We start from the raw sequence: 72,089 nt of genomic DNA, 5'->3' as shown, positions 1-72,089 counted from the left end.
TACCACCACCACCACACCCATACCACCACCACCACACCCATACCACCACCACCACACCCATACCACCACCACCACACCCACTACCACACCCATACCACACCACCCATACCACCACCACACCCATACCACCACCACCACCACACCACCCATACCACCCATACCACCCACAACACACCCACACCACAACACACCCACACCCACACCCATACCACCACCACACCCACACCACCACCACACCCACACCCACAACACCACCCACACCCACAACACACCCACACCACCACCACTACCACACCCACACACACCCACACCACCACCACTACCACACCCATACCACCACTACCACCACACCCATACCACCACCACCACACCCATACCACCACCACCACACCCATACCACCACCACCTACCACCACCCATACCACCACCACCTACCACACCCATACCACCACCACCACAACACACCCACACCCACACCACCACCACCCATACCCACACCCACAACACACCCACACCCATACCCACACCCACACCCACACCCATACCCACACCACCACCACTACCACACCCATACCACCACCACCACTACCACACCCATACCACCACCACCACTACCACACCCATACCGCCACCACCACACCCATACCACCACCACTACCACACCCACCACCACCACCACTACCACCACACCCATACCACCACCACCACCACCACACCCATACCACTACCACACCCATACCACCACCACTACCACACCCCACCACCACCACCACTACCACCACACCCATACCACCACCACCACCACACCCATACCACCACCACTACCACACCCATACCACCACCACACCCATACCACCACCACTACCACACCCACACCACCACCACACCCATACCGCCACCACACCCATACCACCACCACACCCACACCACCACCACACCCATACCACCACCACACCCATACCGCCACCACACCCATACCACCACCACACCCATACCACCACCACCACCACCACACCCATACCACCACACCCACCACCACACCCATACCACCACCACACCCATACCACCACCACCATCACACCCATACTATCACCACCACACCCATACCACCACCATTTTAGCGGCGGCGTGTAGCCTAGCGTTTTAGCGGCGACAACACCCATACCACCACCACGCATCCACCACACCCACCACCACCACCACACCCATACCACCACACCACCACACCCATACCACCACCACACCCATACCACCACCACCACCACACCACCACCACCCCACCACCACCACACCCATACCACCACCACACCACACCCATACCACCACCACACCCATACCACCACCACCACCACACCCATACCACCACCACACCCACACCACCACACCACACCACCACCACACCACACCCACACCACCACCACACCCATACCACCACCACCACACCCATACCACCACCACCACACCCATACCACCACCACACCCATACCACCACCACCACCCACACCCACACCACCACCACCACCCCACACCACCACCACACCCATACCACCACCACCACCACCACCACACCCAACCACCACCACACCCATACCACCACCACACCCATACCACCACCACCACCACACCCATACCACCACACCCATACCGCCTTCACACCCATACCGCCTTCACACCCATACCGCCTTCACACCCATACCGCCACCACACCCATACCACCACCACACCCATACCGCCACCGCCACCACACCCATACCGCCACCACACCCATACCGCCACCACCATCCACACCCATACCACCACCACACCCATACCACCACCACACCCATACCACCACCACACCCATACCACCACCACACCCATACCACCACACCACCACCACACCCATACCACCACACCACCACCCACACCCACACCACCACCACACCCATACCACCACCACACCCATACCACCACCACACCCATACCACCACCACACCCACACCACCACCACCACCACCACCACACCCATACCACCACACCACCACCACACCCATACCACCACACCACCACCACACCCATACCACCACACCACCACCACACCCACACCACCACCACACCCATACCACCACACCACACCCACACCACCACCACACCCACACCACCACCACACCACACCCACACCACCACCACACCCACACCACCACCACACCACCACCACACCCATACCGCCACCACACCCATACCGCCACCACACCCATACCGCCACCACACCCATACCACCACCACACCCATACCGCCACCACACCCATACCGCCACCACACCCATACCGCCACCACCACCACCACCACACCCATACCACCACCACACCCATACCACCACCACCATCACACCATACTACCACCACCATCACACCCATACCACCACCACACCCATACCACCACACCCATACCACCACCACCACCACACCCATACCACCACCACACCCATACCACCACCACACCCATACCACCACCACCACCCACTACCACCACCACACCCCACCACCACCACACCCATACCACCACCACCACACCCATACCACCACCACACCCATACCACCACCACCACCACACCCATACCACCATCACACCTATACTACCACCACCATCACACCCATACCACCATCACACCTATACTACCACCACCAACACACCCATACCACCACCACACCCATACCACCACACCCATACCACCACCACCACCCACCACCACACTACCACCACCACCACACCCATACCACCACCACACCCATACCACCACCACACCCATACCACCACCACCACCACCACCACCACCACACCCATACCACCACCACCACCACCCCACCACCACCACCACACCCATACCACCACCACCACCACACCATACCACCACCACACCACACCCATACCACCACCACCACACCCATACCACCACCACCACCACCACGTCCTCTCCCGTTTTAGGGGGGGGGGGGGGGCGTGTAGCCTAGCGTTTTTAGCGGCGGCGTGTAGCCTAGCGTTTTTAGCGGCGGCGTGAGCCAGCGTTTTTAGCGCGGCGTGAGCCTAGCGTTTTAGCGGCGGCGTGTAGGTTAGCGTTTTAACGGCGGCGTGTAGCCTAGCGTTTTAGCGGCGGCGTGTAGCCTAGCGTTTTTAGCGGCGGCGTGTAGCCTAGCGTTTTAGCGGCGGCGTGTAGCCTAGCGTTTTTAGCGGCGGCGTGTAGCCTAGCGTTTTTAGCGGCGGCGTGTAGCCTAGCGTTTTTAGCGGCGGCGTGTAGCCTAGCGTTTTTAGCGGCGGCGTGTAGCCTAGCGTTTTTAGCGGCGGCGTGTAGCCTAGCGTTTTTAGCGGCGGCGTGTAGCCTAGCGTTTTTAGCGGCGGCGTGTAGCCTAGCGTTTTTAGCGGCGGCGTGTAGCCTAGCGTTAGGGCCAATAACCGAAAGGTTTCTGGTTCGAAGCGCCAGAGACGTTCTTCTCTTGAGGAAAGCGGTTACCCCTAGCAACAGCTGCTTCCCGGGCGCTGATGTCGTCGACATCAGGGGTTTTCAGGGCTTTCAGACGAGGTATCTCCTCTCCTTTCCCGCTGTCTGATGGCCACATCTGACCTCTCAACAAACCATAGAGAGACCTTTCCGTTAATAAGTGCTCTGTCTTTCCCATGATGACTCTCACCTCCTCCCAGGACAAGCACTGGTTGATGAGACAGGCCAAGACTCCCATGACCAACTCCTCTATCCAGTTACTGGATGACGCCTACAGGAAACGGTTAGTGGTACCTCCTCTTCTCTCTCTCCTCCCACGTCTTCTCTCTCCTCCCACGTCTTCTCTCCCCTCCCTTCTGTCTTCTCTCTCCTCCCACGTCTTCTCTCCCCTCCCTTCTGTCTTCTCTCTCCTCCCACGTCTTCTCTCCCCTCCCTTCTGTCTTCTCTCTCCTCCCACGTCTTCTCTCCCCTCCCTTCTGTCTTCTCTCTCCTCCCACGTCTTCTCTCCCCTCCCTTCTCTCTCCTCCTGTCTTCTCTTTCCTCCTCCTCCCACGTCTTCTCTCTCCTGTTCCTCCTCTCTTCTCTTTCCTCCTCCTCCTTGTCTTCTCTCCTCCTCCCTGTCTTCTCCCTCCTTCCCTCCTCTCCCCCCTATCCTTTATGAGTTATAATATCCTGTTTGCCCTCCACCCCACTAGGTGGCGCACTCTGCTGTCGGTGGATGACCTGGTGGAGAAGGTGGTGAAGAGGTTAGAGGTCCGAGGTGAACTGGAGAACACTTATATCATCTTTACCTCAGACAACGGATACCACACAGGTACACGACACACCTGGTACAGGTACACAGCACACCTGGTACAGGTACACAACACACCTGGTACACAACACACCTGGTACACAACACACCTGGTACAGGTACACAACACACCTGGTACACAGCACACCAGGTACAGGTACACAACACACCTGGTACACAGCACACCAGGTACAGGTACACAGCACACCTGGTACAGGTACACCTACAGCTGACTCCTCCCTCTCCCCCTCCCCCTCTCCCCCCCAGGTCAGTTCTCTCTCCCCCTGGATAAGAGGCAGCTCTATGAGTCTGACATCAGAGTTCCTCTGCTGATCCGAGGGCCCAACATCAAGCCGAACCAGACCACCGGGCTAGCGGTCCAGAACGTTGACCTGGGTCCTACCATCCTGGACATGGCTGGTTACAACGTCAACAAGACCGCCATGGACGGCATGTCCTTCCTGCCTGTACTGGTGAGAACCCATACAGAACACACTATACTATATATACCACCTAGTAGCCAGAACACACTATACTATATATACCACCTAGTAGCCAGAACACACTATACTATATATAACGCCTAGTAGCCAGAACACACTATACTATATATACCACCTAGTAGCCAGAACACACTATACTATATATACCACCTAGTAGCCAGAACACACTATACTATATATACCGCCTAGTAGCCAGAACACACTATACTATATATACCGCCTAGTAGCCAGAACACACTATACTATATATACCACCTAGTAGCCAGAACACACTATACTATATATACCACCTAGTAGCCAGAACACACTATACTATACTATATATACCACCTAGTAGCCAGAACACACTATACTATATATAACGCCTAGTAGCCAGAACACACTATACTATATATAACGCCTAGTAGCCAGAACACACTATACTATACTATATATACCACCTAGTAGCCAGAACACACTATACTATATATACCACCTAGTAGCCAGAACACACTATACTATATATATAACCACCTAGTAGCCAGAACACACTATACTATATATAACGCCTAGTAGCCAGAACACACTATACTATATATAACGCCTAGTAGCCAGAACACACTATACTATACTATATATACCACCTAGTAGCCTAGCACAACGCAGCCTAGTAGCCTAGCACAACGCAGCCTAGTAGCCTAGCACAACGCAGCCTAGTAGCCTAGCACAACGCCGCCTAGTAGCCTAGCACAACGCCGCCTAGTAGCCTAGCACAACGCCGCCTAGTAGCCTAGCACAACGCCGCCTAGTAGCCTAGCACAACGCCACCTAGTAGCCTAGCACAACGCCGCCTAGTAGCCTAGCACAACGTAGCCTAGCACAACGCAGCCTAGTAGCCTAGCACAACGCAGCCTAGTAGCCTAGCACAACGCCGCCTAGTGGCCTAGCACAACGCAGCCTAGTAGCCTAGCACAACGCAGCCTAGTAGCCTAGCACAACGCAGCCTAGTAGCCTAGCACAACGCAGCCTAGTACAACGTAGCCTATTAGCCTAGCACAACGTAGCCTATTAGCCTAGCACAACGCCGCCTATTAGCCTAGCACAACGCCGCCTATTAGCCTAGCACAACGCGCGCCTAGTTAGCCTAGCACAACGCCGCCTATTAGCCTAGCACAACGCCGCCTAGTAGCCTAGCATAACGTAGCCTAGCATAACGTAGCCTAGCACAACGCAGCCTAGTAGCCTAGCACAACGCCGCCTAGTAGCCTAGCACAACGCCGCCTAGTAGCCTAGCACAACACAGCCTAGCATCCTAGCACAACGCCGCCTATTAGCCTAGCGTAATGCAGCCTAGCATCCTAGCACAACGCAGCCTAGCACAACGCAGCCTAGCCACGCAGCAGCCTAGTAGCCTAGCCAACGCAGCCTAGTAGCCTAGCACAACGCGCCTGAGCCTAGCACAACGCAGCCTAGAGCCTAGCACAACGCAGCCTCGAGCCTAGGCCTAGCACAACGCAGCCTAGTAGCCTAGCACAACGCAGCCTAGTAGCCTAGCACAACGCAGCCTAGTAGCCTAGCACAACGCAGCCTAGGCCTAGCACACGCAGCCTAGCACAACGCAGCCTAGTAGCCTAGCACAACGCAGCCTAGTAGCCTAGCACAACGCAGCCTAGTAGCCTAGTAGCCTAGTAGCCTGTCTGTATCAGGAAGGATCAGTATTTAACCGGTATTAATGTGAATACTGTGTTGTATTCTCTGTGTCAGGAGGGATCTGTGAACAGCACGACGTGGAGAACGGACTTCCTGGTGGAGTATGAAGGGGAGGGATCTAACGTGGCTGATCCAGCCTGTCCGCTGCTCGGTCCCGGGGTCTCTGAATGTTTCCCCGACTGTGTGTGTGAGGATTCCTTCAACAACACGTACGCCTGTGTTCGTACCGTCGCACCCTCCGCCGACATCCAGTACTGCGAGTTCGACGACAACGAGGTGAGAGAAGCGTTTTAGTCACCACGTCTCTGTGTGTTACGGAGGTGGATAACCTGTCTCACCCGTAGAAATACAATGAACTGACCTGCTTTACTGCTATGGGGAGGCTCAACATGGACGCCAGTCTGAATGGGGACCCCTAACTCTCTCTCTCATGGACGCCAGTCTGAATGGGGACCCCTAACTCTCTCTCTCATGGTGGCCAGTCTGAATGGGGACCCCTAACTCTCTCTCTCATGGTGGCCAGTCTGAATGGGGACCCCTAACTCTCTCTCTCATGGTGGCCAGTCTGAATGGGGACCCCTAACTCTCTCTCTCATGGTGGCCAGTCTGAATGGGGACCCCTAACTCTCTCTCTCATGGACGCCAGTCTGAATGGGGACCCCTAACTCTCTCTCTCATGGTGGCCAGTCTGAATGGGGACCCCTAACTCTCTCTCTCATGGACGCCAGTCTGAATGGGGACCCCTAACTCTCTCTCTCATGGTGGCCAGTCTGAATGGGGACCCCTAACTCTCTCTCTCATGGTGGCCAGTCTGAATGGGGACCCCTAACTCTCTCTCTCATGGTGGCCAGTCTGAATGGGGACCCCTAACTCTCTCTCTCATGGTGGCCAGTCTGAATGGGGACCCCTAACTCTCTCTCTCATGGTGGCCAGTCTGAATGGGGACCCCTAACTCTCTCTCTCATGGTGGCCAGTCTGAATGGGGACCCCTAACTCTCTCTCTCATGGACGCCAGTCTGAATGGGGACCCCTAACTCTCTCTCTCATGGTGGCCAGTCTGAATGGGGACCCCTAACTCTCTCTCTCATGGTGGCCAGTCTGAATGGGGACCCCTAACTCTCTCTCTCTCATGGTGGCCAGTCTGAATGGGGACCCCTAACTCTCTCTCTCATGGTGGCCAGTCTGAATGGGGACCCCTAACTCTGTCTCTCATGGTGGCCAGTCTGAATGGGGACCCCTAACTCTCTCTCTCATGGTGGCCAGTCTGAATGGGGACCCCTAACTCTCTCTCTCATGGTGGCCAGTCTGAATGGGGACCCCTAACTCTCTCTCTCATGGTGGCCAGTCTGAATGGGGACCCCTAACTCTCTCTCTCATGGTGGCCAGTCTGAATGGGGACCCCTAACTCTCTCTCTCATGGTGGCCAGTCTGAATGGGGACCCCTAACTCTCTCTCTCATGGTGGCCAGTCTGAATGGGGACCCCTAACTCTCTCTCTCATGGTGGCCAGTCTGAATGGGGACCCCTAACTCTCTCTCTCATGGTGGCCAGTCTGAATGGGGACCCCTAACTCTCTCTCTCATGGACGCCAGTCTGAATGGGGACCCCTAACTCTCTCTCTCATGGTGGCCAGTCTGAATGGGGACCCCTAACTCTCTCTCTCATGGTGGCCAGTCTGAATGGGGACCCCTAACTCTCTCTCTCTGTGTTCACCAGGTGTATAACATGACAGTAGACCCCTACCAGGTCATTAGTAATAACTAACTCTCTCTCTCTGTGTTCACCAGGTGTTTGTGGAGGTGTATAACATGACAGTTGACTCCTACCAGGTCATTAGTAATAACTAACTCTCTCTCTCTGTGTTCACCAGGTGTTTGTGGAGGTCTATAACATGACAGTAGACCCCTACCAGCTCATTAACCGGGCGAAGACCATCGACCAGGAGGTTCTGGAGAAGATGAACCACAGGCTGATGATGCTGCAGTCCTGTTCTGGACAGTCCTGTAGGACCCCTGGGGTCTACGACGCACGGTACACTGACTAACCACCCAGGTTTAACCCAATCCTCTCTCCAGACCACCCAGCTTTAAACCACCCCTCTACTCGCTCCAGACCACCCAGCTCTCTGTTCTCCTCTCCCCAGACCACCCAGCTCTCTGTTCTTCTCTCTCCAGACCACCCAGCTCTAACCCTCTCCTCTCCCCAGACCACCCAGCTCTCTGTTCTCCTCTCCCCAGACCACCCAGCTATAACCCTCTCCTCTCTCCAGACCACCCAGCTCTAACCCTCTCCTCTCTCCAGACCACCCAGCTCTAACCCTCTCCTCTCCCCAGACCACCCAGCTCTCTGTTCTCCTCTCCCCAGACCACCCAGCTCTAACCCTCTCCTCTCCCCAGACCACCCAGCTCTAACCCTCTCCTCTCTCCAGACCACCCAGCTATAACCCTCTCCTCTCCCCAGACCACCCAGCTATAACCCTCTCCTCTCTCCAGACCACCCAGCTATAACCCTCTCCTCTCTCCAGACCACCCAGCTCTAACCCTCTCCTCTCCCCAGACCACCCAGCTCTAACCCTCTCCTCTCCCCAGACCACCCAGCTCTCTGTTCTCCTCTCCCCAGACCACCCAGCTCTAACCCTCTCCTCTCTCCAGACCACCCAGCTCTCTGTTCTCCTCTCCCCAGACCACCCAGCTCTCTGTTCTCCTCTCCCCAGACCACCCAGCTATAACCCTCTCCTCTCTCCAGACCACCCAGCTCTCTGTTCTCCTCTCTCCAGACCACCCAGCTCTAACCCTCTCCTCTCTCCAGACCACCCAGCTCTCTGTTCTCCTCTCTCCAGACCACCCAGCTCTAACCCTCTCCTCTCCCCAGACCACCCAGCTCTAACCCTCTCCTCTCCCCAGACCACCCAGCTCTCTGTTCTCCTCTCTCCAGACCACCCAGCTCTAACCCTCTCCTCTCTCCAGACCACCCAGCTATAACCCTCTCCTCTCTCCAGACCACCCAGCTCTCTGTTCTCCTCTCCCCAGACCACCCAGCTCTCTGTTCTCCTCTCTCCAGACCACCCAGCTATAACCCTCTCCTCTCCCCAGACCACCCAGCTCTCTGTTCTCCTCTCTCCAGACCACCCAGCTCTAACCCTCTCCTCTCCCCAGACCACCCAGCTCTCTGTTCTCCTCTCCCCAGACCACCCAGCTCTCTGTTCTCCTCTCTCCAGACCACCCAGCTCTAACCCTCTCCTCTCCCCAGACCACCCAGCTCTAACCCTCTCCTCTCCCCAGACCACCCAGCTATAACCCTCTCCTCTCTCCAGACCACCCAGCTCTAACCCTCTCCTCTCTCCAGACCACCCAGCTCTCTGTTCTCCTCTCTCCAGACCACCCAGCTCTCTGTTCTCCTCTCTCCAGACCACCCAGCTCTAACCCTCTCCTCTCCCCAGACCACCCAGCTATAACCCTCTCCTCTCCCCAGACCACCCAGCTCTCTGTTCTCCTCTCCCCAGACCACCCAGCTCTCTGTTCTCCTCTCTCCAGACCACCCAGCTCTAACCCTCTCCTCTCCCCAGCTCTAACCCTCTCCTCTCCCCAGACCACCCAGCTCTCTGTTCTCCTCTCTCCAGACCACCCAGCTATAACCCTCTCCTCTCTCCAGACCACCCAGCTCTCTGTTCTCCTCTCTCCAGACCACCCAGCTCTCTGTTCTCCTCTCTCCAGACCACCCAGCTCTAACCCTCTCCTCTCCCCAGACCACCCAGCTATAACCCTCTCCTCTCCCCAGACCACCCAGCTATAACCCTCTCCTCTCTCCAGACCACCCAGCTCTAACCCTCTCCTCTCCCCAGACCACCCAGCTATAACCCTCTCCTCTCCCCAGACCACCCAGCTCTCTGTTCTCCTCTCCCCAGACCACCCAGCTATAACCCTCTCCTCTCCCCAGACCACCCAGCTCTAACCCTCTCCTCTCCCCAGACCACCCAGCTCTCTGTTCTCCTCTCTCCAGACCACCCAGCTATAACCCTCTCCTCTCTCCAGACCACCCAGCTCTAACCCTCTCCTCTCTCCAGACCACCCAGCTCTCTGTTCTCCTCTCCCCAGACCACCCAGCTCTAACCCTCTCCTCTCCCCAGACCACCCAGCTCTAACCCTCTCCTCTCTCCAGACCACCCAGCTCTAACCCTCTCCTCTCCCCAGACCACCCAGCTATAACCCTCTCCTCTCCCCAGACCACCCAGCTCTAACCCTCTCCTCTCCCCAGACCACCCAGCTCTCTGTTCTCCTCTCTCCAGACCACCCAGCTCTAACCCTCTCCTCTCTCCAGACCACCCAGCTCTAACCCTCTCCTCTCCCCAGACCACCCAGCTCTAACCCTCTCCTCTCCCCAGACCACCCAGCTATAACCCTCTCCTCTCCCCAGACCACCCAGCTCTAACCCTCTCCTCTCCCCAGACCACCCAGCTCTCTGTTCTTCTCTCTCCAGACCACCCAGCTATAACCCTCTCCTCTCCCCAGACCACCCAGCTCTAACCCTCTCCTCTCCCAGACCACCCAGCTCTAACCCTCTCCTCTCCCCAGACCACCCAGCTCTCTGTTCTCCTCTCTCCAGACCACCCAGCTCTAACCCTCTCCTCTCTCCAGACCACCCAGCTCTAACCCTCTCCTCTCCCCAGACCACCCAGCTCTAACCCTCTCCTCTCCCCAGACCACCCAGCTCTAACCCTCTCCTCTCCCCAGACCACCCAGCTCTCTGTTCTTCTCTCTCCAGACCACCCAGCTATAACCCTCTCCTCTCCCCAGACCACCCAGCTCTAACCCTCTCCTCTCTCCAGACCACCCAGCTCTAACCCTCTCCTCTCCCCAGACCACCCAGCTCTCTGTTCTCCTCTCTCCAGACCACCCAGCTCTAACCCTCTCCTCTCTCCAGACCACCCAGCTCTAACCCTCTCCTCTCCCCAGACCACCCAGCTATAACCCTCTCCTCTCTCTCCAGACCACCCAGCTATAACCCTCTCCTCTCTCCAGACCACCCAGCTCTCTGTTCTCCTCTCTCCAGACCACCCAGCTCTCTGTTCTCCTCTCCCCAGACCACCCAGCTCTAACCCTCTCCTCTCTCCAGACCACCCAGCTCTAACCCTCTCCTCTCTCCAGACCACCCAGCTCTAACCCTCTCCTCTCCCCAGACCACCCAGCTCTCTGTTCTCCTCTCCCCAGACCACCCAGCTCTCTGTTCTCCTCTCTCCAGACCACCCAGCTATAACCCTCTCCTCTCTCCAGACCACCCAGCTCTCTGTTCTCCTCTCTCCAGACCACCCAGCTCTCTGTTCTCCTCTCTCCAGACCACCCAGCTCTAACCCTCTCCTCTCCCCAGACCACCCAGCTATAACCCTCTCCTCTCCCCAGACCACCCAGCTATAACCCTCTCCTCTCTCCAGACCACCCAGCTCTAACCCTCTCCTCTCCCCAGACCACCCAGCTATAACCCTCTCCTCTCCCCAGACCACCCAGCTCTCTGTTCTCCTCTCCCCAGACCACCCAGCTATAACCCTCTCCTCTCCCCAGACCACCCAGCTCTAACCCTCTCCTCTCCCCAGACCACCCAGCTCTCTGTTCTCCTCTCTCCAGACCACCCAGCTATAACCCTCTCCTCTCTCCAGACCACCCAGCTCTAACCCTCTCCTCTCTCCAGACCACCCAGCTCTCTGTTCTCCTCTCCCCAGACCACCCAGCTCTAACCCTCTCCTCTCCCCAGACCACCCAGCTCTAACCCTCTCCTCTCTCCAGACCACCCAGCTCTAACCCTCTCCTCTCCCCAGACCACCCAGCTATAACCCTCTCCTCTCCCCAGACCACCCAGCTCTAACCCTCTCCTCTCCCCAGACCACCCAGCTCTCTGTTCTCCTCTCTCCAGACCACCCAGCTCTAACCCTCTCCTCTCTCCAGACCACCCAGCTCTAACCCTCTCCTCTCCCCAGACCACCCAGCTCTAACCCTCTCCTCTCCCCAGACCACCCAGCTATAACCCTCTCCTCTCCCCAGACCACCCAGCTCTAACCCTCTCCTCTCCCCAGACCACCCAGCTCTCTGTTCTTCTCTCTCCAGACCACCCAGCTATAACCCTCTCCTCTCCCCAGACCACCCAGCTCTAACCCTCTCTCTCCAGACCACCCAGCTCTAACCCTCTCCTCTCCCCAGACCACCCAGCTCTCTGTTCTCCTCTCTCCAGACCACCCAGCTCTAACCCTCTCCTCTCTCCAGACCACCCAGCTCTAACCCTCTCCTCTCCCCAGACCACCCAGCTCTAACCCTCTCCTCTCCCCAGACCACCCAGCTCTAACCCTCTCCTCTCCCCAGACCACCCAGCTCTCTGTTCTTCTCTCTCCAGACCACCCAGCTATAACCCTCTCCTCTCCCCAGACCACCCAGCTCTAACCCTCTCCTCTCTCCAGACCACCCAGCTCTAACCCTCTCCTCTCCCCAGACCACCCAGCTCTCTGTTCTCCTCTCTCCAGACCACCCAGCTCTAACCCTCTCCTCTCTCCAGACCACCCAGCTCTAACCCTCTCCTCTCCCCAGACCACCCAGCTATAACCCTCTCCTCTCTCTCCAGACCACCCAGCTATAACCCTCTCCTCTCTCCAGACCACCCAGCTCTCTGTTCTCCTCTCTCCAGACCACCCAGCTCTCTGTTCTCCTCTCCCCAGACCACCCAGCTCTAACCCTCTCCTCTCTCCAGACCACCCAGCTCTAACCCTCTCCTCTCTCCAGACCACCCAGCTCTAACCCTCTCCTCTCCCCAGACCACCCAGCTCTCTGTTCTCCTCTCCCCAGACCACCCAGCTCTCTGTTCTCCTCTCCCCAGACCACCCAGCTATAACCCTCTCCTCCTCTCTCTCCAGGTTTGCGTTTGACCCTCAGCTGATGTTCAGTAACAGGAGGCGGCGGATCAGCGGGCCGAGACGGGCCTGAAGAGCAGGAGCAGAGTGTGTGTGTGTGTGTGTGTGTGTGTGTGTGTGTGTGTGTGTGTGTGTGTGTGTGTGTGTGTGTACACACACAGTGTCACCATTGATTGGTTATTCTAAGACATGTTGTGTCTAATTACGTGAGGAAAATCAATTACCTCAAATCAGCTGCTTTTCAAATCATTAACAAGTCTTGACCGGCTACAGTAGGACTAGAAACCTGTTCCGCTTCCTCCCAGTAGGACTAGAAACCTGTTCCTCTTTCTCCCAGTAGGACTAGAAACCTGTTCCTCTTTCTCCCAGTAGGACTAGAAACCTGTTCCTCTTTCTCCCAGTAGGACTAGAAACCTGTTCCGCTTTCTCCCAGTAGGCCTAGAAACCTGTTCCGCTTCCTCCCAGTCGGACTAGAAACCTGTTCCTCTTTCTCCCAGTAGGACTAGAAACCTGTTCCTCTTTCTCCCAGTAGGACTAGAAACCTGTTCCTCTTTCTCCCAGTAGGACTAGAAACCTGTTCCTCTTTCTCCCAGTAGGACTAGAAACCTGTTCCTCTTTCTCCCAGTAGGACTAGAAACCTGTTCCGCTTTCTCCCAGTAGGCCTAGAAACCTGTTCCGCTTCCTCCCAGTCGGACTAGAAACCTGTTCCTCTTTCTCCCAGTAGGACTAGAAACCTGTTCCTCTTTCTCCCAGTAGGACTAGAAACCTGTTCCTCTTTCTCCCAGTAGGACTAGAAACCTGTTCCTCTTTCTCCCAGTAGGACTAGAAACCTGTTCCTCTTTCTCCCAGTAGGACTAGAAACCTGTTCCTCTTTCTCCCAGTAGGACTAGAAACCTGTTCCTCTTTCTCCCAGTAGGACTAGAAACCTGTTCCTCTTTCTCCCAGTAGGACTAGAAACCTGTTCCTCTTTCTCCCAGTAGGACTAGAAACCTGTTCCTTTCTTCCAGTAGGACTAGAAACCTGTTCCGCTTCCTCCCAGTAGGACTAGAAACCTGTTCCTCTTTCTCCCAGTAGGACTAGAAACCTGTTCCTCTTTCTCCCAGTAGGACTAGAAACCTGTTCCTCTTTCTCCCAGTAGGACTAGAAACCTGTTCCTCTTTCTCCCAGTAGGACTAGAAACCTGTTCCTCTTTCTCCCAGTAGGACTAGAAACCTGTTCCTCTTTCTCCCAGTAGGACTAGAAACCTGTTCCTCTTTCTCCCAGTAGGACTAGAAACCTGTGCCTCTTTCTCCCAGTAGGACTAGAAACCTGTTCCTCTTTCTCCCAGTAGGACTAGAAACCTGTTCCTCTTTCTCCCAGTAGGACTAGAAACCTGTTCCTCTTTCTCCCAGTAGGACTAGAAACCTGTTCCTCTTTCTCCCAATAGGACTAAAACAGGCCATTTTGGAGTCACTGTTATTGTAAATAAGAACAGATTGTTTCTAAACGCTTCTACATTAATGTGGATGTTACCGTGATAATCCTGAATTAATCCACATTTAATGTAGAAGTGTTTAGAAACATTATATTCTTATTTAAGGTTAAAGTGACTCCACAATTACCTTTTTATATTTACTGTTTAATTTCTATTAGGCACAAAATAATCTGAAATTACAACCAAATACATCCAAGTATTATAAAGTCACCAGCGTCATGTATTCACTGTGTTCTAAGAATATGGGACAAAATACTTGGCTTTTTACTATTTTAATACACACAAGTGAATTTGTCCCAATACTTTTGGTCCCTTAAAATGTGTGGGGACTTGTGTACAAAAAGTGGTGTAATTTCTAAACGGTTTACCTGATGTGGATGAAAATACCCTGAAATTAAAGCTGACAGTCTGCACTTTAACCTCCGTAGTCCTTGTATCATTTCAAATCCAAAGTGTTGCAGTACAGAGACAAAACAACACAACATGTGTCACTGTCCCCGATACTATAACAGATCACTGGATATTTACTGTTGTGGCATCATTTGAACATATTTACAGACCTGAGAAATATAACTGGCCGGGGTCTGGGGGGGGGGGGGTCAGGGACACTGGGGGGGGGGGTCAGGGACACTGGGGGGGGGGGTCAGGGAGACTGGAGGGGGGGGGGGGGGGTCAGGGAGACTGGGGGGGGGTTCAGGGAGACTGGGGGGGGGGGGGGTCAGGGACACTGGGGGCCTTTAACTGAATATCTTCTGATGTGCTGCCATGGCTGTTCGGTCAGAGATTTTCAGCCCAACGGCAACGTTGTGTGTTTGTAATTCCAGATAGTTTCTTATTGATTATATAACTCTGATCAGTTATCTGATTATATCACTGATCTTTTGTCAGTGGAATTTTCTATCCCAATGATAATAATTAACAATCAATAAGCCTTGACTAATCCCCAAGGTTTGTAAGACACTGGGTTAAGAATAATTAGGCAAAGGACTGAGCTTTCTGCAAAACGTCTTGTACAGTTTATTCAGAGAACGTTCTGAAGTCCATTATACAAAGACATTAATTTAATGCTCCACTTACACACATACCTCCACACAAACAGTAGATATCCTACGCACATACCTCCACGCGAACAGTAGATATCCTACACACAAACAGTAGATATCCTACACACAAACAGTAGATATCCTACGCACATACCTCCACACAAACAGTAGATATCCTACGCACATACCTCCACACAAACAGTAGATATCCTACGCACATACCTCCACACAAACAGTAGATATCCTACGCACATACCTCCACACAAACAGTAGATATCCTACGCACATACCTCCACACAAACAGTAGATATCCTACGCACATACCTCCACACGAACAGTAGATATCCTACGCACATACCTCCACACGAACAGTAGATATCCTACGCACATACCTCCACACGAACAGTAGATATCCTACGCACATACCTCCACACGAACAGTAGATATCCTACGCACATACCTCCACACGAACAGTAGATATCCTACGCACATACCTCCACACGAACAGTAGATATCCTACGCACATACCTCCACACGAACAGTAGATATCCTACGCACATACCTCCACACAAACAGTAGATATCCTACGCACATACCTCCACACAAACAGTAGATATCCTACGCACATACCTCCACACAAACAGTAGATATCCTACGCACATACCTCCACACAAACAGTAGATATCCTACGCACATACCTCCACACAAACAGTAGATATCCTACGCACATACCTCCACACAAACAGTAGATATCCTACGCACATACCTCCACACAAACAGTAGATATCCTACGCACATACCTCCACACAAACAGTAGATATCCTACGCACATACCTCCACACAAACAGTAGATATCCTACGCACATACCTCCACACAAACAGTAGATATCCTACGCACATACCTCCACACAAACAGTAGATATCCTACGCACATACCTCCACACAAACAGTAGATATCCTACGCACATACCTCCACACAAACAGTAGATATCCTACGCACATACCTCCACACAAACAGTAGATATCCTACGCACATACCTCCACACGAACAGTAGATATCCTACGCATATACCTCCACACAAACAGTAGATATCCTACGCACATACCTCCACACGAACAGTAGATATCCTACACACAAACAGTAGATATCCTACGCACATACCTCCACACAAACAGTCGATATCCTACGCACATACCTCCACACAAACAGTAGATATCCTACGCACATACCTCCACACAAACAGTAGATATCCTACGCACATACCTCCACACGAACAGTAGATATCCTACGCATATACCTCCACACAAACAGTAGATATCCTACGCACATACCTCCACACGAACAGTAGATATCCTACACACAAACAGTAGATATCCTACGCACATACCTCCACACAAACAGTAGATATCCTACGCACATACCTCCACACAAACAGTAGATATCCTACGCACATACCTCCACACGAACAGTAGATATCCTACGCACATACCTCCACACGAACAGTAGATATCCTACACACGAACAGTAGATATCCTACGCACATACCTCCACACGAACAGTAGATATCCTACGCACATACCTCCACACGAACAGTAGATATCCTACGCACATACCTCCACACGAACAGTAGATATCCTACGCACATACCTCCACACGAACAGTAGATATCCTACGCACATACCTCCACACGAACAGTAGATATCCTACGCACATACCTCCACACGAACAGTAGATATCCTACGCACATACCTCCACACGAACAGTAGATATCCTACGCACATACCTCCACACGAACAGTAGATATCCTACGCACATACCTCCACACGAACAGTAGATATCCTACGCACATACCTCCACACGAACAGTAGATATCCTACGCACATACCTCCACACGAACAGTAGATATCCTACACACAAACAGTAGATATCCTACGCACATACCTCCACACGAACAGTAGATATCCTACGCACATACCTCCACACGAACAGTAGATATCCTACGCACATACCTCCACACGAACAGTAGATATCCTACGCACATACCTCCACACGAACAGTAGATATCCTACGCACATACCTCCACACAAACAGTAGATATCCTACGCACATACCTCCACACAAACAGTAGATATCCTACGCACATACCTCCACACAAACAGTAGATATCCTACGCACATACCTCCACACAAACAGTAGATATCCTACGCACATACCTCCACACAAACAGTAGATATCCTACGCACATACCTCCACACAAACAGTAGATATCCTACGCACATACCTCCACACAAACAGTAGATATCCTACGCACATACCTCCACACAAACAGTAGATATCCTACGCACATACCTCCACACAAACAGTAGATATCCTACGCACATACCTCCACACAAACAGTAGATATCCTACGCACATACCTCCACACAAACAGTAGATATCCTACGCACATACCTCCACACAAACAGTAGATATCCTACGCACATACCTCCACACAAACAGTAGATATCCTACGCACATACCTCCACACAAACAGTAGATATCCTACGCACATACCTCCACACAAACAGTAGATATCCTACGCACATACCTCCACACAAACAGTAGATATCCTACGCACATACCTCCACACAAACAGTAGATATCCTACGCACATACCTCCACACAAACAGTAGATATCCTACGCACATACCTCCACACAAACAGTAGATATCCTACGCACATACCTCCACACAAACAGTAGATATCCTACGCACATACCTCCACACGAACAGTAGATATCCTACGCACATACCTCCACACGAACAGTAGATATCCTACGCACATACCTCCACACGAACAGTAGATATCCTACGCACATACCTCCACACAAACAGTAGATATCCTACGCACATACCTCCACACGAACAGTAGATATCCTACGCACATACCTCCACACGAACAGTAGATATCCTACGCACATACCTCCACACGAACAGTAGATATCCTACGCACATACCTCCACACGAACAGTAGATATCCTACGCACATACCTCCACACGAACAGTAGATATCCTACACACATACCTCCACACGAACAGTAGATATCCTACACACATACCTCCACACGAACAGTAGATATCCTACACACATACCTCCACACAAACAGTAGATATCCTACACACATACCTCCACACGAACAGTAGATATCCTACGCACATACCTCCACACGAACAGTAGATATCCTACGCACATACCTCCACACGAACAGTAGATATCCTACGCACATACCTCCACACAAACAGTAGATATCCTACGCACATACCTCCACACGAACAGTAGATATCCTACGCACATACCTCCACACGAACAGTAGATATCCTACGCACAAACCTCCACACGAACAGTAGATATCCTACACACAAACAGTAGATATCCTACGCACATACCTCCACACAAACAGTAGATATCCTACGCACATACCTCCACACAAACAGTAGATATCCTACGCACATACCTCCACACGAACAGTAGATATCCTACGCACATACCTCCACACGAACAGTAGATATCCTACGCACATACCTCCACACGAACAGTAGATATCCTACGCACATACCTCCACACGAAAAGTAGATATCCTACGCACATACCTCCACACGAACAGTAGATATCCTACGCATATACCTCCACACAAACAGTAGATATCCTACGCACATACCTCCACACGAACAGTAGATATCCTACACACAAACAGTAGATATCCTACGCACATACCTCCACACAAACAGTAGATATCCTACGCACATACCTCCACACAAACAGTATATATCCTACGCACATACCTCCACACAAACAGTAGATATCCTACGCACATACCTCCACACGAACAGTAGATATCCTACGCACATACCTCCACACGAACAGTAGATATCCTACGCACATACCTCCACACGAACAGTAGATATCCTACGCACATACCTCCACACGAACAGTAGATATCCTACGCACATACCTCCACACGAACAGTAGATATCCTACGCACATACCTCCACACGAACAGTAGATATCCTACACACAAACAGTAGATATCCTACGCACATACCTCCACACGAACAGTAGATATCCTACACACAAACAGTAGATATCCTACGCACATACCTCCACACGAACAGTAGATATCCTACGCACATACCTCCACACGAACAGTAGATATCCTACGCACATACCTCCACACGAACAGTAGATATCCTACGCACATACCTCCACACGAACAGTAGATATCCTACGCACATACCTCCACACGAACAGTAGATATCCTACGCACATACCTCCACACGAACAGTAGATATCCTACGCACATACCTCCACACGAACAGTAGATATCCTACGCACATACCTCCACACGAACAGTAGATATCCTACGCACATACCTCCACACGAACAGTAGATATCCTACGCACATACCTCCACACGAACAGTAGATATCCTACGCACATACCTCCACACGAACAGTAGATATCCTACGCACATACCTCCACACGAACAGTAGATATCCTACGCACATACCTCCACACGAACAGTAGATATCCTACGCACATACCTCCACACGAACAGTAGATATCCTACGCACATACCTCCACACGAACAGTAGATATCCTACGCACATACCTCCACACGAACAGTAGATATCCTACGCACATACCTCCACACGAACAGTAGATATCCTACGCACATACCTCCACACGAACAGTAGATATCCTACGCACATACCTCCACACAAACAGTAGATATCCTACGCACATACCTCCACACGAACAGTAGATATCCTACGCACATACCTCCACACGAACAGTAGATATCCTACGCACATACCTCCACACGAACAGTAGATATCCTACGCACATACCTCCACACGAACAGTAGATATCCTACGCACATACCTCCACACGAACAGTAGATATCCTACGCACATACCTCCACACAAACAGTAGATATCCTACGCACATACCTCCACACAAACAGTAGATATCCTACGCACATACCTCCACACAAACAGTAGATATCCTACGCACATACCTCCACACAAACAGTAGATATCCTACGCACATACCTCCACACAAACAGTAGATATCCTACGCACATACCTCCACACAAACAGTAGATATCCTACGCACATACCTCCACACAAACAGTAGATATCCTACGCACATACCTCCACACAAACAGTAGATATCCTACGCACATACCTCCACACAAACAGTAGATATCCTACGCACATACCTCCACACAAACAGTAGATATCCTACGCACATACCTCCACACGAACAGTAGATATCCTACGCACATACCTCCACACGAACAGTAGATATCCTACGCACATACCTCCACACGAACAGTAGATATCCTACGCACATACCTCCACACGAACAGTAGATATCCTACGCACATACCTCCACACGAACAGTAGATATCCTACGCACATACCTCCACACGAACAGTAGATATCCTACGCACATACCTCCACACGAACAGTAGATATCCTACGCACATACCTCCACACGAACAGTAGATATCCTACGCACATACCTCCACACGAACAGTAGATATCCTACGCACATACCTCCACACGAACAGTAGATATCCTACGCACATACCTCCACACAAACAGTAGATATCCTACGCACATACCTCCACACGAACAGTAGATATCCTACGCACATACCTCCACACAAACAGTAGATATCCTACGCACATACCTCCACACAAACAGTAGATATCCTACGCACATACCTCCACACAAACAGTAGATATCCTACGCACATACCTCCACACAAACAGTAGATATCCTACGCACATACCTCCACACAAACAGTAGATATCCTACGCACATACCTCCACACAAACAGTAGATATCCTACGCACATACCTCCACACAAACAGTAGATATCCTACGCACATACCTCCACACAAACAGTAGATATCCTACGCACATACCTCCACACAAACAGTAGATATCCTACGCACATACCTCCACACAAACAGTAGATATCCTACGCACATACCTCCACACAAACAGTAGATATCCTACGCACATACCTCCACACAAACAGTAGATATCCTACGCACATACCTCCACACAAACAGTAGATATCCTACGCACATACCTCCACACAAACAGTAGATATCCTACGCACATACCTCCACACAAACAGTAGATATCCTACGCACATACCTCCACACGAACAGTAGATATCCTACACACAAACAGTAGATATCCTACGCACATACCTCCACACGAACAGTAGATATCCTACACACAAACAGTAGATATCCTACGCACATACCTCCACACGAACAGTAGATATCCTACGCACATACCTCCACACGAACAGTAGATATCCTACGCACATACCTCCACACGAACAGTAGATATCCTACGCACATACCTCCACACGAACAGTAGATATCCTACGCACATACCTCCACACGAACAGTAGATATCCTACGCACATACCTCCACACGAACAGTAGATATCCTACGCACATACCTCCACACGAACAGTAGATATCCTACGCACATACCTCCACACGAACAGTAGATATCCTACGCACATACCTCCACACGAACAGTAGATATCCTACGCACATACCTCCACACGAACAGTAGATATCCTACGCACATACCTCCACACGAACAGTAGATATCCTACGCACATACCTCCACACGAACAGTAGATATCCTACGCACATACCTCCACACGAACAGTAGATATCCTACGCACATACCTCCACACGAACAGTAGGTATCCTACGCACAAACAGTAGATATCCTACGCACATACCTCCACACGAACAGTAGATTTCCTACGCACATACCTCCACACAAACAGTAGATATCCTACGCACATACCTCCACACGAACAGTAGATTTCCTACGCACATACCTCCACACAAACAGTAGATATCCTACGCACATACCTCCACACGAACAGTAGATATCCTACGCACATACCTCCACACGAACAGTAGATATCCTACGCACATACCTCCACACGAACAGTAGATATCCTACGCACATACCTCCACACGAACAGTAGATATCCTACGCACATACCTCCACACGAACAGTAGATATCCTACGCACATACCTCCACACGAACAGTAGATATCCTACGCACATACCTCCACACGAACAGTAGATATCCTACGCACATACCTCCACACGAACAGTAGATATCCTACGCACATACCTCCACACGAACAGTAGATATCCTACGCACATACCTCCACACAAACAGTAGATATCCTACGCACATACCTCCACACGAACAGTAGATATCCTACGCACATACCTCCACACAAACAGTAGATATCCTACGCACATACCTCCACACGAACAGTAGATATCCTACACACATACCTCCACACGAACAGTAGATATCCTACACACAAACAGTAGATATCCTACGCACATACCTCCACACGAACAGTAGATATCCTACGCACATACCTCCACACAAACAGTAGATATCCTACGCACATACCTCCACACGAACAGTAGATATCCTACGCACAAACAGTAGATATCCTACGCACATACCTCCACACGAACAGTAGGTATCCTACGCACAAACAGTAGATATCCTACGCACATACCTCCACACAAACAGTAGATATCCTACGCACATACCTCCACACGAACAGTAGATATCCTACACACGAACAGTAGATATCCTACGCACATACCTCCACACGAACAGTAGATATCCTACGCACATACCTCCACACGAACAGTAGATATCCTACACACAAACAGTAGATATCCTACGCACATACCTCCACACAAACAGTAGATATCCTACGCACATACCTCCACACAAACAGTAGATATCCTACGCACATACCTCCACACGAACAGTAGATATCCTACACACAAACAGTAGATATCCTACGCACATACCTCCACACAAACAGTAGATATCCTACGCACATACCTCCACACGAACAGTAGATATCCTACGCACATACCTCCACACGAACAGTAGATATCCTACGCACATACCTCCACACGAACAGTAGATATCCTACGCACATACCTCCACACGAACAGTAGATATCCTACGCACATACCTCCACACGAACAGTAGATATCCTACGCACATACCTCCACACGAACAGTAGATATCCTACGCACATACCTCCACACGAACAGTAGATATCCTACGCACATACCTCCACACGAACAGTAGGTATCCTACGCACAAACAGTAGATATCCTACGCACATACCTCCACACGAACAGTAGATATCCTACACACGAACAGTAGATATCCTACGCACATACCTCCACACGAACAGTAGATATCCTACGCACATACCTCCACACGAACAGTAGATATCCTACGCACATACCTCCACACGAACAGTAGATATCCTACGCACATACCTCCACACGAACAGTAGATATCCTACGCACATACCTCCACACGAACAGTAGATATCCTACGCACATACCTCCACACGAACAGTAGATATCCTACGCACATACCTCCACACGAACAGTAGATATCCTACGCACATACCTCCACACGAACAGTAGATATCCTACGCACATACCTCCACACGAACAGTAGATATCCTACGCACATACCTCCACACGAACAGTAGATATCCTACGCACATACCTCCACACAAACAGTAGATATCCTACGCACATACCTCCACACGAACAGTAGATATCCTACGCACATACCTCCACACAAACAGTAGATATCCTACGCACATACCTCCACACGAACAGTAGATATCCTACACACATACCTCCACACGAACAGTAGATATCCTACACACAAACAGTAGATATCCTACGCACATACCTCCACACGAACAGTAGATATCCTACGCACATACCTCCACACAAACAGTAGATATCCTACGCACATACCTCCACACGAACAGTAGATATCCTACGCACAAACAGTAGATATCCTACGCACATACCTCCACACGAACAGTAGGTATCCTACGCACAAACAGTAGATATCCTACGCACATACCTCCACACAAACAGTAGATATCCTACGCACATACCTCCACACGAACAGTAGATATCCTACACACGAACAGTAGATATCCTACGCACATACCTCCACACGAACAGTAGATATCCTACGCACATACCTCCACACGAACAGTAGATATCCTACACACAAACAGTAGATATCCTACGCACATACCTCCACACAAACAGTAGATATCCTACGCACATACCTCCACACAAACAGTAGATATCCTACGCACATACCTCCACACAAACAGTAGATATCCTACGCACATACCTCCACACGAACAGTAGGTGAGTGGTATCCCACCACTGTTAATCACCACAGTCTACTTGTTGTTATCTTAGGCCCACTAAAACACACATTTCATCCCTGTCCCGGGAGTTAACAGGCCTGGTACAGCTCCTGGTATATGGATGAGTTAACAGGCCTGGTACAGCTCCTGGTATATGGATGAGTCAACAGACCTGGTACAGCTCCTGGTATATGGATGAGTTAACAGGCCTGGTACAGCTCTTGGTATATGGATGAGTTAACAGGCCTGGTACAGCTCCTGGTATATGGATGAGTTAACAGGCCTGGTACAGCTCCTGGTATATGGATGAGTCAACAGGCCTGGTACAGCTCCTGGTATATGGATGAGTTAACAGGCCTGGTACAGCTCCTGGTATATGGATGAGTTAACAGGCCTGGTACAGCTCTCCTGGTATATGGATGAGTCAACAGGCCTGGTACAGCTCCTGGTATATGGATGAGTTAACGGGCCTGGTACAGCTCCTGGTATATGGATGAGTTAACGGGCCTGGTACAGCTCCTTATGAGTAACGGTACTGTAAGCTCCTTATGATGAGTTAACAGGCCTGGTACAGCTCCTGGTATATGGATGAGTTAACGGGCCTGGTACAGCTCCTGGTATATGGATGAGTTAACAGGCCTGGTACAGCTCCTGGTATATGGATGAGTTAACAGGCCTGGTACAGCTCCTGGTATATGGATGAGTCAACAGGCCTGGTACAGCTACCTGGTATATGGATGAGTTAACAGGCCTGGTACAGCTCCTGGTATATGGATGAGTCAACAGGCCCGGTACAGCTCCTGGTATATGGATGAGTTAACAGGCCTGGTACAGCTCCTGGTATATGGATGAGTCAACAGGCCCGGTACAGCTCCTGGTATATGGATGAGTCAACAGGCCCGGTACAGCTCCTGGTATATGGATGAGTTAACAGGCCTGGTACAGCTCCTGGTATATGGATGAGTTAACAGGCCTGGTACAGCTCCTGGTATATGGATGAGTTAACAGGCCTGGTACAGCTCCTGGTATATGGATGAGTCAACAGGCCTGGTACAGCTCCTGGTATATGGATGAGTTAACAGGCCTGGTACAGCTCCTGGTATATGGATGAGTCAACAGGCCTGGTACAGCTCCTGGTATATGGATGAGTTAACAGGCCTGGTACAGCTCCTGGTATATGGATGAGTCAACAGGCCTGGTACAGCTCCTGGTATATGGATGAGTCAACAGGCCTGGTACAGCTCCTGGTATATGGATGAGTTAACAGGCCTGGTACAGCTCCTGGTATATGTCCGTTACGTTTATGGGGGGGTCAATTAAGGAAGACATCCTCTTCTGCAAACCAGGACAACATGAGAGGATATGTTTTAAAGTACTGGACAGCTTTGTGACGTCAGATGGACTTTGGTGGTCGAGATGTGTTGGTATCTGTACTGATGGTGTAAAAGCCCTGACAGGGAGACATAGTGGAGTGGTAACGCGCCTGCAAGCAGCTGCTCCCGAAGCCACTTGGGTCCACTGCAGCATCCGCCGAGAGGCTCTCGCTGCCAAGGGAATGACTGACAGCTTGCAAGACGTTTTTTGGACACTACAGTGAAAATGGTTAACTTTGTTAACGCAAAAGGCCCCTGAACTCTCATGTATTTTCTGCATTATGTAACGATATGGGGCAGCGACCATGTAACGCTTTTAACAACATACAGAAGCGCTGGTTATCAAGGGGCAAAGTATTGACACGTTGTTTTTTTGAATTTAGAGACGAGATAAAAGTTCTCTTTACTGACCATAATTTTCACTTGTCTGACCGCTTTACATGATGACGAGTTCCTCACACGACTGGTCTATCTGGGTGATGTCTTTCCTCACCTGAATGATCTGAATCTAGGATTACAGGGGACTCTCCTCAACTATATTCAATGTGCGGGACAAAATGGAGGCTATGATTTAAGAAGTTGGAGCTCTTCTCTGTCTGCATTAACAAGGACAACACACAGATCTTTCCATCATTGTATGATTTCTTTGTGTGTAAATGAACTCAAGTTTACGGACAATGTCAAACGTGAAATAGCGAAGCACCTGAGTGAGTTGGGTGCTCAATTACTTCAGGTACTTTCCCCGAAACGGACGACACAAACTACTGGATTCGTTATCCCTTTCATGCCCTGCCTCCAGTCCACTTACCGATATCTCTGAACAAGAGAGACTCATCCAAATTGCAACAAGCGGTTCTGTGAAAATGTAATTTAAAATCAGAAGCCACTGCCAGATTTCTGGATAGGGCTGCGCTCAGAGTATCCTGCCTTGGCAAATCACGCTGTTAAGACACTGATGCCCTTTGTAACCACGTACCTATGTGAGAGTGGTTTCTCGGCCCTCACTAGCATGAAAACTAAATACAGGCACAGACTGTGTGTGGAAATGATTTCAGACTGAGACTCTCTCCAATACAACCCAACATTACAGAGTTATGTGCATCCTTTCAAGCACAACCTTCTCATGAACCTGTGGTGAGTTATTCACAATTTACGATGGACAAATAAGGTTTTATATGTAAAATGGTTAAATAAAGAGCTAAATTATTGATTATTATAATATTATTATTATTATTATTATTTGTACCCTGGTCCCTGTAAGAGCTCTTTGTCACTTCCAACGAGACGGGTTGAGACAAAAACTCACACTCATTCTTATGTTTAATAAATGGATCCTATAAATCAAATCAAAGTTTATTTGTCACGTGCGGTGAATACAACAGGTGTAGTAGACCTCACAGTGAAATGCTGAATACAACAGGTGTAGTAGACCTCACAGTGAAATGCTGAATACAACAGGTGTAGTAGACCTCACAGTGAAATGCTGAATACAACAGGTGTAGTAGACCTCACAGTGAAATGCTGAATACAACAGGTGTAGTAGACCATACAGTGAAATGCTGAATACAACAGGTGTAGTAGACCTCACAGTGAAATGCTGAATACAACAGGTGTAGTAGACCTCACAGTGAAATGCTGAATACAACAGGTGTAGTAGACCTCACAGTGAAATGCTGAATACAACAGGTGTAGTAGACCTCACAGTGAAATGCTGAATACATCAGGTGTAGTAGACCTTACAGTGAAATGCTGAATACAACAGGTGTAGTAGACCTTACAGTGAAATGCTGAATACAACAGGTGTAGTAGACCTCACAGTGAAATGCTGAATACAACAGGTGTAGTAGACCTCACAGTGAAATGCTGAATACAACAGGTGTAGTAGACCTCACAGTGAAATGCTGAATACAACAGGTGTAGTAGACCTCACAGTGAAATGCTGAATACAACAGGTGTAGTAGACCTCACAGTGAAATGCTGAATACAACAGGTGTAGTAGACCTCACAGTGAAATGCTGAATACAACAGGTGTAGTAGACCTCACAGTGAAATGCTGAATACAACAGGTGTAGTAGACCTTACAGTGAAATGCTGAATACAACAGGTGTAATAGACCTCACAGTGAAATGCTGAATACAACAGGTGTAGATACAGTGAAATGCTGAATACAACAGGTGTAGTAGACCTCACAGTGAAATGCTGAATACAACAGGTGTAGTAGACCTTACAGTGAAATGCTGAATACAACAGGTGTAGTAGACCTCACAGTGAAATGCTGAATACAACAGGTGTAGTAGACCTCACAGTGAAATGCTGAATACAACAGGTGTAGTAGACCTTACAGTGAAATGCTGAATACAACAGGTGTAGTAGACCTCACAGTGAAATGCTGAATACAACAGGTGTAGTAGACCTTACAGTGAAATGCTGAATACAACAGGTGTAGTAGACCTCACAGTGAAATGCTGAATACAACAGGTGTAGTAGACCTCACAGTGAAATGCTGAATACAACAGGTGTAGTAGACCTTACAGTGAAATGCTGAATACAACAGGTGTAGTAGACCTCACAGTGAAATGCTGAATACAACAGGTGTAGTAGACCTTACAGTGAAATGCTGAATACAACAGGTGTAGTAGACCTTACAGTGAAATGCTGAATACAACAGGTGTAGTAGACCTCACAGTGAAATGCTGAATACAACAGGTGTAGTAGACCTCACAGTGAAATGCTGAATACAACAGGTGTAGTAGACCTCACAGTGAAATGCTGAATACAACAGGTGTAGTAGACCTCACAGTGAAATGCTGAATACAACAGGTGGGAAAGGGCAGTGTGGAGTGAAATGGAGATTGCGTCATCTGTGGATCTGTTGGGGAGGTATGCAAATTGGAGTGGTTCTAGGGTTTCTGGGATAATGGTGTTGATGTGAGCCATGACCAGCCTTTCAAAGCACTTCATGGCTACAGCCGTGAGTGCTACTGGGTCGGTAGTCATTTAGGCAGGTTACCTTAGTGTTCTTGGGCACAGGGACTATGGTGGTCTGCTTGAAACATGTTGGTATTACAGACTCAGACAGGGAGAGGTTGAAAATGTCAGTGAAGACACTTGCCAGTTGGTCAGCACATGCTCGGAGTACACGTCCTGGTAATCCGTCTGGCCCTGAGGTCTTGTGAATGTTGACCTGTTTAAAGGTCTTACTCACATCGGCTATGGAGAGCATGATCACACAGTCGTCCGGAACAGCCGATGCTCTCATGCATGCTTCAGTGTTGCTTGCCTCGAAGCGAGCATAGAAGTAATTTAGCTCGTCTGGTAGGCTCGTGTCACTGGGCAGCTCTCGGCTGTGCTTCCCTTTGTAGTCTGTAATAGTTTGCAAGCCCTGCCAACATTCGATGAGCGTCAGAGCCGGTGTAGTACGATTTGATCTTAGTCCTTTATTGACGCTTTGTCTGTTTGATGGTTCGTCGCAGGGCATAGCGGGATTTCTTATAAGCTTCCGGGTTAGAGTCCCGCTCCTTGAAAGTCGGCAGCTCTACCCTTTAGCTCAGTGCGGATGTTGCCTGTAATCCATGGCTTCTGGTTGGGGTATGTACGTACAGTCACTGTGGGGACGACGTCCCCGATGCACTTATTGATGAAGCCAATGACTGATGTGGTGTACTCCTCAATGCCATCGGAAGAATCCCAGAACATATTCCAGTCTGTGCTAGCAAAACAGTCCTGTAGTTTAGCATCTGCTTCATCTGACCACTTTTTTTAAAAGACCGAGTCACTGGTGCTTCCTGCTTGAATTTTTGCTTGTAAGCAGCAATCAGGAGGATATAATTATGGTCAGATTTACCAAATGGAGGGTGAGGGAGAGTTTTGTACGAGTCTCTCTGTGTGGAGTAAAGGTGATCTAGAGGTATTTTTCCCTCTGGTTGCACATTTAAACACGCTGGTAGAGATTAGGTAGAACTGATTTAAGTTTCCCTGCATTAAAGTCTCCGGCCACTAGGAGCGCCGCCTCTGGGTGAGCGGTTTCCCGTTTGCTCATTTCCTTATACAGCTCAGCTGAGTGCGGTCTCAGTGCCAGCATCCGTCTGAGGTGGTAAATAAACAGCCACGAAAAGTATATCTGAAAACTCTCTAGGCAAATAGTGGGGTCTGCAGTTTATCACAATATACTCTACGTCAGGCGAGCAAAATCTAGAGACTTCTTTAGATGTTGTTTACACAGACTGCCCCCCCCCCCCCCCCCCCCCCTCGTCTTACCCGGAGTGTGCTGTTCTATCTAGCCGGTGCAGCGTATATCCCGCCAGCTGAATATTATCCATGTCGACATTCAGCCACGATTCCGTGAAACATAAGATGTTACAGTTTTTTGATGTCCCGTTGGAGAGGATATTCGTGATCGTACCTCGTCTAATTCATTGTCCAATGATTGCACGTTGGCGAGTAATATTGACGGTAACGGCAGCTCTCCCACTCGCCTTCTGCGGATCCGGACGAGGCATCCGGCTCTTCGTTCCTCAGCGTCGCTTCCTTTTTGCGAATAACCCGGGGAATGTCGGGCCCTGCGGGGTGTTTGGAGAATATCGTGTGAGTCCTGCTTGTTGTTGTTGTAGAAACAATCTTTGGTCTCATCGCTGTCCTGATATCCAGAAGCTCTTTTCGGTCGTAAGAGACGGTGGCAGAAACATTATGTACAAAATATACATTTAAGTCATTTAGCAGACGCTCTTATCCAGAGCGACTTACAAATTGGTGCGTTCACCTTATGATATCCAGTAGAACAACCACTTTAGAAGGATTACTTTATCCTATCCCAGGTATTCCTTAAAGAGGTGGGGTTTCAAGTTACAAATAACACGGGAAAAACATACACATAATAGAACAATTGGTTAGGAGACCGTAAAATGGCGGCCATCTCCTCCGGCGCCAACAGTGTGTGTGTGTGTGTGTGTGTGTGTGTGTGTGTGTGTGTGTGTGTGTGTGTGTGGCAGGCTTTCAATGATGGCAAAAAAACATTTGAGAGTTCGCTGATCCTGGTGCTAGAACGGGGTAGGTTGAATGTTTGAAGGGGTACGGGACAATAAAAGCAGGGTTGGTGGAGCGGACCACTGCTGTTCTGTCTCTCTGCTGCCCTCTACTGGTCCTAGTGGAGAACCTCAGTCAGAGCAGGGTTGGAGGAGAGGACCACTGCTGTTCTGGGCCCCTACCGTACCTCCTCCTCCTCCTCCTCCCAGTCTGGTATCTACAGTAGACCCAGGACCCCTACTGTACCTCCTCCTCCTCCTCCTCCTCCCAGTCTGTTATCTACAGTAGACCCAGGACCCCTACCGTACCTCCTCCTCCTCCTCCTCCCAGTCTGGTATCTACAGTAGACCCAGGACCCCTACTGTACCTCCTCCTCCTCCTCCTCCTCCCAGTCTGTTATCTACAGTAGACCCAGGACCCCTACTGTACCTCCTCCTCCTCCCAGTCTGTTATCTACAGTAGACCCAGGACCCCTACCGTACCTCCTCCTCCTCCTCCTCCTCCCAGTCTGTTATCTACAGTAGACCCAGGACCCCTACCGTACCTCCTCCTCCTCCCAGTCTGTTATCTACAGTAGACCCAGGACCCCTACTGTACCTCCTCCTCCTCCCAGTCTGTTATCTACAGTAGACCCAGGACCCCTACCGTACCTCCTCCTCCTCCGTCTGTTATCTACAGTAGACCCAGGACCCCTACCGTACCTCCTCCTCCCCCTCCTCCTCCCAGTCTGTTATCTACAGTAGACAGCTAGCGGTTAGCGGTTAGCTCCAGTCCTCCAGGACAGGGAGGAAGTGCAGGTCGGTGCTACCCAGGTAGAGTCTCCCCTGGTGGGCGAACACGTCGCTGACGGCCCAGGTCAGGCTGCCTGTAGGGTCATGGAGACTCCCCACCACCTCCCCTTCGCCGTCCAACTCCAACACCAGGCCGTATCTAGGCAACAGCATGTTGTACCAGCTCAGAGGAACCACCTGGAACAAAACGGGAACACGAACTCCGACCTTTAATACGTCACTTTATCATGGAAATACACCGGACAAAACATTAGGAACACCTTCCTCATATTGAGTTGCCCTCAGAACAGCCTCATTTCGTCGGGGACATGGACTCTACAAGGGTGTGGAAAGCGTTCCACATGGGAATGCTGGTCCATGTTAACTCCCACAGTTGGCTGGATGTCCTTTGGGTGGTGGACCGTTCTTGATACATACGGGAAACTGTTGAGCGTGGAAAAACCCAGCAACGTTGCAGTTCTTGACACAAACCGGTGCGCCTGGCACCTACTACCATACCCCGTTCAAAGGCACTTAAATATACTGCTCAAAAAAATAAAGGGAACACTTAAACAACACAATGTAACTCCAAGTCAACCACACTTCTGTGAAATCAAACTGTCCACTTAGGAAGCAACACTGATTGACAATACATTTCACATGCTGTTGTGCAAATGGAATAGACAACAGGTGGAAATTATAGGCAATTAGCAAGACACCCCCAATAAAGGAGTGGTTCAGCAGGTGGTGACCACAGACCACTTCTCAGTTCCTATGCTTCCTGGCTGATGTTTTGGTCACTTTTGAATGCTGGCGGTGCTTTCACTCTAGTGGTAGCATGAGACGGAGTCTACAACCCACACAAGTGGCTCAGGTAGTGCAGCTCATCCAGGATGGCACATCAATGCGAGCTGTGGCAAGAAGGTTTGCTGTGTCTGTCAGCGTAGTGTCCAGAGCATGGAGGCGCTACCAGGAGACAGGCCAGTACATCAGGAGACGAGGAGGAGGCCGTAGGAGGGCAACAACCCAGCAGCAGGACCGCTACCTCCGCCTTTGTGCAAGGAGGAGCAGGAGGAGCACTGCCAGAGCCCTGCAAAATGACCTCCAGCAGGCCACAAATGTGCATGTGTCTGCTCAAACGGTCAGAAACAGACTCCCTGAGGGTGGTATGAGGGCCTGACGTCCACAGGTGGGGGTTGTGCTTACAGCCAAACACCGTGCTGGACGTTTGGCATTTGCCAGAGAACACCAAGATTGGCAAATTCGCCACTGGCGCCCTGTGCTCTTCACAGATGAAAGCAGGTTCACACTGAGCACATGTGACAGACGTGACAGAGTCTGGAGACGCCGTGGAGAACCTTCTGCTGCCTGCAACATCCTCCAGCATGACCGGTTTGGCGGTGGGTCAGTCATGGTGTGGGGTGGCATTTCTTTGGGGGGCCGCACAGCCCTCCATGTGCTCGCCAGAGGTAGCCTGACTGCCATTAGGTACCGAGATGAGATCCTCAGACCCCTTGTGAGACCATATGCTGGTGCGGTTGGCCCTGGGTTCCTCCTAATGCAAGACAATGCTAGACCTCATGTGGCTGGAGTGTGTCAGCAGTTCCTGCAAGAGGAAGGCATTGATGCTATGGACTGGCCCGCCCGTTCCCCAGACCTGAATCCAATTGAGCACATCTGGGACATCATGTCTCGCTCCATCCACCAACGCCACGTTGCACCACAGACTGTCCAGGAGTTGGCGGATGCTTTAGTCCAGGACTGGGAGGAGATCCCTCAGGAGACCATCCGCCACCTCATCAGGAGCATGCCCAGGGGTTGTAGGGAGGTCATACAGGCACGTGGAGGCCACACACACTACTGAGCCTCATTTTGACTTGTTTTAAGGACATTACATCAAAGTTGGATCAGCCTGTAGTGTGGTTTTCCACTTTAATTTCGAGTGTGACTCCAAATCCAGACCTCCATGGGTTGATAAATTGGATTTCCATTGATTATTTTTTGTGTGATTTTGTTGTCAGCACATTCAACTATGTAAAGAAAAAAGTATTTAATAAGATTATTTCTTTCATTCAGATCTAGGATGTGTTGTTTAAGTGTTCCCTTTATTTTTTGGAGCAGTGTATATTTTGTCTTGCCCCATTCACCCTCTGAATGGCACACATTCCCAGTTGTCTCAAACCTTAACCTCTATCACAGGTCCATAACGAATGTAGTTTTGTTCAAAAAAGCTCATCATTTATGTCCAAAAATCTCCGTCTCGTTAGCACATGATGTAAGCCAGCCGGACTTCTCGTCATGAACGAGGGGAAAAAATATATTTCCGTTCGTTCAAACATGTCAAACGTTGTATAGCATAAATCATTAGGGCCTTTTTTAACCAGAACATGAATAATATTCAAGGTGGACGAATGCATAGTCTTTTATAACGTATTGGAACGAGGGTACCCAACATGAAGTAGCGCGCCAGGTGTCTAATGGGACATCACCGTTCCATGGCTCTTGTTCGGTCAGATCTCCCTCCAGAAGACTCAAAACACTTTGTAAAGGCTGGTGACATCTAGTGGAAGCAATAGGAAGTGCCAAAATATTCCTAAACCCCTGTGTTTTTCAATGGGATAGGTTTAAAGTCAATACAACACATCAGGTATCCACTTCCTGTCAGAAAATGTCTCAGGGTTTTGCCTGCCAAATGAGTTCTGTTATACTCACAGACACCATTCAAACAGTTTTGGAAACTTTAGAGTGTTTTCTATCCATATATAATAAGTATATGCATATTCTAGTTACTGGGTAGGATTAGTAACCAGATTAAATCGGGTAAATTTTTTTTATCCAGACGTGCAAATGCTGCCCCCTAGACCCAACAGGTTAACAATCCTTCTTTAAAATCGGTCTCTTCCTCCACACTGATTGAAGTGGATTTAACGAGTGACATCAATAAGGGATCATATCTTTCACCTGGATTCACCTGGTCAGTCTAACGCCACGGAAAGAGCAGGTGTTCTTAATGTTTTGTCCACTAAGTGTATATTCCAGGAAACAAGCTTATTAAAATGAACTTATTATAAACGATATCATATTAAACCTGGAAACAACTACAGACTTTACTATTAGTATTATATACTATAATATTACTACAGCAATAGTACATTCCAGAAACAGGACTGTTTACATCCATTATCTCCTCTAGAATACCATGTTGCTGTCTGAATTATCTCTTGTATTTATCTCTACTAGAATACAGTGGCTTGCGAAAGTATTCACCCCTTTGGGATTTTTCCTATTTGGTTGCCTTGTAACCTGGGAATTAAAATACATTTTTTTTTGTGGCGTTTGTATCATTTTGATTTACACAACATGACGACCACTTTTGAAGATGCAAAATATTTGTTATTGTGAAACAAACAAGAAATAAGACAAAAAAACAACTGAAAACTTGAGCGTGCATAACTATTCACCCCCCCTCCCAAAGTCAATACTTTGTAGAGCCACCTTTCCTTCTGCAGCAATTACAGCTGCAAGTCTCTTGGGGTATGTCTCTATAAGCTTGGCACATTTAGCCACTGGGATTTCTGTCCCCATTCTTCAAGGCTAAACTGCTCCAGCTCCTTCAAGTTGGATGGGTTCCTGCTGGTGTACTGCAATCTTTAAGTCATACCACAGATTCTGAATTGGATTGAGGTCTGGTCATTGACTAGGCCATTCCAAGACATTTAAATGTTTCCCCTTAAACCACTCGAGTGTTGTTTTAGCAGTATGCTTAGGGTCATTGTCCTGCTGGAAGATGAACCTCCGTCCCAGTCTCAAATCTCTGGAAGACTGAAACAAGTTTCCCTCAAGAATTTCCCTGTATTTAACGCTATCCATTAATCCATCAATTCTGACCAGTTTCCCAGTCCCTGCCGATGGAAAAACATCCCCCACAGCATGGTGCTGCCACCAACATGCTTCACTGTGGGGATGGAGTTCTCGGGGTGATGAGAGGTGTTGGGTTTGCGCCAGGCATAGCGTTTTCCTTGATGGCCAAAAAGCTCAATTTTAGTCTCATCTGACCAGAGTACATTCTTCCGTATGTTTGGGGAGTCTCCCACATGCCTTTTGGTGAACACCAAATGTATTTGCTTATTTTTTTCTTTAACCAAAGGCATTTTTTTTCTGGCCGCTCTTCCGTGAAGCCCAGCTCTGTAGAGTGTACGGCTTAAAGTGGTCCTGTGGACAGATACTCCAATCTCCGCTGTGGAGCTTTGCAGCTCCTTCAGGGTTTATCTTTGGTCTCTTTGTTGCCTCTCTGATTAATGCCCTCCTTGTCTGGTCCGTGAGTTTTGGTGGGCGGCCCTCTCTTGGCAGGTTTGTTGTGGTGCCATATTCTTTCCATTTTTTTTATAATGGATTTAATGGGATGTTCAAAGTTTAGGATATTGTTTTTATAACTCAACCCTGATCTGTACTTCTCCACAACTTTGTCCCTGACCTGTTTGGAGAACTCCTTGGTCTTCATGGTGCAGCTTGCTTGGTGGTGTTGCAGACTCTGGGGCCTTTCAGAACAGGTGTGTATATCTACTGAGATCATGTGACAGATCATGTGACACTTAGATTGCACACAGGTGGACTTTATTTAACTAATTATGTGACTTGTGAAGGTAATTGGTTGCACCAGATCTTATTTAGGGGCTTCATAGTAAATGGGGTGAATACATATGAACACACCACTTTTCCGTACATTTTTGTTGAATTTTTTTAAAACAAGTTATTTTTCTCATTTCACTTCACCAATTTGGACTATTTGGTGTTTGTCCATTACATGAAATCCAAATAAAAATGCATTGAAATTACAGGTTGTAATGTAACAAAATAAGAAAAACACCAACGGGGGGGGGGGTGAATACTTTAGCAAGGCCCTGTATCATGTTGCTGTCTGAATCATCTCTTGAAGGAGTCTCTCTGTCCTGGCAGATTACTCTCTCTTAGTCTCACTGCAGCCTGGAACAAAGACAACACAGGGGCTGTGGAGAGAGGTTTACCACACAGGGACTGTGGGAGAGAGGTTTACCACACAGGGAGGTGGGAGAGAGGTTTACCACACAGGGAGGTGGGAGAGAGGTTTACCACACAGGGACGTGGGGGAGAGAGGTTTACCACACAGGGACTGTGGGAGAGAGGTTTACCACACAGGGACGTGGGAGAGAGGTTTACCACACAGGGAGGTGGGAGAGAGGTTTACCACACAGGGAGGTGGGAGAGAGGTTAACCACACAGGGGCTGTGGAGAGAGGTTTACCACACAGGGACGTGGGAGAGAGGTTTACCACACAGGGAGGTGGGAGAGAGGTTTACCACACAGGGAGGTGGGAGAGAGGTTAACCACACAGGGGCTGTGGAGAGAGGTTTACCACACAGGGACGTGGGAGAGAGGTTTACCACACAGGGAGGTGGGGGAGAGGTTTACTACACAGGGAGGTGGGAGAGAGGTTTACCACACAGGGAGGTGGGAGAGAGGTTTACCACACAGGGAGGTGGGGGAGAGGTTTACTACACAGGGAGGTGGGAGAGAGGTTTACCACACAGGGACTGTGGGAGAGGTTTACCACACAGGGACGTGGGAGAGGTTTACCACACAGGGAGGTGGGAGAGAGATTTACTACACAGGGACGTGGGAGAGGTTTACCACACAGGGAGGTGGGAGAGAGGTTTACCACACAGGGACGTGGGAGAGGTTTACCACACAGGGAGGTGGGAGAGAGGTTAACCACACAGGGGCTGTGGAGAGAGGTTTACCACACAGGGACTGTGGGAGAGAGGTTTACCACACAGGGAGGTGGGAGAGGTTTACCACACAGGGGCTGTGGAGAGAGGTTTACCACACAGGGACGTGGGGGAGAGAGGTTTACCACACAGGGAGGTGGGGGAGAGGTTTACCACACAGGGAGGTGGGGGAGAGAGGTTTACTACACAGGGACTGTGGAGAGAGGTTTACCACACAGGGACGTGGGAGAGAGGTTTACCACACAGGGAGGTGGGAGAGAGGTTAACCATACAGGGACGTGGGGAGAGGTTTACCACACAGGGAGGTGGGAGAGAGGTTAACCACACAGGGGCTGTGGAGAGAGGTTTACCACACAGGGACTGTGGGAGAGAGGTTTACCACACAGGGAGGTGGGAGAGAGGTTTACCACACAGGGACTGGGAGAGAGGTTTACCACACAGGGAGGTGGGAGAGAGGTTTACCACACAGGGAGGTGGGAGAGAGGTTTACCACACAGGGACGTGGGAGAGAGGTTTACCACACAGGGAGGAGGGAGAGAGGTTTACCACACAGGGAGGTGGGGAGAGAGGTTTACTACACAGGGACTGTGGAGAGAGGTTTACCACACAGGGAGGTGGGAGAGAGGTTAACCACACAGGGAGGTGGGAGAGAGGTTAACCACACAGGGACGTGGGGAGAGATTTACCACACAGGGAGGTGGGAGAGAGGTTAACCACACAGGGGCTGTGGAGAGAGGTTTACCACACAGGGACTGTGGGAGAGAGGTTTACCACACAGGGAGGTGGGGGAGAGGTTTACCACACAGGGACGTGGGAGAGAGGTTTACCACACAGGGACGTGGGAGAGAGGTTTACCTCACAGGGAGGTGGGAGAGAGGTTTATCACACAGGGACTGGGAGAGAGGTTTACCACACAGGGACTGTGGGAGAGAGGTTTACCACACAGGGAGGTGGGAGAGAGGTTTACCACAGAGGGGCTGTGGAGAGAGGTTTACCACACAGGGAGATGGGAGAGAGGTTTACCACACAGGGACGTGGGAGAGAGGTTTACCACAGAGGGGCTGTGGAGAGAGGTTTACCACACAGGGAGATGGGAGAGAGGTTTACCACACAGGGACGTGGGAGAGAGGTTTACCACACAGGGAGGTGGGAGAGAGGTTTACCACACAGGGACGTGGGAGAGGTTTACCACACAGGGAGGTGGGAGAGAGGTTTACCACACAGGGACGTGGGGAGAGGTTTACCACACAGGGAGGTGGGAGAGAGGTTTACCCACACAGGGACGTGGGGAGAGAGAGGTTTACCACACAGGGAGGTGGGAGAGAGGGGACGTGGGAGAGAGGTTTACCACACAGGGAGGTGGGAGAGAGGGGACGTGGGAGAGAGGTTAACCACACAGGGACGTGGGGAGAGAGTTTTACCACACAGGGAGGTGGGAGAGAGGTTTACCACACAGGGAGGTGGGGAGAGAGGTTTACCACACAGGGACGTGGGGGAGAGAGGTTTACCACACAGGGAGGTGGGAGAGAGGTTTACCACACAGGGAGGTGGGAGAGAGGTTTACCACACAGGGAGGTGGGAGAGAGGTTTACCACACAGGGAGGTGGGAGAGAGGTTTACCACACAGGGACGTGGGAGAGAGGTTAACCACACAGGGACGGTGGGAGAGAGGTTTACCACACAGGGACGTGGGAGAGAGGTTTACCACACAGGGACGTGGGAGAGAGGTTTACCACACAGGGAGGTGGGAGAGAGGTTTACCACACAGGGACGTGGGAGAGAGAGGTTTACAACAGAATGATGATGATGATGATGGTGAAACTAACCTTAGCCAGAAAGCGTTTGACCGCTGGGTACGGACCAATCAGGTCCAGGAACGGAGGCACGAGCTTCCTGAAGCGTGTGGTCGTCAGGCCAACCAGGAAGGTTCCACGGTCGCTAAGGCGGATGTTGTCAGGGTAACCGGGCATATTGTTCAGGATGACCTCCTTGGTGCCAGCCTTGGGGCCTGTCAGCCAGTATCTACAGAGGGAGGGAGGGAGGGAGGGAGGAGGGAGGGAGGGGGGGAGGGAGGGAGGGAGGGAGGGAGGGAGGGAGGAGGGAGGGAGGGAGGGAGGGAGGGAGGGGAGGAGGGAGGGAGGGAGGGAGGGAGGAGGGAGGAGGGGAGGGAGGGAGGGAGGGGGGGAGGGGGGAGGCAGGGAGGGAGGGAGGGAGGAGGGAGGCAGAGGAGGAGGGAGGGAGGGAGGGAGGGAGGAGGGAGGGAGGGAGGGAGGGAGGGAGGGAGGGAGGAGGGAGGAGGGGAGGGAGGGAGGGAGGGGGGGAGGGGGGAGGCAGGGAGGGGAGGGAGGGAGGGAGGAGGGAGGCAGAGGAGGAGGGAGGGAGGGGAGGGGGGAGGGGAGGAGGGAGGGGAGGCAGGGAGGGAGGGAGAGAGAGGGGGAGGCAGGGAGGGAGGGAGGCAGGGAGGAGGGAGGCAGGGAGGGAGAGAGGGAGGGAGGGAGGGAGGGAGGGGAGGCAGGGAGGGACGGAGGCAGGGAGGAGGGAGGGAGGGAGGGAGGGAGGGGAGGGAGGCAGGGAGGAGGGAGGCAGGGAGGGAGAGAGGGAGGGAGGGAGGGAGGGAGGGAGGGAGGGGAGGCAGGGAGGGAGAGAGGGAGGGAGGAGGGAGGAAGGGAGAGAGAGAGAGGCAGGGAGGAGGGAGGCAGGGCAGGGAGGGAGAGAGGGAGGCAGGGAGGGAGAGAGGGAGGGAGCAAAGGCAGGGAGGGAGAGGGAGGGGGGAGGGAGGGAGGCAGGGAGAGAGGCAGGGAGGGGAGGGAGGCAGGCAGGGAGGGAGGGAGGGAGGGAGGCAGGGAGGGAGGGATGGAGGGAGGGAGGGGGAGGAAGGGAGGGAGAGAGGGGGAGAGAACAATGAGTGTCAGAACAAAAGGCCTGTCTGTACTGTGAGGGCTCCTCTGTCCTGCAGATCAGCCACCTCTGATAACACAGTGATATTTACATGTTAAAACACTGTCCTCCGTTTCTGTGTGTGTGTGTGTGTGTGTGTGTGTGTGTGTGTGTGTGTGTGTGTGTGTGTGTGTGTGTGTGTGTGTGTGTGTGTGTGGTGGTGGTGGTGGTGTGTGTGTGTGTGTGTGCGCGTGTGTGTGTGTACCTGAGGACACACCCGATGCTGGTCTCGGCCAGCAGCAGGAAGCTCTCGTCAGGTGACAGGGCGATGCCATTGGGCATGTACAGACCGTCCAGTAGGACACCCACGCGCCCTGACGCAGGGTCAAAGGTCAGGAGACGACCCAGAGCGTTGGTCTCTATCACCTAGACGTTAGAGGTCAGGGGTTACAGAGCGGGAAATAAAGAACAACGGTGATTTCTGGGAAATAACAGAAAGCGCCAGACCTCCAGTTTAACGTGCCGTCGTCCCCAGCGAGAGGAGGAGTCCGTAAAGTAAATGATCCCAGTCTGAGAGGAGATCTCCAGCCCGTTCAGGAACGAGAACGGGATCCCGTCAGCTCCTACAGCACAGAGATATTCCATATGTTAACTGGATTAGCATCACAGCACAGAGATATTCCATATGTTAACTGGATTAGCATCACAAGCCTGAGATATTCCATATGTTAACTGGATTAGCATCACAGCACAGAGATATTCCATATGTTAACTGGATTAGCATCACAGCACAGAGATATTCCATATGTTAACTGGATTAGCATCACAGCACAGAGATATTCCATATGTTAACTGGATTAGCATCACAGCACAGAGATATTCCATATGTTAACTGGATTAGCATCACAGCACAGAGATATTCCATATGTTAACTGGATTAGCATCACAAGCCTGAGATATTCCATATGTTAACTGGATTAGCATCACAAGCCTGAGATATTCCATATGTTAACTGGATTAGCATCACAAGCCTGAGATATTCCATATGTTAACTGGATTAGCATCACAAGCCTGAGATATTCCATATGTTAACTGGATTAGCATCACAAGCCTGAGATATTCCATATGTTAACTGGATTAGCATCACAAGCCTGAGATATTCCATATGTTAACTGGATTAGCATCACAAGCCTGAGATATTCCATATGTTAACTGGATTAGCATCACAGCACAGAGATATTCCATATGTTAACTGGATTAAATGTTATTCAATGTGTTTCTATGGGCTAATAGCAGTAATCTGTTATTCAATGTGTTTCTACGGGCTAATAGCAGTAATCTGTTATTCAATGTGTTTCTATTGGCTAATAGCAGTAAGGACTATCTGTTACAGGCTGACTACACCGCTCGCATCGAGTGCGCGAGCGTTGCAAAATAAATTTAGAAATCTATATTATTCAATTATTGCGCACGTCTGCGTTGCCAAGGGCTAAAATAGAAGTCAGTTCTATTTCTGACGCAGATCGCACTGCAAGTCCTGCCTCTCCCATCTCCTCATTGGTCTATAGAAGCAGGTACCCACGTGCCATCTCCTCATTGGTTATACCCACGTGGGTGACTGAAAGACGAATGAGGTCAGTGGCGGTAATGCACCTAATTTATGAAAGTTGCCAATCGCAATATAAAGTCAAGAGAAGAAAAATCCTGGAAGGAGGAGAGATGACTAGAAACGATTCAGTTGATCGTTTTGTGTGGATTAATTGTCGGAGTCGAGGACCTTGTGCATTTCAGGTAAAATAACAACTCAATGTTTATATCCCAGGACAAATCAGCTAGCAAGTGCAAGCTGTCCACACAGGGGCATTACCTGTCTGACGTTACCTGTCTTGCTGTCCAGTAGCAGGGTCTTGCTGTCCAGTCTGGGGGGTAGGGGACAGTACCTCTCTTGTGTCCAGTCTGGGGATTAGGGGACATTACCTGTCTTGCTGTCCAGTCTGGGGGTTAGGGGACATTACCTGTCTTGCTGTCCAGTCTGGGGGTAGGGGACGTTACCTGTCTTGCTGTCCAGTCTGGGAGTTAGGGGACATTACCTGTCTTGCTGTCCAGTCTGGGGGTAGGGGACGTTACCTGTCTTGCTGTCCAGTCTGGGGGTTAGGGGACATTACCTGTCTTGCTGTCCAGTCTGGGGGTTAGGGGACGTTACCTGTCTTGCTGTCCAGTCTGGGGGTTAGGGGACGTTACCTGTCTTGCTGTCCAGTCTGGGGGTAGGGGACAGTACCTGTCTTGCTGTCCAGTCTGGGGGTAGGGGACGTTACCTGTCTTGCTGTCCAGTCTGGGGGTAGGGGACGTTACCTGTCTTGTGTCCAGTCTGGGGGTAGGGGACATTACCTGTCTTGCTGTCCAGTCTGGGGGTTAGGGGACATTACCTGTCTTGCTGTCCAGTCTGGGGAGTTAGGGGACGTTACCTGTCTTGCTGTCCAGTCTGGGAGTTAGGGGACATTACCTGTCTTGCTGTCCAGTCTGGGGGTAGGGGACGTTACCTGTCTTGCTGTCCAGTCTGGGGGTTAGGGGACGTTACCTGTCTTGCTGTCCAGTCTGGGGGTTAGGGGACGTTACCTGTCTTGCTGTCCAGTCTGGGGGTAGGGGACGGTACCTGTCTTGTGTCCAGTCTGGGGGTAGGGGACGTTACCTGTCTTGCTGTCCAGTCTGGGGGTTAGGGGACGGTACCTGTCTTGCGTCCAGTCTGGGAGTTAGGGGACATTACCTGTCTTGCTGTCCAGTCTGGGGGTTAGGGGAGGTTACCTGTCTTGCTGTCCAGTCTGGGGGTAGGGGACGGTACCTGTCTTGCTGTCCAGTCTGGGGGTAGGGGACGTTACCTGTCTTGCTGTCCAGTCTGGGGTTAGGGGACATTACCTGTCTTGCTGTCCAGTCTGGGGGTAGGGGACGGTACCTGTCTTGCTGTCCAGTCTGGGGGTAGGGGACGTTACCTGTCTTGCTGTCCAGTCTGGGGGTAGGGGACGGTACCTGTCTTGCTGTCCAGTCTGGGGGTAGGGGACGGTACCTGTCTTGCTGTCCAGTCTGGGGGTAGGGGACGGTACCTGTCTTGCTGTCCAGTAGCAGGGTCTTGTGTCCAGTCTGGGGGTAGGGGACGGTACCTGTCTTGCTGTCCAGTCTGGGAGTTAGGGGACATTACCTGTCTTGCTGTCCAGTAGCAGGGTCTTGTGTCCAGTCTGGGGGTCAACAGAAAACAGTCCAAAGTAGGAGTCCACTACGATCAGCTGACCACCACTGTCCAACCGCACCCCATGAGGACGACCACAGACTGGCTCATAGTCTGTACTGCTCCCTAGAGGAACCAACAGAGATAACATCATAGTCTGTCCTGTTACCTAGACGACCAACAGAGATAACACCATAGGACCAACAGAGATAACACCATAGGACCAACAGAGATAACACCATAGGACCAACAGAGATAACACCATAGGACCAACAGAGATAACACATAGGACCAACAGAGATAACACAGAGATAACACATAGGACCAACAGAGATAACACCATAGGACCAACAGAGATAACACCATAGGACCAACAGAGATAACACCATAGGACCAACAGAGATAACACCATAGGACCAACAGAGATAACACCATAGGACCAACAGAGATAACACCATAGGACCAACAGAGATAACACCATAGGACCAACAGAGATAACACCATAGGACCAACAGAGATAACACCATAGGACCAACAGAGATAACATCATAGGACCAACAGAGATAACACCATAGGACCAACAGAGATAACACCATAGGACCAACAGAGATAACACCATAGGACCAACAGAGATAACACCATAGGACCAACAGAGATAACACCATAGGACCAACAGAGATAACATCATAGGACCAACAGAGATAACACCATAGGACCAACAGAGATAACATCCATAGGACCAACAGAGATAACACCATAGGACCAACAGAGATAACACCATAGGACCAACAGAGATAACACCATAGGACCAACAGAGATAACACCATAGGACCAACAGAGATAACACCATAGGACCAACAGAGATAACACCATAGGACCAACAGAGATAACACCATAGGACCAACAGAGATAACACCATAGGACCAACAGAGATAACACCATAGGACCAACAGAGATAACACCATAGGACCAACAGAGATAACACCATAGGACCAACAGAGATAACACCATAGGACCAACAGAGATAACACCATAGGACCAACAGAGATAACACCATAGGACCAACAGAGATAACACCATAGGACCAACAGAGATAACACCATAGGACCAACAGAGATAACACCATAGGACCAACAGAGATAACACCATAGGACCAACAGAGATAACACCATAGGACCAACAGAGATAACACCATAGGACCAACAGAGATAACACCATAGGACCAACAGAGATAACACCATAGGACCAACAGAGATAACACCATAGGACCAACAGAGATAACACCATAGGACCAACAGAGATAACACCATAGGACCAACAGAGATAACACCATAGGACCAACAGAGATAACACCATAGGACCAACAGAGATAACACCATAGGACCAACAGAGATAACACCATAGGACCAACAGAGATAACACCATAGGACCAACAGAGATAACACCATAGGACCAACAGAGATAACACCATAGGACCAACAGAGATAACACCATAGGACCAACAGAGATAACACCATAGGACCAACAGAGATAACACCATAGGACCAACAGAGATAACACCATAGGACCAACAGAGATAACACCATAGGACCAACAGAGATAACACCATAGGACCAACAGAGATAACACCATAGGACCAACAGAGATAACACCATAGGACCAACAGAGATAACACCATAGGACCAACAGAGATAACACCATAGGACCAACAGAGATAACACCATAGGACCAACAGAGATAACACCATAGGACCAACAGAGATAACACCATAGGACCAACAGAGATAACACCATAGGACCAACAGAGATAACACCATAGGACCAACAGAGATAACACCATAGGACCAACAGAGATAACACCATAGGACCAACAGAGATAACACCATAGGACCAACAGAGATAACACCATAGGACCAACAGAGATAACACCATAGGACCAACAGAGATAACACCATAGGACCAACAGAGATAACACCATAGGACCAACAGAGATAACACCATAGGACCAACAGAGATAACACCATAGGACCAACAGAGATAACACCATAGGACCAACAGAGATAACACCATAGGACCAACAGAGATAACACCATAGGACCAACAGAGATAACACCATAGGACCAACAGAGATAACACCATAGGACCAACAGAGATAACACCATAGGACCAACAGAGATAACACCATAGGACCAACAGAGATAACACCATAGGACCAACAGAGATAACACCATAGGACCAACAGAGATAACACCATAGGACCAACAGAGATAACACCATAGGACCAACAGAGATAACACCATAGGACCAACAGAGATAACACCATAGGACCAACAGAGATAACACCATAGGACCAACAGAGATAACACCATAGGACCAACAGAGATAACACCATAGGACCAACAGAGATAACACCATAGGACCAACAGAGATAACACCATAGGACCAACAGAGATAACACCATAGGACCAACAGAGATAACACCATAGGACCAACAGAGATAACACCATAGGACCAACAGAGATAACACCATAGGACCAACAGAGATAACACCATAGGACCAACAGAGATAACACCATAGGACCAACAGAGATAACACCATAGGACCAACAGAGATAACACCATAGGACCAACAGAGATAACACCATAGGACCAACAGAGATAACACCATAGGACCAACAGAGATAACATCATAGGACCAACAGAGATAACACCATAGGACCAACAGAGATAACACCATAGGACCAACAGAGATAACACCATAGGACCAACAGAGATAACACCATAGGACCAACAGAGATAACACCATAGGACCAACAGAGATAACACCATAGGACCAACAGAGATAACACCATAGGACCAACAGAGATAACACCATAGGACCAACAGAGATAACACCATAGGACCAACAGAGATAACACCATAGGACCAACAGAGATAACACCATAGGACCAACAGAGATAACACCATAGGACCAACAGAGATAACACCATAGGACCAACAGAGATAACACCATAGGACCAACAGAGATAACACCATAGGACCAACAGAGATAACACCATAGGACCAACAGAGATAACACCATAGGACCAACAGAGATAACACCATAGGACCAACAGAGATAACACCATAGGACCAACAGAGATAACACCATAGGACCAACAGAGATAACACCATAGGACCAACAGAGATAACACCATAGGACCAACAGAGATAACACCATAGGACCAACAGAGATAACACCATAGGACCAACAGAGATAACACCATAGGACCAACAGAGATAACACCATAGGACCAACAGAGATAACACCATAGGACCAACAGAGATAACACCATAGGACCAACAGAGATAACACCATAGGACCAACAGAGATAACACCATAGGACCAACAGAGATAACACCATAGGACCAACAGAGATAACACCATAGGACCAACAGAGATAACACCATAGGACCAACAGAGATAACATCATAGGACCAACAGAGATAACACCATAGGACCAACAGAGATAACACCATAGGACCAACAGAGATAACACCATAGGACCAACAGAGATAACATCATAGGACCAACAGAGATAACACCATAGGACCAACAGAGATAACACCATAGGACCAACAGAGATAACACCATAGGACCAACAGAGATAACACCATAGGACCAACAGAGATAACACCATAGGACCAACAGAGATAACACCATAGGACCAACAGAGATAACACCATAGGACCAACAGAGATAACACCATAGGACCAACAGAGATAACACCATAGGACCAACAGAGATAACACCATAGGACCAACAGAGATAACACCATAGGACCAACAGAGATAACACCATAGGACCAACAGAGATAACACCATAGGACCAACAGAGATAACACCATAGGACCAACAGAGATAACACCATAGGACCAACAGAGATAACACCATAGGACCAACAGAGATAACACCATAGGACCAACAGAGATAACACCATAGGACCAACAGAGATAACACCATAGGACCAACAGAGATAACACCATAGGACCAACAGAGATAACACCATAGGACCAACAGAGATAACACCATAGGACCAACAGAGATAACACCATAGGACCAACAGAGATAACACCATAGGACCAACAGAGATAACACCATAGGACCAACAGAGATAACACCATAGGACCAACAGAGATAACACCATAGGACCAACAGAGATAACACCATAGGACCAACAGAGATAACACCATAGGACCAACAGAGATAACACCATAGGACCAACAGAGATAACACCATAGGACCAACAGAGATAACACCATAGGACCAACAGAGATAACACACAACCACACACAAACACCTGACCACACACACACACACCACACACACACACACACACAACATGACACACACACACACACACACACACACACACACACACACACACACAACCTGACACACACACACACACACACACACACACACACACACACACACACACACACACACACACACACACACACACACACACACACACACACACAATCTGGACACACACAACCTGGCACACACACACACACACACACACACACACACACACACACACACACACACACACACACACACACACACACACACACATCACACAGAGTGTCAGGGTTCCACACCAGGGGTTCCACTCCACCAGAAGACAGAGTGTCAGGGTTCCACACCAGGGGTTCCACTCCACCAGAAGACAGAGTGTCAGGGTTCCACACCAGGGGTTCCACTCCACCAGAAGACAGAGTGTCAGGGTTCCACACCAGGGGTTCCACTCCACCAGAAGACAGAGTGTCAGGGTTCCACACCAGGGGTTCCACTCCACCAGAAGACAGAGTGTCAGGGTTCCACACCAGGGGTGCACTCCACCAGAAGACAGAGTGTCAGGGTTCCACACCAGGGGTTCCACTCCACCAGAAGACAGAGTGTCAGGGTTCCACACCAGGGGTTCCACTCCACCAGAAGACAGAGTGTCAGGGTTCCACACCAGGGGTTCCACTCCACCAGAAGACAGAGTGTCAGGGTTCCACACCAGGGGTTCCACTCCACCAGAAGACAGAGTGTCAGGGTTCCACACCAGGGGTTCCACTCCACCAGAAGACAGAGTGTCAGGGTTCCACACCAGGGGTTCCACTCCACCAGAAGACAGAGTGTCAGGGTTCCACACCAGGGGTTCCACTCCACCAGAAGACAGAGTGTCAGGGTTCCACACCAGGGGTTCCACTCCACCAGAAGACAGAGTGTCAGGGTTCCACACCAGGGGTGCACTCCACCAGAAGACAGAGTGTCAGGGTTCCACACCAGGGGTTCCACTCCACCAGAAGACAGAGTGTCAGGGTTCCACACCAGGGGTGCACTCCACCAGAAGACAGAGTGTCAGGGTTCCACACCAGGGGTTCCACTCCACCAGAAGACAGAGTGTCAGGGTTCCACACCAGGGGTTCCACTCCACCAGAAGACAGAGTGTCAGGGTTCCACACCAGGGGTTCCACTCCACCAGAAGACAGAGTGTCAGGGTTCCACCCCAGGGGTTCCACTCCACCAGAAGACAGAGTGTCAGGGTTCCACCCCAGGGGTTCCACTCCACCAGAAGACAGAGTGTCAGGGTTCCACACCAGGGGTGCACTCCACCAGAAGACAGAGTGTCAGGGTTCCACACCAGGGGTGCACTCCACCAGAAGACAGAGTGTCAGGGTTCCACACCAGGGGTTCCACTCCACTAGAACATCTGAAACATTCAGGTCCTCCTCCTTTTCTAAATGTTCTCTCACCTGTTTCATACCTACTGAACTGAACACAGCCCTGTAGAGCCCAGACAGATTCCATCATACAGCAATAAGCCTGCTAGAAGTACTGATCCCACTCCTACTACTGTTAGCTAGCCAGGTAGCCATGAAGAACTGTTAGCTAGCCAGATAGCCGTGAAGAATTGTTAGCTAACCAGATAGCCATGAAGAATTGTTAGCTAACCAGATAGCCATGAAGAATTGTTAGCTAGCCAGATAGCCATGAAGAACTGTTAGCTAGCCAGATAGCCATGAAGAACTGTTAGCTAGCCAGATAGCCATGAAGAATTGTTAGCTAGCCAGATAGCCATGAAGAATTGTTAGCTAGCCAGGTAGCCATGAAGAATTGTTAGCTAGCCAGATAGCCATGAAGAATTGTTAGCTAACCAGATAGCCATGAAGAATTGTTAGCTAGCCAGATAGCCATGAAGAACTGTTAGCTAGCCAGATAGCCACGAAGAACTGTTAGCTAGCCAGATAGCCATGAAGAATTGTTAGCTAGCCAGATAGCCATGAAGAACTGTTAGCTAGCCAGATAGCCATGAAGAACTGTTAGCTAGCCAGATAGCCATGAAGAACTGTTAGCTATCCAGATAGCCATGAAGAATTGTTAGCTAGCCAGATAGCCATGAAGAATTGTTAGCTAGCCAGAAATAGCCATGAAGAATTGTTAGCCAGAAATTGCAATGAAGAACTGTTAGCTAGCCAGATAGCCATGAAGAATTGTTAGCTATCCAGATAGCCATGAAGAATTGTTAGCTAGCCAGATAGCCATGAAGAATTGTTAGCTATCCAGATAGCCATGAAGAATTGTTAGCTATCCAGATAGCCATGAAGAACTGTTAGCTAGGCAGATAGCCATGAAGAACTGTTAGCTAGCCAGATAGCCATGAAGAATTGTTAGCTATCCAGATAGCCATTAAGAATTTTTAGCTAGCCAGATAGCCATGAAGAATTGTTAGCTAGCCAGATAGCCATGAAGAACTGTTAGCTATCCAGATAGCCATGAAGAATTGTTAGCTAGCCAGATAGCCATGAAGAATTGTTAGCTAGCCAGAAATAGCCATGAAGAATTGTTAGCCAGAAATTGCAATGAAGAACTGTTAGCTAGCCAGATAGCCATGAAGAATTGTTAGCTATCCAGATAGCCATGAAGAATTGTTAGCTAGCCAGATAGCCATGAAGAATTGTTAGCTAGCCAGATAGCCATGAAGAATTGTTAGCTATCCAGATAGCCATGAAGAACTGTTAGCTAGGCAGATAGCCATGAAGAACTGTTAGCTAGCCAGATAGCCATGAAGAATTGTTAGCTATCCAGATAGCCATTAAGAATTTTTAGCTAGCCAGATAGCCATGAAGAATTGTTAGCTAGCCAGATAGCCATGAAGAGTTGTTAGCTAGCCAGATAGCCATGAAGAATTGTTAGCTAGCCAGATAGCCATGAAGAATTGTTAGCTAGCCAGATAGCCATGAAGAACTGTTAGCTAGCCAGATAGCCATGAAGAACTGTTAGCTAGCCAGATAGCCATGAAGAATTGTTAGCTATCCAGATAGCCATGAAGAATTGTTAGCTAGCCAGATAGCCATGAAGAATTGTTAGCCAGAAATAGCCATGAAGAATTGTTAGCCAGAAATAGCCATGAAGAACTGTTAGCTAGCCAGATAGCCATGAAGAATTGTTAGCTAGCCAGATAGCCATGAAGAATTGTTAGCTATCCAGATAGCCATGAAGAATTGTTAGCTAGCCAGATAGCCATGAAGAGTTGTTAGCTAGCCAGATAGCCATGAAGAGTTGTTAGCTAGCCAGATAGCCATGAAGAACTGTTAGCTAGCCAGATAGCCATGAAGAATTGTTAGCTAGCCAGATAGCCATGAAAAACTGTTAGCTAGCCAGATAGCCATGAAGAATTGTTAGCTAGCCAGATAGCCATGAAGAACTGTTAGCTAGCCAGATAGCCATGAAGAACTGTTAGCTAGCCAGATAGCCATGAAGAACTGTTAGCTAGCCAGATAGCCATGAAGAATTGTTAGCTAGCCAGATAGCCATGAAGAACTGTTAGCTAGCCAGATAGCCATGAAGAACTGTTAGCTAGCCAGATAGCCATGAAGAATTGTTAGCTATCCAGATAGCCATGAAGAATTGTTAGCTATCCAGATAGCCATGAAGAATTGTTAGCTAGCCAGATAGCCATGAAGAATTGTTAGCCAGAAATAGCCATGAAGAATTGTTAGCTAGCCAGATAGCCATGAAGAATTGTTAGCTAGCCAGATAGCCATGAAGGATTGTTAGCTAGCTACCCACGAAGAATTGACATCCATCTTGCATAATATTAGTTTTAGATAGTTTAACAGGCAAAAATGATCTGGTTAGCTACATTATTACGAAGGCTGGAAGACAGTTCAGTGAATGGGTAAGTCCATAGGGCTAACTGGCTAGCTAGCTAGCCACTATGAAAATGTCCCATGTGGGTGATGAGTTAGCGTTAGTTAGCGTTAGGGTTGGTTAGTTAGTTAGTTAGTTAGTTAGTTACTGACCACACTCCTGTAAGTCCTGTCCCATGTGGGTGATGAGTTAGGGTTAGTTAGCGTTAGGGTTGGTTAGCGTTAGGGTTAGTTAGCGTTAAGGTTGGTTAGTTAGTTAGTTACTGACCACACTCCTGCAAGTCCTGTCCCATGTGGGCGATGAGGGTCAGAGTCTCCTGGTGGATCCTCCACAGCTTCCCATCCACCGTCCCTGTGTACACGTTACCTAGGAGACGCCAGGGGTTAAAGGTCAGGGGTCAGAGAGTCCGCAGGTTCTCGTAACAGTGGTAGGGGATCTACCACGGTCATATAAAACACTGACGAGGCGGATGTAAGACAAACAGACGCGATTAAATTAAAAACATGCTGAATGAAAAACAACTCGGGCAAGAGTTCTTACCCTCCTGGTCAGCAGTGAAGGATTCTGGTCCGTGTAGTTGTCCAGTGAACAGCCTGCGTCCGTTCTGTAGTCTGGTGTTGACAGCCAGTGGGCCCTCCAGGAGCGGAGGGGGTCCCTTGAATCTGACAGACAATAACTCTTTAACCTTTAACCCCTAATCTGACAGACAATAACCTTTAACCTTTAACCCCTAATCTGACAGACAATAACCTTTAACCCCTAATCTGACAGACAATAACCTTTAACCCCTAATCTGACAGACAATAACCTTTAACCTTTAACCCCTAATCTGACAGACAATAACTCTTTAACCTTTAACCCCTAATCTGACAGACAATAACTCTTTAATCCTTTAACCCCTAATCTGACAGACAATAACCTTTAACCCCTAATCTGACAGACAATAACCCTTTAACCCCTAATCTGACAGACAATAACCTTTAACCTTTAACCCCTAATCTGACAGACAATAACCTTTAACCTTTAACCCCTAATCTGGCAGACAATAACCTTTAACCCCTAATCTGACAGACAATAACCCTTTAACCCCTAATCTGACAGACAATAACTCTTTAACCTTTAACCCCTAATCTGACAGACAATAACTCTTTAACCTTTAACCCCTAATCTGACAGACAATAACTCTTTAACCTTTAACCCCTAATCTGGCAGACAATAACCTTTAACCCCTAATCTGACAGACAATAACCCTTTAACCCCTAATCTGACAGACAATAACCTTTAACCTTTAACCCCTAATCTGACAGACAATAACCTTTAACCCCTAATCTGACAGACAATAACCTTTAACCCCTAATCTGACAGACAATAACCTTTAACCCCTAATCTGACAGACAATAACTCTTTAACCTTTAACCCCTAATCTGACAGACAATAACCTTTAACCCCTAATCTGACAGACAATAACTCTTTAACCTTTAACCCCTAATCTGACAGACAATAACCTTTAACCCCTAATCTGACAGACAATAACCTTTAACCCCTAATCTGACAGACAATAACCTTTAACCCCTAATCTGACAGACAATAACTCTTTAACCTTTAACCCCTAATCTGACAGACAATAACTCTTTAACCTTTAACCCCTAATCTGACAGACAATAACTCTTTAACCTTTAACCCCTAATCTGACAAAGAGTCAATATTTACAGTGTTGACCCTTCTTTTTCATGACCTCTGCAATCCGCCCTGACATGCTGTCAATTAACTTCTGGGCCACATCCTGACTGATGGCAGCCCATTGTTGCATAATCAATGCTTGGAGTTTGCCAGAATTTGTGGGTTTTTGTTTGTCCACCCGCCTCTTGAGGATTGACCACAAGTTCTCAGTGGGATTAAATTCTGGGGAGTTTTCTGGCCACGGACCCAAAATATCGATGTTTTGTTCCCCGAGCCACTTAGTTATCACTTTTGCCTGATGGCAAGGTGCTCCATCATGCTGGAAAAGGCATTGTTCGTCACCAAACTGTTCCTGGATGGTTGGGAGAAGTTGCTCTCGGAGGATGTGTTGGTACCATTCTTTATTCATGGCTGTGTTCTTAGGCCAAATTGTGAGTGAGCCCACTCCCTTGGCTGAGAAGCAACCCCACACATGAATGGTCTCAGGATGCTTTACTGTTGGCATGAAACAGGACTGATGGTAGCGCTCACCTTGTCTTCTCCGGACAAACTTTTTTCCAGATGCCCCAAACAATTGGAAAGGGGATTCATCAGAGAAAATGACTTTACCCAGTCCTCAGCAGTCCAATCCCTGTACCTTTGTAAGAATATCAATCTGTCCCTGATGTTTTTCCTGGAGAGAAGTGGCTTCTTTGCTGCCCTTCTTGACACCAGGCCATCCTCCAAAAGTCTTCGCCTCACTGTGCGTGCAGATGCACTCACACCTGCCTGCTGCCATCCCTGAGCAAGCTCTGTACTGGTGGTGCCCCGATCCCGCAGCTGAATCAACTTTAGGAGACGGTCCTGGCGCTTGCTGGACTTTCTTGGGCGCCCTGAAGCCTTCTTCACAACAATTGAACCACTCTCCTTGAAGTTCTTGATGATCCGATAAATGGTTGATTTGGGTGCAATCTTACTGGCAGCAATATCCTTGCCTGTGAAGACCTTTTTGTGCAAAGCAATGATGACGGCACGTGTTTCCTTGCAGGTAACCATGGCTGACAGAGGAAGAACAATGATTCCAAGCACCACCCTCCTTTTGAAGCTTCCAGTCTGTTATTCGAACTCAATCAGCATGACAGAGTGATCTCCAGCCTTGTCCTTGTCAACACTCACACCTGTGTTAACGAGAGAATCACTGACATGATGTCAGCTGGTCCTTTTGTGGCAGGGCTGAAATGCAGTGGAAATGTTTTGGGGGGATTCGGTTAATTTGCGTGGCAAAGAGGGACTTTGCAATTAATTGCAATTCATCTGATCACTCTTCATAACATTATGGAGTATATGCAAATTGCCATCATACAATCTGAGGCAGCAGACTTTGTGAAAATGAATATTTGTGTCATTCTCAAAACCTTTGGCCACGACTGTAGTTGAGGTAATATGTACATGTAAGTGGAGGTAAAGTGACTATGCATAGATAATAAACAGCGAGTAGCAGCAGTGTTAAAACAAAGGGGGTCAATGTAAATATTCTGGGTGACCATTTAATTAACTGGTCAGCAGTCTGATGGCTTGGGGGTAGATGCTGTTCAGCAGTCTGATGGCTTGGGGGTAGAAGCTGTTCAGCAGTCTGATGGCTTGGGGGTAGAAGCTGTTCAGCAGTCTGACGGCTTTCAGCATTCTGATGGCTTGGGGTGCTGTTCAGCAGTCTGATGGCTTGGGGGTAGAAGCTGTTCAGCAGTCTGATGGCTTGGGGATAGAAGCTGTTCAGCAGTCTGATGGCTTGGGGGTAGAAGCTGTTCAGCAGTCTGATGGCTTGGGGGTAGAAGCTGTTCAGCAGTCTGATGGCTTGGGGGTAGAAGCTGTTCAGCAGTCTGATGGCTTGGGGGTAGAAGCTGTTCAGCAGTCTGATGGCTTGGGGGTAGAAGCTGTTCAGCAGTCTGACGGCTTGGGGGTAGAAGCTGTTCAGCAGTCTGATGGCTTGGGGGTAGAAGCTGTTCAGCAGTCTGATCTGATGGCTTGGGGGTAGAAGCTTTTAAGGAGCCTTTTGGACCCAGACTTGGCATTCCGGTACCGCTTGCCATGCAGTAGCAGAGAGAAAAGTCTGTGACTAGGGTGGCTGGGGTCTTTGACCATTTTTAGGCCCTTCCTCTGACACCGCCTGGTATAGAGGTCCTGGAAGGCAGGAAGCTTGGCCCCAGTGATGTACTGGGCCGTTCGCACTACCCTCTGTAGTGCCTTGTGGTCGGATGTCATACCAGCCGGTGATGCAACCTGTCAGGATGCTCTCGATGGCGCAGCTGTATAACTTTTTGAGGAACTGAGGACCCATGCCAAATATTTTCAGTTTCCTGAGGGGGAATAGGCGTTGTCGTGCCCTCTTCACGACTGTCTTGGTGTGTTTGGACCATTCTAGTTTGTTGGTGATGTTGATGCCAAGGAACTTGAAGCTCTCAACCTGCTCCACTACAGCCCCGTCGATGAGACTGGGGGCGTGCTCAGTCCTCCTTTTCCTGTAGTGCACGATCATCTCCTTTATCTTGATCACGTTGAGGGAGAGGTTGTTATTCTGGCACCACACGGCCAGGTCTCTGACCTCCTCCCTATAGGCTGTCTAATTATTGTCGGTGATCAGGCCTACCACTGTTGTGTTGTCGGTAAACATAATGATGGTGTTGGAGTCGTGTTTGGCCACGCAGTCGTGGGTGAACAGGGAGTACAGGACTGAGCACGCACCCCTGAGGGGCCCCCGTGTTGAGGATCAGCGTGGCGGATGTGTTGTTACCTACCCTCACCACCAGGGGGCGGCCCGTCAGGAAGTCCAGGATCCAGTTACAGAGGGAGGTGTTCAGTCCCAGAGTCCTTCGCTTAGTGGTGAGCTTTGTGGGCACTATGGTGTTGAACGCTGAGCTGTAGTCAATGAACAGCATTCTCACATAGGTGTTCCTTTTGTCCAGGTGAGAAAGGGCAGTGTGGAGTACAATAGAGATTGCATCATATGCGGATCTGTTGGGGGCGGTATGCAAATTGGAGTGGGTCTAGTGTTTCTGGGATGATGGTGTTGACGTGAGCCATGACCAGCCTTTCAAAGCACTTCATGGCTACGGACGTGAGTGTTAGTTTGCGAAGCCCTGCCACATCCGACGAGCATCAGAGCCGGTGTGGTGTGTCTGTACTTACGTGTAAGGCTGAGGGTCTATGGGCGAGGGGAGGAAGTAGATCCACACAGCCACAGATAGCAGGACCACTAATATCGCTCTCTTCCCCAGCCTGAAGACAGGAAACAACACAACAGATAATCACATATACACTGAGTGAACAAAAACGTTAAGAACACCGTCCTAATATTGAGTTGCACTCAGAACAGCCTCATTTCGTCGGGGCATGGGACTCTACAAGGGTGTCGAAAGCGTTCCACATGGGAATGTTGGCCCATGTTGACTCCCACAGCTTCCCATAGTTGTGTCCAGTTGGCTGGATGTCCTTTGGGTGGTGGACCATTCTTGATACACAAAGGAAACTGTTGAGCGTAAAAAAAAAAAAAAACTCTGGCCTACTCGTCCTCCCTACCTCTGAGGAAGCACAGTTCCCGCTCATTCACCTCTGGCCTGCTGGCCTCCCTACCTCTGAGGAAGCACAGTTCCCGCTCATCCAACTCTGGCCTGCTCGTCCCCCTACCTCTGAGGAAGCACAGTTCCCGCTCATCCACCTCTGGCCTGCTGGCCTCCCTACCTCTGAGGAAGCACAGTTCCCGCTCATCCACTCTGGCCTGCTCGTCCTCCCTACCTCTGAGGAAGCACGTTCCCGCTCATCCACCTCTGGCCTGCTGGCCTCCCTACCTCTGAGGAAGCACAGTTCCCGCTCATCCACCTCTGGCCTGCTGGCCTCCCTACCTCTGAGGAAGCACAGTTCCCGCTCATCCAGCAGTAACCTAGTGGTCATTCATCCACCTCTGGCCTGCTGGCCCCCCCTACCTCTGAGGAAGTACAGTTCCCACTCATCCACCTCTGGCCTGCTGGCCTCCCTACCTCTGAGGAAGCACAGTTCCCGCTCATCCACCTCTGGCCTGCTCGCCTCCCTACCTCTGAGGAAGCACAGTTCCCGCTCATCCACCTCTGGCCTGCTCGCCCCCCTACCTCTGAGGAAGCACAGTTCCCGCTCATCCCCCTCTGGCCTGCTGGCCCCCCTACCTCTGAGGAAGCACAGTTGCCGCTCATCCACCGCTGGCCTGCTCGCCTCCCTACCTCTGAGGAAGCACAGTTCCCGCTCATCCACCTCTGGCCTGCTGGCCTCCCTACCTCTGAGGAAGCACAGTTCCCGCTCATTCACCGCTGGCCTGCTGGCCTCCCTACCTCTGAGGAAGCACAGTTCCCGCTCATCCAGCAGTAACCTAGTGGTCATTCATCCACCTCTGGCCTGCTGGCCCCCCCTACCTCTGAGGAAGTACAGTTCCCGCTCATCCACCTCTGGCCTGCTGGCCTCCCTACCTCTGAGGAAGCACAGTTCCCGCTCATCCAGCAGTAACCTAGTGGTCATTCATCCACCTCTGGCCTGCTGGCCCCCCCTACCTCTGAGGAAGTACAGTTCCCGCTCATCCACCTCTGGCCTGCTGGCCTCCCTACCTCTGAGGAAGCACAGTTCCCGCTCATCCACCTCTGGCCTGCTCGCCTCCCTACCTCTGAGGAAGCACAGTTCCCGCTCATCCACCTCTGGCCTGCTCGCCCCCCTACCTCTGAGGAAGCACAGTTCCCGCTCATCCACCTCTGGCCTGCTGGCCCCCCTACCTCTGAGGAAGCACAGTTGCCGCTCATCCACCGCTGGCCTGCTCGCCTCCCTACCTCTGAGGAAGCACAGTTCCCGCTCATCCACCTCTGGCCTGCTGGCCTCCCTACCTCTGAGGAAGCACAGTTCCCGCTCATCCACCGCTGGCCTGCTGGCCTCCCTACCTCTGAGGAAGCACAGTTCCCGCTCATCCAGCAGTAACCTAGTGGTCATTCATCCACCTCTGGCCTGCTGGCCCCCCCTACCTCTGAGGAAGTACAGTTCCCGCTCATCCACCTCTGGCCTGCTGGCCTCCCTACCTCTGAGGAAGCACAGTTCCCGCTCATCCACCTCTGGCCTGCTCGTCCTCCCTACCTCTGAGGAAGCACAGTTCCCGCTCATCCACCTCTGGCCTGCTGGCCTCCCTACCTCTGAGGAAGCACAGTTCCCGCTCATCCAGCAGTAACCTAGTGGTCATTCATCCACCTCTGGCCTGCTGGCCCCCCCTACCTCTGAGGAAGTACAGTTCCCATTCATCCACCTCTGGCCTGCTGTCCTCCGTACCTCTGAGGAAGCACAGTTCCCGCTCATCCACCTCTGGCCTGCTGGCCTCCCTACCTCTGAGGAAGCACAGTTCCCGCTCATCCACCTCTGGCCTGCTCGTCCTCCCTACCTCTGAGGAAGCACAGTTCCCGCTCATCCACCTCTGGCCTGCTCGCCTCCCTACCTCTGAGGAAGCACAGTTCCCGCTCATCCATCCACCTCTGGCCTGCTCGCCTCCCTACCTCTGAGGAAGCACAGTTCCCGCTCATCCACCTCTGGCCTGCTCGCCCCCCTACCTCTGAGGAAGCACAGTTCCCGCTCATCCACCTCTGGCCTGCTCGCCCCCCTACCTCTGAGGAAGCACAGTTCCCGCTCATCCACCTCTGGCCTGCTCGCCTCCCTACCTCTGAGGAAGCACAGTTCCCGCTCATCCACCTCTGGCCTGCTGGCCTCCCTACCTCTGAGGAAGCACAGTTCCCGCTCATCCAGCAGTAACCTAGTGGTCGTTCATCCACCGCTGGCCTGCTCGCCCCCCCTACCTCTGAGGAAGCACAGTTCCCGCTCATCCACCTCTGGCCTGCTGGCCTCCCTACCTCTGAGGAAGCACAGTTCCCGCTCAGCCACCTCTGGCCTGCTCGCCTCCCTACCTCTGAGGAAGCACAGTTCCCGCTCATCCACCTCTGGCCTGCTGGCCTCCCTACCTCTGAGGAAGCACAGTTCCCGCTCAGCCACCTCTGGCCTGCTCGCCTCCCTACCTCTGAGGAAGCACAGTTCCCGCTCATCCACCTCTGGCCTGCTGGCCTCCCTACCTCTGAGGAAGCACAGTTCCCGCTCATCCACCTCTGGCCTGCTCGTCCTCCCTACCTCTGAGGAAGCACAGTTCCCGCTCATCCACCTCTGGCCTGCTCGTCCTCCCTACCTCTGAGGAAGCACAGTTCCCGCTCATCCACCTCTGGCCTGCTGGCCCCCCTACCTCTGAGGAAGCACAGTTCCCGCTCAGCCCAGTCAAAACTGTTCGCTGCTCTGGCACCCCAATGGTGGAACAAGCTCCCTCACGACGCCAGGACAGCGGAGTCAATCACCACCTTCCGGAGACACCTGAAACCCCACCTCTTTAAGGAATACCTGGGATAGGATATAGTAATCCTTCTAACCCCCCCCCCCCCAAAAAAAAGATTTAGATGTACTATTGTAAAGTGGTTGTTCCACTGGATATCAGAAGGTGAATGCACCAATTTGTAAGTCGCTCTGGATAAGAGCGTCTGCTAAATGACGTAAATGTAAATGTAAAAGGCTATGGAATTACACATGACTGATAGAGTCTTTAATCTCATCTGAGCTGCAGTTATTGGGTAATATTCTAATAGGATACATTCAAAGATTCATTTCAATAGTTTCATAACACATGTAATTTTTCCCACGTGAGTTGCACTTGTACGACAATATCGTTATCATAATCAATTACAACATGGACAAAAAACGTCAACAACTCAAAATTCTACCAAAACATGACTGAGGTCATTCATCCAGCGGTAACCTAGTGGTCATTCATCCAGCAGTAACCTAGTGGTCATTCATCCAGCAGTAACCTAGTGGTCATTCATCCAGCAGTAACCTAGTGGTCATCTAGCAGTAACCTAGTGGTCATCCAGCAGTAACCTAGTGGTCATTCATCCAGCAGTAACCTAGTGGTCATTCATCCAGCAGTAACCTAGTGGTCATTCATCCAGCAGTAACCTAGTGGTCATTCATCCAGCGGTAACCTAGTGGTCATTCACCCAGCAGTAACCTAGTGGTCATTCATCCAGCAGTAACCTAGTGGTCATTCATCCAGCAGTAACCTAGTGGTCATTCATCCAGCAGTAACCTAGTGGTCATTCATCCAGCAGTAACCTAGTGGTCATTCACCCAGCAGTAACCTAGTGGTCATTCATCCAGCAGTAACCTAGTGGTCATCCAGCAGTAACCTAGTGGTCATTCACCCAGCAGTAACCTAGTGGTCATTCATCCAGCGGTAACCTAGTGGTCATTCATCCAGCAGTAACCTAGTGGTCATTCATCCAGCTGTAACCTAGTGGTCATTCATCCAGCAGTAACCTAGTGGTCATTCATCCAGCAGTAACCTAGTGGTCATTCATCCAGCAGTAACCTAGTGGTCATTCATCCAGCGGTAACCTAGTGGTCATTCATCCAGCAGTAACCTAGTGGTCATTCATCCAGCAGTAACCTAGTGGTCATCCAGCAGTAACCTAGTGGTCATTCATCCAGCAGTAACCTAGTGGTCATTCATCCAGCAGTAACCTAGTGGTCATTCATCCAGCAGTAACCTAGTGGTCATCCAGCAGTAACCTAGTGGTCATTCATCCAGCAGTAACCTAGTGGTCATTCATCCAGCAGTAACCTAGTGGTCATTCATCCAGCAGTAACCTAGTGGTCATTCATCCAGCAGTAACCTAGTGGTCATTCATCCAGCAGTAACCTAGTGGTCATCCAGCAGTAACCTAGTGGTCATTCATCCAGCAGTAACCTAGTGGTCATTCATCCAGCAGTAACCTAGTGGTCATTCACCCAGCAGTAACCTAGTGGTCATTCATCCAGCAGTAACCTAGTGGTCATTCATCCAGCAGTAACCTAGTGGTCATTCATCCAGCAGTAACCTAGTGGTCATTCATCCAGCAGTAACCTAGTGGTCATTCATCCAGCGGTAACCTAGTGGTCATTCATCCAGCAGTAACCTAGTGGTCATTCACCAGCAGTAACCTAGTGGTCATTCATCCAGCAGTAACCTAGTGGTCATTCATCCAGCAGTAACCTAGTGGTCATTCACCCAGCAGTAACCTAGTGGTCATTCACCCAGCAGTAACCTAGTGGTCATTCATCCAGCAGTAACCTAGTGGTCATTCATCCAGCAGTAACCTAGTGGTCATTCATCCAGCAGTAACCTAGTGGTCATTCATCCAGCAGTAACCTAGTGGTCATTCATCCAGCAGTAACCTAGTGGTCATTCATCCAGCAGTAACCTAGTGGTCATTCATCCAGCAGTAACCTAGTGGTCATCCAGCAGTAACCTAGTGGTCATTCATCCAGCAGTAACCTAGTGGTCATTCACCCAGCAGTAACCTAGTGGTCATTCATCCAGCAGTAACCTAGTGGTCATTCATCCAGCAGTAACCTAGTGGTCATTCATCCAGCAGTAACCTAGTGGTCATTCATCCAGCAGTAACCTAGTGGTCATCCAGCAGTAACCTAGTGGTCATTCATCCAGCAGTAACCTAGTGGTCATTCATCCAGCAGTAACCTAGTGGTCATTCATCCAGCAGTAACCTAGTGGTCATTCACCAGCGTAACCTAGTGGTCATCCAGCAGTAACCTAGTGGTCATTCATCCAGCAGTAACCTAGTGGTCATCCAGCAGTAACCTAGTGGTCATTCATCCAGCTGTAACCTAGTGGTCATCCAGCAGTAACCTAGTGGTCATTCATCCAGCAGTAACCTAGTGGTCATTCATCCAGCGGTAACCTAGTGGTCATCCAGCAGTAACCTAGTGGTCATTCACCCAGCAGTAACCTAGTGGTCACCCAGCAGTAACCTAGTGGTCATTCATCCAGCAGTAACCTGTCTACCGTAAAGACAGTGACTCTACTCTCTTGTTTTTGAGGGACAAGTCCACTCATGCTTAAAGTCGTTGACGTAACTTCATTACTGTTCTATCACGAAGCAAAACAACTCCGGTAAAAACGTAACCTACATGGTGGATTCCTCCGCAGCTCGTTCCCGTCCGGTTAGATCACAATCCTGCGTCCGGTGAGACTCGCCGCCATGAAGCAAAGTTGTTGTCTGTTCTGGGGAGCGCCGCGGGAGAGAGACTGAGAGTGAGTGAGTGTGTGTGTGTGTGTGTGTGTGTGGGGCTGAGAGAGACTGTGTGTGTGTGTGTGTGTGTGTGATTTATAAAGAGTTCATCCAGGGGACAGATGACTGGAATGGGAGGTGTGAGATGAGGCAGGTTTATTTACGCTGTTTTCGTCTTCCTCAACTGTCATGATATTGTTTCGCCACTAGATGGAGCCACCCGACCAGCCCTGGGCCTGAGCAGTCTGTTTCCAAGTTAACTTTTATTTGTCACATGCTTACGTAAACAACAGGTTGATTTTATACTCCCCACACCAGCACGACCAGGACACACAGGTTGATGTTATACCCCCCACACCAGCACGACCAGGACACACAGGTTGATGTTATACCCCCCACACCAGCACGACCAGGACACACAGGTTGATGTTATACCCCCCACACCAGCACGACCAGGACACACAGGTTGATTTTATACTCCCCACACCAGCACGACCAGGACACACAGGTTGATTTATACCCCCCACACCAGCACGACCAGGACACACAGGTTGATTTTATACCCCCCACACCAGCACGACCAGGACACACAGGTTGATTTATACCCCCACACCAGCACGACCAGGACACACAGGTTGATTTTATACCCCCCACACCAGCACAACCAAGAAACACAGGTTGATTTTATACCCCCCAAACCAGCAAGACCAGGACAGGTTGATTTTATACCCCCACACCAGCACGACCAGGACAGGTTGATTTATACCCCCACACCAGCACGACCAGGACACACAGGTTGATTTTATACCCCCCAAACCAGCACAACCAGGACAGGTTGATTTTATACCCCCACACCAGCACGACCAGGACACACAGGTTGATTTTATACCCCCCACACCAGCACGACCAGGACACACCGGTTGATTTTATACCCCCACACCAGCACGACCAGGACACACAGGTTGATGTTATACCCCCCAAACCAGCACGACCAGGACAGGTTGATTTTATACCCCCCATACCAGCACGACCAGGACAGGTTGATTTTATACCCCCCAAACCAGCACAACCAGGACACACAGGTTGATTTTATACCCCCCAAACCAGCACGACCAGGACAGGTTGATTTTATACCCCCCATACCAGCACGACCAGGACACACAGGTTGATTTTATACCCCCCAAACCAGCACGACCAGGACAGGTTGATTTTATACCCCCCATACCAGCACGACCAGGACAGGTTGATTTTATACCCCCCAAACCAGCACGACCAGGACAGGTTGATTTTATACCCCCCATACCAGCACGACCAGGACAGGTTGATTTTATACCCCCCATACCAGCACGACCAGGACATTGATCCGTCTATTGTTATTGTTGTTGTTATTGTTGTTGTTATTGTTGTTGTTAGTTATTGTTGTTGTTGTTGTTGTTTACATAGTTTCTACTTGTTTATTCCCCTATTTGGCCCTCTCTATTCTATTTTTATTCCCTGGATCCCGACTCTAACCCTTAGTTCCTAATTCCTAATCCCAGGTCCTATACCTTTATTTAGCCCCCAGACCGTAATACCGAACCCTAACCCCTAGTCCCGACATCCTAAATCCCAGTCCCTATATCTTCCTTATCCCCCCGGTAGGTAGTAGATACAGGAGAAGTCGGAGGTTTACATCCACTCAGGTTGGAGTCATTAAAACTCGTTTTTTCAACCACTCCACAAATTTCTTGTTAAACAAACTATAGTTTTGGCAAGTCGGTTAGGACATCTACTTTGTGCGTGACACAAGTCATTTTTCCCAACAATTGTTTACGGACAGATTATTTCACTTATAATTCACTGTATCACAATTCCAGTGGGTCAGAAGTTTACATGCACTAACTTTGACTGGTGCCTTTAAACAGCTTGGAAAATTCCAGAAAGTTATGTCATGGCTTTAGAAGCTTCTGATAGGCTAATTGACATCATTTGAGTCAATTGGAGGTGTACCTGTGGATGTATTTCAAGGCCTACCTTCAAACTCAGCACCTCTTTGCTTGACATCAAGGGAAAATCTAAAGAAATCAGCCAAGACCCCAGAAAAAAATGGTAGACCTCCACAAGTCTGGTTCATCCTTGGGAGCAATTTCCAAACACCTGAAGGTACCACGTTCATCTGTACAAACAATAGTACGCAAGTATAAACACCATGGGACCACGCAGCCGTCATACCGCTCAGGAAGGAGACGCGTTCTGTCTCCTAGAGATGAACGTACTTTGGTGCGAAAAGTGCAAATCAATCCCAGAACAACAGCAAAGGACCTTGTGAAGATGCTGGAGGAAACAGGGTCAAAAGTATCTATATCCACAGTAAAACGAGTCCTATATCGACATAACCTGAAAGGCCGCTCAGCAAGGAAGAAGCCACTGCTCCAAAACCGCCATAAAAAAGCCAGACTACGGTTTGCAACGGCACATGGGGACAAAGATCGTACTTTTTTGGAGAAATATACTCTGGTCTGATGAAACAAAAATAGAACTGTTTGGCCATAATGACCATCGTTATGTTTGGAGGAAAAAGTGGGAGGCTTGCAAACCGAAGAACACCATCCCAACCGTGAAGCACGGGGGTGGCAGCATCATGTTGTGGGGGTGCTTTGCTGCAGGAGGGACTGGTGCACTTCACAAAATAGATGGCATCATGAGGTAGGAAAATTATGTGGATATATTGAAGCAACATCTCAAGACATCAGTCAGGAAGTTAAAGCTTGGTCGCAAATGGGTCTTCCAAATGGACAATGACCCCAAGCATACTTCCAAAGTTGTGGCAAAATGGCTTAAGGACAACAAAGTCAAGGTATTGGAGTGGCCATCACAAAGCCCTGACCTCAATCCTAATAGACACATTTGTGGGCAGAACTGAAAAAGCGTGTGCGAGCAAGGAGGCCTACAAACCTGACTCAGTTACACCAGCTCTGTCAGGAGGAATGGGCCAAAATTCACCCAACTTATTGTGGGAAGCTTGTGGAAGGCTACCCAAAACGTTTGACCCAAGTTAAACAATTTGAAGGCAATGCTACCAAATACTAATTAAGTTGTATGTAAACTTCTGACCCACTGGGAATGTGATGAAAGAAATAAAAGCTGAAATAAATCATTCTCTCTACTATTATTCTGACATTTCACATTCTTAAAATAAAGTGGTGATCCTAACTGACCTAAGACAGGGAATTTTTACTAGGATTAAATGTCAGGAATTGTGATAAACTGAGTTTAAATGTATTTGGCTAAGGTGTATGTAAACTTCTGACTTCAACTGTATGTAAGGGATAAATGCCGACGTTCAGAACATTACCTTGGAAATACTGGACGACGCAGTCCCCCTTGTTCCTCTGCGGAGTTCATTTTTCCAAGGTAATATACAGACAGAGGCGTTTATTAACCCGCTTTTAACACAGTTGCCAAAGAGAACAATACTAAATCACACATTTACCGGAAGAAATAATAATAATATATATATATATATCTTATTGTGCCAAGCTGTCATCAAATATAAAATATATTTTGATTTGTTTAACACAACACAGACCTCTCTATTCCCACACAACACAGACCTCTCTATTCCCACACAACACAGACCTCTCTATTCCCACACAACACAGACCTCTCTATTCCCACACAACACAGACCTCTCTATTCCCACACCACACAGACCTCTCTATTCCCACACAACACAGACCTCTCTATTCCCACACAACACAGACCTCTCTATTCCCACACCATATTAAGGACACCTGTACCACTAAAAATATTAAAGTTTATATCTATTGAATTCTTAATATTGCCGGTTTGGTTTTCACAGATATTTCACAAGGTGTTCATTGTTGTAAATTGTAACATGTCCCTTATTAATGGTATGTCGGTTCAACATTAATCGTTGCTGTATCCTATTACCTGCAGTAGGTACATATATATCCAACCACAAGGGGGTAGTGATGAGCTATGTGAATCCTAATAGAGGACGACTGAAATTATATGATTAGACAAGACCAGGGGAGGGAAGCTGGAGATAAAAACATGGCAGACAAGTTTCAGAGGGAAGCTGGATATAAAAACATGGCAGACAAGTTTCAGAGGGAAGCTGGAGATAAAAACATGGCAGACAAGTTTCAGAGGGAAGCTGGATATAAAAACATGGCAGACAAGTTTCAGAGGGAAGCTGGATATAAAAACATGGCAGACAAGTTTCAGAGGGAAGCTGGAGATAAAAACATGGCAGACAAGTTTCAGAGGGAAGCTGGATATAAAAACATGGCAGACAAGTTTCAGAGGGAAGCTGGAGATAAAAACATGGCAGACAAGTTTCAGAGGGAAGCAGGAGATAAAAACATGCCAGACAAGTTTCAGAGGGAAGCTGGAGATAAAAACATGGCAGACAAGTTTCAGAGGGAAGCTGGAGATAAAAACATGGCAGACAAGTTTCAGAGGGAAGCAGGAGATAAAAACATGCCAGACAAGTTTCAGAGGGAAGCTGGAGATAAAAACATGGCAGACAAGTTTCAGAGGGAAGCTGGAGATAAAAACATGGCAGACAAGTTTCAGAGGGAAGCTGGAGATAAAAACATGGCAGACAAGTTTCAGAGGGAAGCTGGAGATAAAAACATGGCAGACAAGTTTCAGAGGGAAGCTGGAGATAAAAACATGCCAGACAAGTTTCAGAGGGAAGCTGGAGATAAAAACATGCCAGACAAGTTTCAGAGGGAAGCTGGGGATAAAAACATGCCAGACAAGTTTCAGAGGGAAGCTGGAGATAAAAACATGCCAGACAAGTTTCAGAGGGAAGCTGGAGATAAAAACATGGCAGACAAGTTTCAGAGGGAAGCAGGAGATAAAAACATGCCAGACAAGTGATCTGTTTCACCCTGATCTGTTTCACCCTGATCTGTTTCACCCTGATCTGTTTCACCCTGGTCTGTCTCACCCTGGTCTGTTTCACCCTGGTCTGTTTCACCCTGATCTGTTTCACCCTGATCTGTTTCACCCTGGTCTGTTTCACCCTGATCTGTTTCACCCTGATCTGTTTCACCCTGATCTGTTTCACCCTGGTCTGTTTCACCCTGATCTGTTTCACCCTGATCTGTTTCACCCTGATCTGTTTCACCCTGGTCTGTTTCACCCTGATCTGTTTCACCCTGATCTGTTTCACCCTGATCTGTTTCACCCTGATCTGTTTCACCCTGGTCTGTTTCACCCTGATCTGTTTCACCCTGATCTGTTTCACCCTGGTCTGTTTCACCCTGATCTGTTTCACCCTGATCTGTTTCACCCTGATCTGTTTCACCCTGATCTGTTTCACCAGTTCCTGTGATTGTCTCCACCCCCTCCAGGTCTTATTTTCCCCAGTGTATTTATCCCTGTGTTTCCTGTCTCTCTGTCTCAGTGTATTTATCCCTGTGTTTCCTGTCTCTCTGTGCCAGTGTATTTATCCCTGTGTTTCCTGGAGCTGGAGAACTGGCTGAGAGCGGAGCTGGAGAACTGGCTGAGAGCGGAGCTGGAGAACTGGCTGAGAGCAGAGCTGGAGAACTGGCTGAGAGTGGTTGACCAGTCAGGAGCTGGAGAACTGGCTGAGAGGGGTTGACTGGTCAGGACTGCCCGACAAGTCTAAGGCGTGGATGTATCCGCAAGGCATCCTCCCGAGGATACTCTGACCTCTGCTCATCTACGAAGTCCGTTTCTCCACATTGGAGAACTTGGAGAGTGGTCAATACAGGGAGTAGAGCGACCCAAAGGTGACCCAAGGGGTGATAGTGGTCAATACAGGAAGTAGAGCGACCCAAAGGTGACCCAAGGGGTGATAGTGGTCAATACAGGGAGTAGAGCGACCCAAAGGTGACCCAAGGGGTGATAGTGGTCAATACAGGGAGTGGAGCGACCCAAAGGTGACCCAAGGGGTGATAGTGGTCAAGACCGTGAGTAGAGCGACCCAAAGGTGACCCAAGGGGTGATAGTGGTCAAGACCGGGAGTAGAGCGACCCAAAGGTGACCCAAGAGGTGATAGTGGTCAATACAGGAAGTAGAGCGACCCAAAGGTGACCCAAGGGGTGATAGTGGTCAAGCCCGGGAGGAAATGGAGAGCAGAGGAGGCCGTGCTGCAGGCTGAGTCTTGGCTGTGCCACAGTATCCTGGTGGGAGCAGTGACCCGGCGAAAAGATGGTCTGAGAACCTTGTTCCAACCCCCTGGTACGACACTGTCAAGGGGAAGGAGAGACGCAGGCTTGGTCAGGAGGTGGTGAGAGCAGCTGTGGAAGATGAGAGGTCCAGCAGAGCAGTGGGAATGAGACAGCAAGTTGCCTGGACGAGGTGAGAGCACACAAAGGACAGGAAAGTATTGTGGACTGACCTCTGGCAGGCAGAACCACACTGCATTAAGTTCCCGATCCAGGCGGTGAACAGGAAAGTCTTGTGGACTGACCTCTGGCAGGCAGAACCACACTGCATTAAGTTCCTGATCCAGGCGGTGAACAGGAAAGTCTTGTGGACTGACCTCTGGCAGGTCAGAACCACACTGCATTAAGTTCCCGATCCAGGCGGTGAACAGGAAAGTCTTGTGGACTGACCTCTGGCAGGTCAGAACCACACTGCATTAAGTTCCCGATCCAGGCGGTGAACAGGAAAGTCTTGTGGACTGACCTCTGGCAGGTCAGAACCACACTGCATTAAGTTCCTGATCCAGGCGGTGAACAGGAAAGTCTTGTGGACTGACCTCTGGCAGGTCAGAACCACACTGCATTAAGTTCCTGATCCAGGCGGTGAACAGGAAAGTCTTGTGGACTGACCTCTGGCAGGTCAGAACCACACTGCATTAAGTTCCTGATCCAGGTGGTGAACAGGAAAGTCTTGTGGACTGACCTCTGGCAGGTCAGAACCACACTGCATTAAGTTCCTGATCCAGGCGGTGAACAGGAAAGTCTTGTGGACTGACCTCTGGCAGGCGGAACCACACTGCATTAAGTTCCCGATCCAGGCGGTGAACAGGAAAGTCTTGTGGACTGACCTCTGGCAGGTCAGAACCACACTGCATTAAGTTCCCGATCCAGGCGGTGAACAGGAAAGTCTTGTGGACTGACCTCTGGCAGGTCAGAACCACACTGCATTAAGTTCCCGATCCAGGCGGTGAACAGGAAAGTCTTGTGGACTGACCTCTGGTAGGTCAGAACCACACTGCATTAAGTTCCTGATCCAGGCGGTGAACAGGAAAGTCTTGTGGACTGACCTCTGGCAGGTCAGAACCACACTGCATTAAGTTCCTGATCCAGGCGGTGAACAGGAAAGTCTTGTGGACTGACCTCTGGCAGGTCAGAACCACACTGCATTAAGTTCCCGATCCAGGCGGTGAACAGGAAAGTCTTGTGGACTGACCTCTGCCAGGTCAGAACCACACTGCATTAAGTTCCTGATCCAGGCGGTGAACAGGAAAGTCTTGTGGACTGACCTCTGGCAGGTCAGAACCACACTGCATTAAGTTCCTGATCCAGGCGGTGAACAGGAAAGTCTTGTGGACTGACCTCTGGCAGGTCAGAACCACACTGCATTAAGTTCCGATCCAGGCGGTGAACAGGAAAGTCTTGTGGACTGACCTCTGCAGGTCAGAACCACACTGCATTAAGTTCCGATCCAGGCGGTGTATGATGTTCTACCCAGCTCACCAAACCTGTTCTGCTGGGGGGCAAAGTGGAAACTCCTGCATGCCCACTATGGTCCAAGAGAGGGACACTGGAGCACATCCTGAACTGCTGTCCTAAAGCTCTGAGAGGGGGCCGTTATCGCTGGTACCATTACTACCTTCACAAGACCATTCAGAAGCAATCTGTAACGGATGCTCATTTTAACGTTTATTTTGTATAAACTTGAACACGTGTAACAAAAACAAGAAAAGGAATGATAGCTAATCAGTTTTGCAGGCTAACCCTAGCAGTGCAAAAACAACTTCCCACAAAGGGACAGGTGAAAAACAGGGCTACCTAAGTATGACTCCAAACCAGGCCAACACAAAGAAATACACAACGTAGACAGATCCTAGAAATATGAAACATAGAACATAACCAAAAACCCCGGAATACTCTAAACAAACACCCCTCTTACATAAACACATATACTAACGAACCCCGAACCACATAAAACAAACACCCCTCTTACATAAACACATATACTAACGAACCCCGAACCACATAAAACAAACACCCCTCTTACATAAACACATATACTAACAAACCCCGAACCACATAAAACAAACACCCCTCTTACATAATAACATAACCCAACAAACCCCGAACCACATAAAACAAACACACCCCCCTGCCACGTCCTGTCCAAACTACAATAACAAATAACCCCTTTATACTGGTCAGGACGTGATACAATCTGCACAGGAATCAGCAAGAGGAAGCGAGCTCAGCCCACCTGTCAGAAGATCACTTTCATTCGAGCTGGAGAAACCAGGCTCAAAAATCCAAACCTCCAGCTGGGATCCTAGCTACTGCTCAGCACTGGCAGCTGACAGCAGACCCGGAGAAGCAGCTGAAGTTCCCGCAGCACACGGTCAAGACAACCCTGAGACCAGACATCACCCCTGGTCTCAGAGTTCACAAAGACCATCATTATTCTGGAGCTGACAGTCCCTTCTGAAGATATGTCTGAGACCAGACATCACCCCTGGTCTCAGAGTTCACAAAGACCATCATTATTCTGGAGCTGACAGTCCCTTCTGAAGATCGTCTGAGACCAGACATCACCCCTGGTCTCAGAGTTCACAAAGACCATCATTATTCTGGAGCTGACAGTCCCTTCTGAAGATCGTCTGAGACCAGACATCACCCCTGGT

At 49.6% G+C, this 72,089-nt stretch overlaps 2 protein-coding genes across 2 annotated transcripts in view; one reads left to right on the top strand and one right to left on the bottom strand.

Moving 5' to 3' along the window:
- Positions 1-15,241, top strand: part of gnsa (glucosamine (N-acetyl)-6-sulfatase a) — a 28,191-nt gene extending 12,950 nt beyond the window's left edge. Inside the window, exons 7-12 of the mRNA XM_082978128.1 lie at positions 3,676-3,758; positions 4,171-4,289; positions 4,536-4,741; positions 6,515-6,736; positions 8,330-8,490; positions 13,352-15,241. Coding sequence (XP_082834254.1) covers positions 3,676-3,758; positions 4,171-4,289; positions 4,536-4,741; positions 6,515-6,736; positions 8,330-8,490; positions 13,352-13,421 — 861 coding nt within the window. The 3' untranslated portion in view covers positions 13,422-15,241. The remainder of the gene's footprint in view (positions 1-3,675; positions 3,759-4,170; positions 4,290-4,535; positions 4,742-6,514; positions 6,737-8,329; positions 8,491-13,351) is intronic.
- Positions 15,242-29,170: 13,929 nt separating this feature from the next.
- On the bottom strand, positions 29,171-63,299 carry zgc:194209 (adipocyte plasma membrane-associated protein). Its single transcript, XM_082978127.1, has 9 exons — positions 63,129-63,299; positions 57,258-57,347; positions 52,956-53,077; positions 52,683-52,781; positions 44,203-44,355; positions 41,517-41,632; positions 41,275-41,435; positions 39,959-40,154; positions 29,171-32,565 (listed from the first exon to the last, which is right to left on the bottom strand). Coding segments are annotated over exons 1-9 (1,146 nt in total). The 5' UTR covers positions 63,131-63,299; the 3' UTR covers positions 29,171-32,358.
- Positions 63,300-72,089: the final 8,790 nt, after the last annotated feature.

Source organism: Salmo salar, chromosome 07 (assembly GCF_965601325.2).
Source record: "Salmo salar chromosome 07, fSalSal1, whole genome shotgun sequence".
Classification (NCBI taxonomy): domain Eukaryota; kingdom Metazoa; phylum Chordata; class Actinopteri; order Salmoniformes; family Salmonidae; genus Salmo; species Salmo salar.
The sequence above is the reverse complement of the archived record's forward strand: the minus strand, read 5'-3'. Positions and strand labels throughout refer to the sequence as shown.

Coding starts and splice junctions, on each gene's coding strand:
- zgc:194209 (XM_082978127.1), bottom strand. Junction 41,633..44,202: donor GCTACTGGACAGCAAGACAG/GTAATGTCCCCT, acceptor TCTGTGCTGTAG/GAGCTGACGGGATCCCGTTC. Junction 41,436..41,516: donor GACGGCACGTTAAACTGGAG/GTCTGGCGCTTT, acceptor TCTAACGTCTAG/GTGATAGAGACCAACGCTCT.